Source organism: Homarus americanus, unplaced genomic scaffold (assembly GCF_018991925.1).
Source record: "Homarus americanus isolate GMGI-L3 unplaced genomic scaffold, GMGI_Hamer_2.0 scaffold25013, whole genome shotgun sequence".
Taxonomy (NCBI): domain Eukaryota; kingdom Metazoa; phylum Arthropoda; class Malacostraca; order Decapoda; family Nephropidae; genus Homarus; species Homarus americanus.
The window spans coordinates 7626988-7689487 of record NW_024722158.1 but is presented as its reverse complement, the minus strand read 5'-3'; the positions used below and the strand labels follow the sequence as shown (position 1 = coordinate 7689487).

Here is a 62500-nt window from a genome sequence, read left to right as displayed (position 1 = left end):
GATGAGGAAGGAAGGGGGTAAGTGATAGGAGGGAGAATAGAGAGGGAGAAAAGGAGGGAGGGCGAAGTGAAGGAATGGAGAAAAGGGGGTGGATGGAGGGAAGGGAGAAAAGGGGTGGATGGAGGGAGGAAATAAGAAAGGGGTAAATGAGGAAAGAGAGCAAACAGGGTGGAGGGAGGGAGGGAAAGAATAAGGAAGGGGGAAGTGAGGCAAGGGAGAAAAGGGGGTGGTTGGAGAGGGGAAACGAAGGGAAAAGAAAAAGAGCGGTGGATGGATATGTGAATTGATGGAAGAATGGAAGGGTAGATAATTTGAGGGTTAGAGAGAGGAGATTAATATGAAAAACAGAGAGACAGACAGGGAGACAAACAGACAGACAGACAGAAAGAGAATCATATACCCAAAACCTCCCCATAATGAACATCTCTCGTAAATCTGTGGTTCGTCAGTAAGGGCGGATTACGTAAAACCAGATTAAACATTGATCCAGATTTTAGAAATTAGACAATTAAACTGTACTGTGCAGTTAATCTACATATTTCAAGTGGCGGGGTAATTATTGTGTGTGTGTGTGTGTGTGTGTGTGTGTGTGTGTGTGTGTGTGTGTGCGCGCGCGCGCATTTATTTGTAAGCCTATTTAGGATAAATTTTATTTTATCTTTCTTTCCGTATCTATCTATCTATCTTCAACCCCGCCACTTCCTCTATCAGTAGAATTATCCAGTTAAAAAATATTCTCTCTCTCTCTCTCTCTCTCTCTCTCTCTCTCTCTCTCTTTCCACACATCCCAGGTTAGACAGTTAGAGAGAGAGATGGACAGACAAACAGACAGATTGATAGACAGTTCTAAGTTATAAATAAAAGCAGGCGGACAGACACATAGACGGACACACAGACAGACAGACAGACAGACAGACAGACAGACAGACAGACAGACACACTGCCATGCAGACAGACACACAGACCGACAGACATTTACAGAGTGAAGGTAATAACTCCTTTCATCATTAAGGCTGGTCACCGGATACTGCCAGTGATGGAGGCGTGATGGATCATGATAGAGGAACAGACAGACGAAGAGCCATTAAGATAAAGATGGTTATATAGACAGAGATAATACTAAAGAGCGAGACTAATTGTGGAGAGGTGAATGGGACAAGGTAATGCCAACCCACACCCCCCCCCCCCTTCCTCCCTACCATCCCCTTGACTCCCCAGCGCCCTTTTCCTCCCCATCACCCCTGCACTCCCCATCACACCCTTCCTCCCACCACCTCCTCATCATCCCATTCCTCCCCACCACCCACTTCCAACCCACAACCCCTGCACTCCCCATCACCCCCTGCCCCCATCACCCTCTTCCTCCCCATCATCCCCTTCCTGCCCATCACCCCCTGCCTCCCATCACCCCTGCCTCCCATCACCCTCTTCCTCCCCATCAGCCCCTTCCTCCCCATCACCCCTTCCTCCCCATCACCCCCTTCCTCCCCATCATCCCTTCCTGCCCATCACCTCATTCCTCGCCAACATCCATCACTCCTAACTATCCCCACCCTCCACCATCTCTTCCCTCCACCCCCCCACATCGACCCCAGCAGTATCGCCATTGACATATTATCAATCAGAAGAAAAATCCGTGGGCTGCCACAGGTATGTCACCAGTTAGGCGTTTGGATCCCGGTAAAATCACATGTACTACCAGTGAGGCGCGACACAAGCATGTTACCAGTCAGGAAGCAGAAAGGCATTGACGACACAAGAATAACACCAATCATAAGACGGAATCAGCGACGTCGCAGACATATTACCAACCATGAGATAGAACTGTAGTGACGTCATGAACATGGGACCAATCATGAGACAGATCCGCGGTGACGTCACATGCGGCAACAATAACAAAGGCACAGATAATGACGCTCGGGACAAGGACATGGAGAGAATAATACTGAACAAGGAACACGATCGACCACACATGCCAGCTCAGACGTGATCATACATCCCTGAGGCTCAATAACATAGTTTGGGGAATAGCGTTTTGGCTGCCGATAGTGGCAGTCTCAGGGTACATTCTGCGCCATGTTTAGTGGACGTTGTCTCTCACTGTGTGCCCAACATTGTGGTTTGTGATGAATAATCTGTTCTTGTTACTCTGAAGGCTTTTGTTTTATTCATCTATAAGTACTTTTATTATTATTATTATAATTATTATTATTATTATTATTATTATTATTATTATTATTATTATTATAATTATTATTATTATTATTATTATTATTATTATTATTATTATTATTATTATTATTATTATTATTATTATTATTATTATTATTATTTCAAAGATAAATAAACCACACATTTAAGTTTCCGTAACTCCCAAAATAAAAAATAAAAATAAATAAATAAAAAATTAAAAACGTGTGATTTCCTGGAGAAAAATTTCAAGCTAGGAGAGCCAAGGCCACTTTAGCGAGCGTGGCGTGTTAATACTGGTAACACTGTTAGGTAACGTTATTACCAGTGCTTTTGGTAGGAGAGCACCTTTCGCTTCCTCTCACTCGATTAAGATTGCTTTACTTCCTTTAATATTATTTAACAGGGTATATTATTAGTAGCAGTACCGGTAATAGTAGTAGTAGTTGTTGTTGGAGCTCCTTTTGTTCTTGTTATTAACATTTTCATTATTACTATTATTGTTATTATTTCAACCGTTAGTGTTACTGTTTTCTATGTATGTATGCTACGACGTCTGAGCAGGTCAGCTGATAGAATAAACATTGGGACTTAGAAATTATATTTGTTACTGTTCACATTTTTATCACATACGAAATGCCACTGACTCACATCGTTAAGAATGCACTTTTACAACCTACTATACCTGAGGTGCCCATCCGCTGTAACCTCTTCTAATGTGATAAATAACCAATTTAAAAAAAGATATGTACAGTACATAAAAGATATTTCGTAGAAATTCTTTTAATTCTATTATGTTTCACTACGACAAAAGACGTCAAGGAAAATCATTTAATATAACCGTGTAAAGTAATCAATTCCAGGACTCTCGCAGGCCCTTAACAACACAATACTGTATTTATAAACATGTTACTATCATCTCCATTTGGTTAAGATGCGTTTCATTCGGATGTTTATCTGCAGTATGATAATTATTGCTATTGTTATCAATGACATAATTGTATACGGTAACAATTAAGACTGCCTGATTCACGTAGACCATTACACCAGAAGGGAGAGATTAACGGTCCCATACCATCGCCCTGCCACTTGGTAATTAGGACCCTCTCGTCCACTCACTAAGCTAATCTAACCTAACCCATGGAGTTTACTTTTCCTTGCCATCTTTGGAAGAAGTACATCAATATATCACGAACGGTTAAAAGTCATTAGAACTTGGTCCTAACACACGTCACTAGGAACTAAGGAAAGTTTTACCATTTGACCCGCCATCACTCACACCTGCTTTGCGTCACATCTAAATAACATGGAAAATTACATTTAATTGCCACTTCCCTCCCTCATTTCTCCCTGACACTTTCCTCTCACATCTCCTGAGACTGAGTGGTGAGGGGTGAAAGACTGGGGGGTGAACGATGAAAGACTGAAGGGAGAGCGATGAAAGACTGAGTGAGGGATGAAAGACTGAAGGATGAGGGGGTGAAAGATGAGAGAAAAACCGACTCTCTCTCTCTCTCTCTCTCTCTCTCTCCTCCCGAGGTTTTACTATAAACAACAGATAAGACAAACTTGTTTTTCTCCTTGAAAAAACGATCAAACAAATGGAAACCGAGAATAATATATGTGGCCTTCACTTCTCCTTTCCTGTGTGTGTGTGTGTGTGTGTGTGTGTGTGTGTGTGTGTGTGTGTGTGTGTGTGTGTGTGTGTGTGTGTGTGTGTGGTGTGGCCTTCTCTCCTTTTCCTCTGTATGTGTGTGTGTGTGTGTGTGTGTGTGTGTGTGTGTGTGTGGTGTGGCCTTCACTTCTCCTTTTCCTCTGTGTGTGTGTGTGTGTGTGTGTGTGTGTGTGTGTGTGTGTGTGTGTGTGTGTGTGTGTGTGTGTGTGTATGTGTGTGTGTGTGTGTGTGTGTGTGTGTGTGTGTGTGTGTGTGTGGTGTGTTCACTTCTCCCTTTTCCTCTGTGTGTGTGTGTGTGTGTGTGTGTGTGTGTGTGTGTGTGTGTGTGTGTGTGTGTGTGTGTGTGTGTATGTGTGTGTGTGTGTGTGTGTGTGTGTGTGTGTGTGTCTGTGTGTGTGTGTGTGTGTGTGTGTGTGTGTATTTGCTTGTTTGCGTTTATGTCCATGAGGTCATTACATTATTTTGATCTAATTTAATGAGAACAACAAACCAATCAACCAACATACAACAGACCATGATAGTTACACACCCCCACAAACGCTCTGTCCCAATCTGTTTATCAATCTCTATATTATCTTTATTTACAGGTGAGGTGAATAACTGGTCAACAGAATGGGAGGAAATGGTTGGTGAGGGAGAGAGAAAGTCGTGGAAGACAAGGGGAGAAAATGACAGGAAACGATCATGACAACAAGTAGAAATACCCACAGAGTATTTACAGATAGAGAGATACTGAAGGTACAATATTATACAGTATAGTGTCATAAGATAAACAGGATGTCGAGTCCAACCATAAATAACTCATAAAATTCGATAATTGTTTATATAATTTAGATATTATGTGTATTATCAAGTATCAATTAACCTAACATAATCTAACCAAACCTAACCTAACCTAACCTAACCTATCGATCTCTTTAAAGGTGTTATTTATTTTATTCGTATTATTTATATCCTTGAGGTACAAAACGTTGGAGCTTAACTAAAATGCGTATATGTGTATTATAACCAAAGCGGCCTCTTAGGTGTAATGGTTATTTAATTTCGTTCAAAGGCTCTACATACTGTCTTCTGTAGCTCATATACAAAAGCAGTGTCTGGTTCATGGCTATTCCTAATTTAAGTCTTAGTGGTGAAATATTGCAGTGTACGCTGAAGACTTATCATAAAAAACGAGTAAAATTTTGCTATGAGAGAAAACGATCGTGGAAGGTGACTGTGTCGCTCTCTTCTGTACCACTCCTACTGTACCGCTCCCACTGCACCTTCCCCTGTAACACCTTCATTGTAGTAGCATCTTCTGTACCGCCAGCACTGTACCGATCCTCCTGTATCACCCCCTACAGTACTATCCTCTCTGTACCACCCCTACTGTACCGTCCCCCCCCTATACTATCCTCTCCTGTACCATTCCCACTGTACCATGCCCCCCCTAAAAATCCTACTGTATCACACCCATCTGTACCGCTCCCCTGTACCACCCTTTCTTGTACCGCTTCCCCACTGTACCGCTCTCACTGTACCATCTCCACTATACCACCAGTTCATATACGATCGAAATTAAAAAAAAAATAGTGGTCTCTGTTCTAGGATAAGAATAACTAAATGCCTTAAATCCGTGAATACAAAGTGATACAGCGTCTTGTTAACACCTTCCTATCTCATTCCTGTATTTTAACTATTCTGTAGCAGTTGCTGTTCCTGCTACTTTGATAAGGAACTTGTTGCTATCGATGCTGTATTTTTTTAGGGGGGGGGGGAGAAAGTGTTGTATGGTAATGAACTTTATAACTGGAAATTTCGACTTGTTAATTTTTTTATGAGTACAAGATTCTTATTAATCTCTCTCTCTCTCTATCTCTCTATCTCTCTCTCTCTCTCTCTCTCAACAATAAAGTCCTATTTGTTCCGCTAGCAGATATTATAGCCGTTGTTCATCCTAGTTGTTGTTCGTCACAGAGATAAAAAAAAATGACGATAGCCTGGGGGCGTGGCTCATCCCTCCCCTCTAATTACACACAAAAATAACGAACACAAATAGCTAAATGGCAACTGTAATCACCATACAATTTATTATCAATTTATAATTAATTGGTTTATGACATGCAACGTGTAGCTGTAGGGGATGTTATTTTTGTATGTGTTTAAGTATGTTGAAGTGCTCTCTCTCTCTCTCTCTCTCTCTCTCTCTCTCTCTCTCCCACCCCCTCCTACCCTCCCACACCTAATCGGATATTGTCAGGCAGACATCACCGGACATGCCTTGGTTCGGTTAAGCCTTAGAAAGCAATTTGATGTTTGAAATGAGAATGAAGGCAGATGAAAACAACATTGTGAAAGCTGTGAGGGTAAAGGTGTTGAATGAGGTGAAAGAAATGAAGGAAGTGCGATAGGGAGAGGAAATTAAGGAAGAGAAGTGAGGGAGAGATAGGGGATGGGGTGAAGGAATTGAAGGAAGTGCTATAGACAGAGGAAATATATGGAGGAAGGAAAGTGAGGGAAGTGATAGAAGTGTAGTGAACGAGGTGAAAGAAATGAAGGAAGTGCGATAGGCAGAGGAAATGAAAGAAGGAAAATGAGGGAATTGATGGAAGTGAGAAAGATATAGTGGACGAGGTGAAGGAAATGAAGGAAGTAACGTAGAAGCAGCAGAAATTAAAGCATGTTGTTAGAGATAAAGAAAAAAGAATGAGAGGAGGCAAAATGAAAGAAAAAAAAGAAGAAATGAAAGTATAGTAGAATTGAAGACGTGAAAATAACACACAAATGAAAGAAGTGAAGGAACCCGAGAAAACTTAATTGAAAAATAAGAAAATAAAATGTATAGAAAGATTGATTTGTGAAATACTGACAATTTTCATTACTTGAAGACCTTGGCTATGAGATATCTATAATTGCATATAAAAATAATAAAAAACGTGTCTGTCTGTCTGTCTGTCTGTCTGTGAGTGTTTGTCTGTCTGTCTGTCTGTCTGTCTGTCTGTCTGTGAGTGTGTTTGTCTGTCTGTCTGTCTGTCTATATAAGCTTTGGCTAGAGTTCCCTTAATTTGGCTAATTTATAAATGAGTTGGGGGGGTCAAGTTACAAACCCAAAATGGTCTTTTCTCCATTTATTGGTAAAACTATATTGGTCACACTCTATTAGTAGATGCACCGTAATTAACACTGGAGGCTGTGAGTGTTAGTTAAGGACAAGGGCTCAGCTTGACTGAGTTAGGTCACCCGTCCGATTTTCGTGAGACGCAAGTGAAGGTGCCTGTGAGGGGAGGCTCTGAAGGGGAGGCTGGGCTGACCCTACATTCTCAAGGTCGGTTTACTGATAGAGTAATTTCCCCTCACGTTAACAGCACAAGGCACCTCACAGCTTATGGAAGATTACAGTAGGGTGATTGTATTATATAAACTAAATGTATTAACCCAAATTTATATAATTGTTATTGCCATGAGACAGGGGCTAGTACATGTATGTGTGTGTGTGTGTGTGTGTGTGTGTGTGTGTGTGTGTGTGTGTGTGTGTGTGTGTGTGTGCTAGTACCAAATATAATTAAAATCCAACACAATTCGTTCAACACCGCGTTCATTACCCCCGTACTCCTGCACATATAACACACCTGAGTTAATTAGATGAGACTCATGCATTAATGTATCCGAACACAGACCCATAACCGAACCCGAACCAAGACTCAGAACCGAACCCGAATTAAGACTCAGAACCGAACCCGAACCAAGACTCAGAACCGAACCCGAATTAAGACTCAGAACCGGATCCGAACCAAGACTCAGAACCGGATTCGAACCCAGACTCAGAATCGTATTGGTGATTAAGTTAATTTGATTATGATAAGATATATTAAGTTAAATTATGTTATTTTAGGGGTAGGTTAAGTTAGGTTAGGTGAAATTGGATTAGGTTAACTGAGGATAATTGGGTTAGGTTAGGTTAGCTTAGGTTAGGTTAGGTTAATAACATTAGGTCAGCTTGGGTTATGTAAAGTGAAGTTAGTTAGATGAGGCCAGCTTGAGTTAGATTAAGATAGTCAGGTCAGGTTAGGTTAGGTTATGTAAAGTGAAGTTAGTTAGATCAGGCCAGCTTGAGTTAGATTAAGATAGTCAGGTCAGGTTAAGTTAGGTTAACATGAATTATTTCCTGTAAAAAACAAACGATAAAGAAAACAGTGAGTGAGAGAAGGAAGACTCAGATAACATTTTTCACTCTAGTTCCTTAAGGCGTCGTAAGTTCATAAAGTCCCAATCTCAAACTCATTTTCTCTGCCACCCTCACTCACTCAACCTCCCATTTTCCTTTTCACTTTTTAATGGTTCAGTTTCTTCTTCTTTTTCTGTTGATTTATGACCTGTGTAAATATGTCACAACTGACTGTATCATATAACAAATTTAATTCACTATATTTTGATTGGAAGTAAAACTGAACCACAATATCGTAATTAGACTTAGTTTAACTTAGCTTAACGACTCGGATTAGGTTTCTTTAGCACTGAGGCTCTTTTCAAACTGGTCCCTGTAAGACTGGCCTAGGGTAGATTAGGGCCTATGAAGACAGTTGACTACACGGTAATCTCCCTGATATTAAGTTTGGTGTCTCTTGTATACGTAATTATTATCGTCTTTGTTTACATAATGTATAGCCCCATGCGTCAATTCAGTTTGCGTCGACCAATCACCTCGCGCGAAACTATATTTTCCTCTGGGGTTCCCATGGTAACGGTGACGTAAGAATTCCCTTGCACGAGTATTGGCTGATTCGGTCGCCACAAATTCTACGTCACTCCCTGCCATCACCATGGTGACTTTCGATGACGTCAATCCCACTCAATTCATATTAACTGATGTTGCTTGTAAGATCATGACGCCATTCTCGATCTTCGCTGTGATTGGCCGAGTCAAATTCATACACGAAATATTCATACGTAACAGAAAATCTAATCCTAGAGAGTCAAATGGTTGTCATGAAGGGTTGAATTGTATTACATGGAGTCAAATTCCCTTCTCTTGCTCACTCTTAAGAGACAAGGGACCACCCCTAAAGATTAGTACCCAGTTTATTTCACCTCATTATTGAGCACACTAACAGTACCTGGGGGGTTAGGTTAGGTTATGGTGAGTTAGATTAGGTTAGCTCAAGGGGTAAGTGGACGTATTTATAAAGACAGACACTTACCCAAGCGACAGTAAGTGGTAGAGCTCAAGGAGTAAGTGGCTGTAATCCTAAAGTCAGACACTTTTAAGTATCTATAACAGTAAGTGGTATAGTTCGTTCAAGGGGTAAGTGGATGTATTCATAAAGACAGACACTATCAATTATCTGTAACAGTAAGTGGTAGCGCTCAAGGGGTAAGTGGCTGTATTTATCAAGTCAGACACTTACCCGAGCCTCAGTAAGTGGTAGCGTTCTTAGGGTTAGTGGCCGTATTCACAAAAGTCACCTCTTTAATATGAGGGTAAAAACACTCACTCTTATTAGGGTCCTAAAAAATTATTTATTTTACTACAAGAGATCAAAGCTTCTATGAGACCGAGACCTGTTGACGACCGAGACCTGTTGGCGACCGAGACCTGTTGGCGACCGAGACCTGTTGGCGACCGAGACCTGTTGACGACCGAGACCTGTTGACGACCGAGACCTGTTGGCGACCGAGACCTGTTGACGACCGAGACCTGTTGACGACCGAGACCTGTTGGCAACCGAAACCTGTAGGTGACCAAGACCTGCTGGCGACAGACACCTGTTGGTGACCGAGACCTGTTGACGACCGAGACCTGTTGACGATCGAGAACGGTTGGCAACCGAAACCTGTTGGTGACCGAGACCTGTTTAATACCAAAGGCCTATTAGAGATCACAGACCAGTTAAACACCACAGACAGACCTGCTGGAAGCCAGAAAATATTGAACATCAAACACCTGTCACAGACCATTTTCAGACCAAGTCCTAATGAAAATGAACACCAGATAAGAGACCAGATCAGAGACCATCCGAACCCAGAGACCTATTAGAGACCGGATATACAAACAATAACAAAACCAAAAGAAAACAAAGACCAAAAGCAAACCAAAGTGAAATCTAATCCAGACAGAGATCAGCTCGAGACCAGAGTTCAGACCAGCCGGAGACCACCCCCAGCTGTGACCCCAACCTGAACTTTGACTTCTCGACCATTTTTGGGAAGCTCTTCAGACATCAATGATCACAGTGTGTGGGGTGGGTGCTGCTGGTGATACAATATTCTCCACAGTTTTACCTGCCAGCTAAATTGAAGGTGTGTGTGTGTGTGTGTGTGTGTGTGTGTGTGTGTGTGTGTGTGTGTGTGTGTGTGTGATAGAGATATGGGGGATGGAGGAGGGGAGATGAAGAAGAGAAAAAGATAGAGGGAGACTAATACAATCTGGACACACACACACACACACACACACACACACACACACACACACACAAAGATGCACAAACGATCAAACAGACAGATCGGCAGCCAAACAGACTAGAGTGTTTGGTTTCAACAGTTAGTGACACAATGCGAGGTTTACCTGCTTGATAAGGATGTGTGTGTGTGTGTGTGTGTGTGTGTGTGTGTGTGTGTGTGTGTGTGTGTGTGTGTGTGTGTGTTGTGTGTTGTGTGTGTTGGGGCTTAGGGGGGTGGATAGGGAAACAAGATGGCTGAAGGCGTTGGAGGGTTCAGTTGAGGATTAGAGAGAGGACGAGGAGAGAGAACAGATCTAAGAGAGGTGAAATTAAGGGAACGAAGACAGGGGAGAGAATGAGAAGATTGGGAAAGAGGTGAAAGGGGGAGGAAGGAGGGTGGAGAAGGAGGACGTACAATGGATTGTACAGGTGTGGGAGGAGGGAGGGAGGAGGAGGTTAGAGAGAGGACACACACTTGTTTTAAAAATTAATGGGGAGGAAATTGAAAGGGAATAGGGCTTAAAAAAAGTACCCATACAACGAGATAGGAAATTAATAGGAAAACTGGATGGAAATTAATATGGTAAAAATAGGAAAAACACAATTACGTAGATGGAAATTGAACACAAGATTGATTTAGATGTTAATTAAACGAAATTTGAACACGTTTAATTTAGAAATTAGACAAATACAAACTGAACACTGGATTGGCTCACAATTTAATGGGATGAAACTGAACACAACTGATTTCGAAATCTGACCGATGGAAATTGGAAAACAAATATTTAAAATTACTTAAAGGAAACTTAACACGATTGACTAAATATTTAACAAATGGAAACTCAACAAACATGACTTAGAAATGAAATAGATAAAATAAGCAAAAAATTGGCGAAATAGGTAAAATAAGCAGAAATAGGCTAGTAAATATATACTAGTAGCAGATGTTGAACACCATCACCTCCAATTTGGCTATCTTACCCAAATAGCTCATTCAATTTAAGATAATCAGGGTCATTAACTCGGGGTTGTAAAATTGATCTAATCTCGCCCAGCAGAGTAGGGTGGGGGAGGCAGAGGAGGGGAGGGAGCTATCTGGTGACACCCCCTTCCCTCCCACCTCTCCCCCCCCTCCCTTCCTCAGAAAACGGGATGTAGGATATACTCAGTTTAATTTTAATATTATTTTTACATTTAGTTCCGATAACATTAATTCAATCCTATAATATTTTAATTAGAAGACCAAATTTAATTACTTCAGTTCATTTTTTTATTATTTTGTTTTTACATATCAGTTATTATTAATTCAAAACTGTTTTTTTATGTATATTTTCAATTTAATTACTTTGATTACGTTGGTTTTTAATTTAATTCAGGTTTTATTGGGGTTTTTAATTTTCATTTACATTGTGTTTATATTTGTCTTAATTTTATTAATATTTTGAGGGTTGGTTACTGCTTTTTTTCAATTTTATTCTGATTATATTAGTTTTTTTTATTCAGACTACATTAGTCCTTTTTTTTAGTGATTTAGATTACATTATCTAAGTTTACATGATTATCTGGGTGAAGTAATAAAAACAGACTGAAATAGTGACAAAGGTTAAGTTAGGTTAAGTTAGGTTAAGTTAGATTAATCCAGAGTTCATACCTGAATTATGGTTGCCAGAGTTTCTACACAATAATATTTACACATCGAGCAAACCAAATTACATAATCACCCCATCTAACACTAACAACTATCATTACGTCATCACCTACACACACACACACACACACACACACACACACACACACACACTCCATGTACCGAGTCACAGTTTCACAATAAATAAAAAAAAAAATTACTAAGCGTTTCATGGACCTTTTATACGTGAAAATATGTCATTAATATTACACTGGGAACCTTTGGACGTAATTTTTTAAAGCATCGAGCGGAGGAATTAAAGAGCTGTGAGTGTGTAGAGCAGCGTCCGTTATACCGCTTGTTACTGTAGTGATCATCTGGGTATAACGACCTAACTTCTCCGTCTGCAATATTAGATAGATGGATAGATGGATGGATGGATGGATGGACAGACGGACGGACGGACGGACGGATGGATGGATAGGTAGATAGATAGATAGATAGATAGATAGATAGATGATGATAGATGGGACAGACGGACGGACGGACGGACGGACGGACGGATGGATGGGTAGATAGATGGATAGATGGATGGATGGATGGATGGACAGACGGACGGACGGACGGACGGATGGATGGATAGGTAGATAGATAGATAGATAGATAGATAGATAGATAGATAGATAGATAGATATGAAGTGTGTCCCCCATGGCAAAAAAATACCCCTCCGTCTTTGACCTGCCAGAGAATATTGTGAAGGTATCAATATAAATGTCAGATGACCTTTAAAAACCCTTATCTCAATTAATCCAGACTTAACAAACACTGACACCTGTTCGGGTACATACAACACCTCGTACAGTACATGTCTAGTACTTGTCAACGACCTACCCGACCGATCCGACCGACCCGACCGATACAACCGATCCGACCGAACCGACTAATACCAAAGAGGTCAATAATTAAGAAAAACGTATTGGAACCTTGAACTATATATGTGATTAAACTTGAATATATATTTTTTTCCCCAATACAAAAAAAAATTCAACGTCAGAAGGAATAAATTAGATTCCGTTCATAATTTTCCACTCCTTTGAATCGCCAGAAATAAATTAATTAGTTTTACGAACATAGAATCAATAAAAAAAAATATGTGTTGGTGAATTTACGAAAGAAAAAGATATATTTATTTTCTTTGATTAAATATAAGTTTATAATATTTAACACAGGGATAACACCACAATATAATACTGAAATAATACACACACTTACCTTTGAAAATAACATTAATTATTATCATACAATTCCATAATACATAAATAACAAAATAAACAATAATAACACCACAATGTAATACTGAAATAATACAACACTTACCTTTGAAAATAACATCAATAATTATCATACACTTCCATAATCCACAAATAACCAATTAAAAAATAACACCACTTGTCTCATAATAAGAAAATAGACCATAGGACAAATCACAACATGAAGAATTACGTACCTTAATTCGTTGGGCATTGTGTCACATCTGTAAAGTAATAGAAGGTAATAGCTGTTAATAGTCATACAATAATAGTAAAAAAAATAGTAAAAATATTATATTACGTAATTACCGAACTGAAATCTTGAGGAAATAAATATATCCGTGGCTTAACAATACGGTCAGGATTCCTGGAAAATATACTCAACTAACAGGAAACAAGTAACTGATATATATATATCTCTCTCTCTCTCTCATCCTTTACCCTCCTTCTTGTTTCCTTGTATTCCTTCCTCTTCTTTTCAGCTCTTCTGATCTTCCTCCTGCCTCCCTCGATCAGTCTAACAGTCACCCCTCCTCCTTCCTTCCTCTCTGGAACTCTCCCTCCCTCCACCAGCTACCCTTTCTCCCTCCATCGGTCACCCTTCCTCCTTCCTTTCTTCATTCCTTCCTTCTCTCCAACTCACCCCTCCTCCTTCTTCCACCTCTCTTCAATTCACCCTTCCTCCTTCCATTGGTCACCCCTCCTCCACCCTTCCTTCTCTCCAACTCACCCCTCCTCCTTCTCCCACCTCTCTTCAATTCACCCTTCCCCCCTCCATTGGTTACCCCTCCTCCACCCTTCCTTCTCTCCAACTAACCCCTCCTCCTTCTCTCCAACTCACCCCTCCTCCTCCTCCTCCCACCCTCTCTCCAATTCACCCTTCCTCCCTCCAACAGTCACCCCTCACCCCTCCTCCTGTCATTAGATTAACTAACATAATCTCCAAACTTTTCAACAGTGTTATGAAGCTCCTCCGTTGAGCAATTCACTAGAGGGTAAATTTGCATTCCCTTGCTTGTGGATAGTTAACCTTCCACAAATAGCAGTATAATTTTTTCGCCTAGATTATAGATATATTATAACTTTGCTAATGTCTTTTCTGTTGTAGATAAAAGCTATTTAATGTCTGTTTTCCCGTATCCACACAACAGGAAGTTAATTAATAGGTCTTTCCTTGTATCTAAACTACAGCTATAATGTTTCACTCAACACAATGTTTAAATGTGTCAGCTATAATTTTACAGTCAACACATTGTTTACATGAGTCAGCTGTTTATAAGTTTTACAGACACCCCCTCCTCAAAATATATCAAATAGCGTGAACGTAATTAAAATGCGAAAGGAAAACAAAAATTTCATGTTATTCAGATAGATAAAAGTGGTGATATAATTTTACTGGACACATTACCAAAACCAAAACATATATTTAGTCATATTTCAACATACATGACATTGAAAATTAACACAGCATAACACATTTTAAACTAAAGATTAAACTAAACATATTATACCACTTAAAAAATCAGATTCATGTCACTATGCATAATGAACTAGCTGAGTTACCCGGGGCTTCATCTAACCCGGGTGAAGGGACGCGAGATAGAGCACAATTATCCCCAAGGTCACCCGCACTTCCCTACCAAATTTCAGCTCTATCTTCAACACACACACACACACACACACACACACACACACACACACAATACTTTATGGACTGCCAAATGTTTCACAAGGTTGGTAATACTATTGGGAATATAAAATTAACAATAGGAAGTTTTAATCCCAACATAATAGTTTTTAATAGTCCTATTGACATCCTTTACTTAGAACTAATATACAAATAATTCTTGTATACTTCTTAAGGAAACTGGTTCTCTGTGTCACAACGTACTGATGGCCATGTGTAGTGGAAATAATTGCACCCTACTGGAAATATTCCTTTGATGGCTTGGTTGTGATAGCCTTGGTCGAACTGTACCTGCATACTCCGGTTGCATTATTTTATACATGCACTGTCTATGTATACATTGTGTGGTTGTCGTGTTGTGTCGTTGTCGTGTTTTGTCGTTGTCGTGTTGTGTCGTTGTCGTGTTGTGTCGTTGTCGTATTGTGTCGTTGTCGTGTTTTGTCGTTTCTATTGTAAATTCCTAAGTCTATTTGATTTATATTACGTCATTTTCTGTCATCTTACGTTTTACAATAGTGAATAAAATCATATACATGTTTCCTTCTGAATCACGTCAACTTTAATGACATTTTAACGTATATGACAACCAGCCTAAATAGTTATCTCGTGTAATGTGTTCTTACTACTCTTATCACTCAGGATGTTGATGTTATGTTTTAGGTACTTTTGACACACACACACACACACACACACACACACACACACACACACACACACACTCTCTCTCTCTCTCTCTCCTATACCACAACCAGAGAAATGAGGAAGGGGGAAAGAAAGCTAAAGTAAGGAGGTGGGGATGGGAAACTAGGGGAGAATAGAGAAGAAACGAAAGATGGGAAGTGAGGGGTAAGGAAAAACAAGAAATATAGAGAAGGAGAGGAGGGGTGAGGGGAGAAGTGAGGAAGAAGGGAATATGGAGTGAAGATGAGAAGTGAGGGAGAAAAGGAGGTGAAGAAAGGAGGAAGAGGAGTGAGCGGAGAAGAGGAGTGAGAAGGGAAGAGAAGAAGAGGGGGTGGAGAAGAGGAATGAGAGGGGAAGAGAAGAGGGAGTGGTGAGGTGATCTCGTGAGGGGAAATCCGTCAGTGATGTAATTTGTCGTAGCGATGACAGGAATGGGGGGGCTTAACGGAGGTGAGGGAGGAGCCTGCCATCCTTTTCCCTTCTAGCCTCTCTCTTCACCCTTCCTCTCCCTTCCCCCTTCACCATCTCTCCCTTCTTCCCTCCTCTCCCTCCCTCTCCTTTCACCCTTCTCCCTTCCTTCACCATCTCTCCTCCTCTCCTATCATCTCCCTTCCTCTCCTTTCACCCTTCTCCCTTCCTCTCTCTTTCTCCCCCTTCTCTCCTCTTCTCCCTTTCCCTTCTTCTCCCTCCTTCCCTACTCTCCCTTCTTCTTTTCTCTCCCCCTTTCCCATCTACCCTTTCTCCATCCTTCCAATCTCTAAAGCTCCTTTCTCTCTCTCTCTCTCTCTCTCTCTCTCTCTCTCTCTCTCTCTCTCTCTATGCTCATCCATCTCTCCAAATCCTCCATTTTCCTCTCTTCTTCACTCCATCTCTACCCTTCTTATTCCTTCCTCTCGCCCCCTTTCTTTTCTACTTCCTCCCTCTTTCTCCAAGGTATAAGAGTTTGCCTCCACCTCCACCCAGGTGAACCACAAGACTCTCTCACCTCTCTCTCGACTCATAAGGCCCAACACAAATTTGACCCAATAATGAAGAGATCAGCGTGATGGCGGCCTGAGAGAGAGAGAAGATACGAGAGATGAAGAGACAGAGATAAAAAGAGAGGAACAGAGATAAGGAAGAGAGATAACAGAAATAAAACGTCTGAGAGAGAGAGAGAGAGAGAGAGAGAGAGAGAGAGAGAGAGAGAGAGAGAGAGTAACTGGGTAATCTACATTTAAACGACAAAACCAAAACATAAAGATACCAAATTATTCAGGATTTTCCTTACTGAATATTTCGTGAAAATATTTATTATTTTCTGCAAATATTCTTCAATAAATAATATTTTTAATGAAGTCTCTTAACTCTTATGCTACGAGACACCTCTATTATTATTATTATTATTATTATTATTATTATTATTATTATTATTATTATTATTATTATTATTATTACTATTAGTAGTAGTAGTAGTAGTAGTAGTAGTAGTAGTAGTAGTAGCAGTAATAGTAGCAGTAGTAGTAGTAGTGGTAGTAGTATCATTAAGAAGCAACTTTGTTTTCTGAATTATACAACACTTTTTTATCACCTGAACGATGATAAATGCAATACTCTTCGCTACACAAAGAAAAAATTCTTTGATTATGAAAAAAATCTCCTCTTTTGATGTCAACGTCGGATGTTAGGAATTTCCACAAAATTATAATCAACCTTAGAGAACTTGTGTAAGATTGATGGAAATGTGTGATCAAATGTGATGTGTGTGAGTGTGTGTGTGTGTGAGTGTGTGTCAGTATGTGAAAAACATACATACATACATACATACATACATACATACATACATACATCACTAACATAGAGTCAACGAGTGTGACACAGTTTCAGTTTTTTATTAACAGAGGACAAGTTACCAAAAATACCACTAAAAACTGTTGGCTTAAGTTCTCAGCCCGGATTTAGCGGCGGTGTACTGTGGGGTGTAACATTGTGGAGCCCTTGTATCCAGTTTGTGTGCTGGTGCTGTAACGGTAACGCATCCCTCCCCCCCCCTCTCTCTCTCTCTTATACTCTACCACTATAATCCCGACCAACAGGAGACAATACCTTTTCACCATTAAGTTGATACTCACTAATTTACTGCAGAAAACCTCGACCTTATCACCGGAGATAAGGATTTACCCCGATATTTATAATAAGTAATGTGATAACACCCTTCGTTAACCATAACTAATCTGGTAGTTAGTGGTAAAAATTCTTGATGTAATATTAATTCAGAAATAACAGTTCAAGTACATACATATGCAAGTGCTATTACAGGTAAAATTTCAGGTTCAGATACAGCTACAGCTACAAGTATTGCATAGATAGAGTTATCGGTACAGATGAAGTGGTTTGTTATTTGCTCTGATTTACTTAAATCCGTTATTTACTCTCAGTGGTGACTACTTACTCACTAGTAGCAAGAGCTTGTGGTCAGCTACTCTACTCAAGAGTTAATTACTTACTCTGAGTCATCTCTGCTCCTCTTCCTGGGGTTCATGGCAGCTTCCTTGCCTCCTCGGTTCGTCTCCATTAGCCTGAAAGTGTCAGACCTGGTTCGCCTGTGGTTCCTGTTGTGGTTAGCGCCTCGGCTCGAAGAGGGACGGTACAGGATTCCCGCACCGTCCATCATCTCCACCGTACCGCCCAGGAGCAACGGTGGTGGTGAGCCAGGCGAAGAGACGAGACTGCCACTGTTCTTGGAGGAAGACCCAGGAGAGGGAATATAAAATTGGGATCCATGCCTCATCATGGACCCTAACCGATTGGGACTACTTGGGGACTTGTTCTTTTGGGAGTCCCTGTTCAAGAAGGACTTGGGAGAGGTGTTTGACTTTGGAGATAAGGACTTTGGGGATCCCTCGAAGGAGAATCTTGAGGCGCCGTTGGTTTGGCTCGTGTTACGGAAAGTCGGAGAGGAAGGACTTCGATGTAGCGGCAAATGGAGTGACTTTCTTTTCCCGGGGTCAGATGTTGGCGACTTCCCAGGGGAACAAGGTGGCGATTTCTTTAACGGCGATCGAATTCCGTGGAAGCTGAAGACCCGACTGAGCATCGTCAGTGCCGGGCTCCTGGGGCCAGAGCGACCCGAGCCTCCCGAGGGTGATTGTACAGGGTCGCTTTTGGCTGACTCAGAGCCACTGTCGGAGTACTGGTCAAAGCTGAGACGAGAGGAGGAGAAAGACCTTTGGACAGGGAGCCTCAGGTCCTGGGTGGGTCCTGAGGGTCCCTTGAACTTACGTCGCTCCTGGATGCTGTTCTTCCGTAGCCTGACTTGTCCCTCGACGACTTCTTGTTTTTCTGACTCGCCAGGTAGTTCCTCTTCTTCTTTCCTATCCTTTCCTTCCTCAATGTCCCTCACGTTAATCTCTTTCCAGCCTTCTCTTCTGTTCATTTCTGTTTCTTGATACTCTTTGCCTTGCTCATCTGGTTCATTTTCACTTCCATTCTTTTCTCCTTCCTTTGCCTCATCCATGTTTTCTTCTTCTGAGCTATCCTCTTCGTTTTGTGTATCTTCGTTCTCCATCCTGGTCTTTACTTCTTCGTTCCTTCCATCTTCGGTGTCAACCTGACATCGACCTGTCACCCCACAACACAAAGTTCTCTTGGTGTTCTCTGGGTCTTCCGTCATAACTCTTGTATCTCTCACAACAACACAGATCTTTCAAGTCTCTCCAACGGGAAAAACACGACTACTATTGTCTCTCTCTCTCTCTCTCTTGTATTTCCAAACTAGACTAAGGATGTTTAACTCTCACTAACACCACTGCCTTCTATCTCCTCCGTCTCTTTATGGACAAACAGGGGATATTGACGTCACTCCGGGGTTAAAAATCTCATGCCTCAGATAGTCTCTCACATGATCTTTTAAAAAATGAAAATAATGTCATTTACATCAGTTTTAATGTGTTCAGTGTTTTAATCCGCGTGTGGGGTTTATAGTACGGAATTAAGGATTTTAAATCACAATCTACCAGTTTTTATCCATTGATTTCCTTATTTGTTTGTTTTTCTTACTACATCAGAAGTTAGTTATCCACTGCAAATTTTCACCATTACAATCCTTTAACTAAATTTCTTGAGTACATGTATATATCAATGTTCTCGAGTACAGCTGTCTACGAGTACTAGCTTCTTTCAATATATAAATAATCTCCATATTTGGACTCGTTGTAGTATGGAGTGTATACTGTATGTCAAGTTTAAAACCACATATTTCTTTCTCCACACAAGTATTGCTCCTTGTCTTGTCACGTAGATTATTATTTTAGTCGGTGAGTCCATCAGTAAGTACAAATTTCAGTATTCACGTACTTAAAACACGTATTTAAACAGTCACATACTTAAATAAGTACTTATTTAAGTATAGACATATTTAGGTAGCCACTCACTAAGTAAATACGTATTTCGGCACGTAATTAAAGTAATCTCGTGCTTCATTAGTAACTATAAACTTAAATGAGTGGAAATCAAGTAGATAATTAACGAACGAGTATCACTGGTAGATGCGCACGGTAGCAGCGACTTAGAAGAACTGACACGAGCACCAGTGATCCCTAGCTAAAGTAGTGTCACAATACAGCAGTACACGCGTCCCAACCCCCAATCTACCAACACCTACCTATCTACTCTCCTAATTAACTCGTCGAGTCACACAAACATATACAGTAGATAAACATATACATGACTCGGTCTGATGAGGTAAAAGCATTTAATAAGTTATAGTGTTCAATGGTAAGTAATTAGGGTATGAAAAGCCTAAGAGTTTCAGTTAGGGGTTTAAAGCGTAGGAATCTGGAGACTTTCGGACGCCGCGCCGTGATGGCGGAGGAGCATGTGTGAGAGATAACGTTCCCTGGCAGGATACTTATCAATGACGGTTTCCTCTCCGGCAACAGACCCACAGTTGGACTAACTTACGGCTTCTCCAGCGCCAACACCAGCATCCTCACCATTATTACCCTCTGTACACAGGCAGCGTATTAATAGAACATCTACCGATCATATAAGGGTGCGGAGTCCGAGAGGACAGCGATCGCCTCCTGTCCGAAGGGTTGCTGGTTCGATCCCTGAGCACTCTTCGTCCATCAAACTGTACCTAATTTTTCAGTTGGGAACTGAAGGCAGTCAAGTGTAGTGCCGATCACGCTGCCTCCTTGCGTACCGAGGGCTTAGTATAGTGTGTTGTTACACTGTCCCTTAAGGGCCTTAGGGACCCACTTTCAATATTTCACCTACAGCATTATGTGTCAAGTGTGTGTAGGTGATAAGGGTTAACAGGGCTGTTGGTAATATAACAGCATTAAATATTACCGGGTGTACACCAAACGTCTTGACAAATTTACCAAATACTGAACAACATCTTTCCTCTGAACAATATCACGGATGAACCATTTGTTTAACCCTTACTCTTGCATGTACAGTAACACACATTACTTAAAATTCTCGACAGGTAACACGTAACAAATAGAGTTCTTGAAAAAGCCGGCCAGTGTAAGGCTTGCGTCAGGTTGACCCTTTTGTGTGGACGACCTTAAGACCTTCAGTCACTAGTTCTAAAAGAGTGACCACTGTCAGATGCCATCCGTCGACGGTACTCTGACGCCGCCCCTCCCGAGGCTCATCTCAAGCTGGTTACTCTTCTGTGAGCCTCCCCATTGCTAACGCGGCCGCCTTCGGGTATGTCCTGGTAGGCTCTGCCCACTTTGTGCCTTCAATCTTGCCATGTGCCCGGCTTACTGACTCATCGCCTGCTACAGCGTCGGATCTGGCCGCCCAAGTAGTTCCTCCTAAAGAGTCCGAGTACGTCTCCCCCAGCTGGCATGTGCACCTCCATCACCCTGTCCCCCGGTACACTCCTGACACGCATTACAAATAAACTAAAGTTATGTCCCACAATACTGGCAGTTTATTTGCCTCCTTTCACCCCCACCGTGCCCTTCCTCCCACACTTGACCAAATATCCCTCCCTTTCGTGACAGTCCTGGCACTTATTATGAGGGACCTACCATGCGTTGCCAGGTGAACTATACAGGTAATCCTCTCTATATACACTTATTGTTACTTCACCACGTGTAACTTAACAAAAAGTAAAGGTCCCTCAGGCACTCTCATGTAAGTCTAAGAAGGCAAGCCTGGACGCCGCTCCCGTGATGGCAGCTGAAATGCTTCTGGGCTTCACCTTACTCTACACAGGATGTTAGGGGGTACCCAAAAACCAGCCCTCGCGCTACGTGAAGCAAATCGGAAAAATCTGGAAACTAACATAAAAGACATTCCTCCTTGATTTTGTGCAATTGTGAGGTGATATTTTGTAAATTAAGGTCAAAGGATGTCAATACTTTCTATTGGGGACTAATCTGCTTCCTTGAGGAACTGGAAGTGAAACTTATTGTTGTGGCGGCGTGACTCAAGGACGAAAGTAAACATGATGTACAGTGAATGGAAGTTATATCACGCAAGATCATTAACTTCTGTTATTTCTGTGGGAGACACATAGTTGACTACAGTATAGTAAACATATTAATACATCTACCGTATGTACAGTGACACTTAATACCGATTACATAACCACCAACACTGTATACCCGGTGTCATCTACGGATACCTCAGTGGTGTGTGTGTGTGTGTGTGTGCATCAAAACTTTGAAACTTGGGAATTTTGTCTTACGTCAAGATATGAGACCATCTTTATCATTTTCCTTCCCAGATAAAAACTGCTCTGCGGAAATTTTTCTTCTGTGGCCTTTATAATAATGTTGTGATAAGATCCCTGAACCCTTATTAATATCATTAGTATCAACATTACTATTACTATTAGCATCAGGATTAATATTCGTACAAGTATTATGCAAAGTAACTTTATCATGGCCTCACTGACATGTGGAGTCTTATCTGTGTCAACATCCTCACGAGCCGTACATGGTCAAGTAGAGAGGCGCGTCGCTTAAGTCTTATATTACTGCATCATGTGTACGATTAGATCAAAAGAAGTGATTCTCTTCTTCACTGTCTACTGTATAACCTTATTTAGGAACCACATAACCGTCTGAGAACGAGAGAGAGACACACACTGAGAAAGCAAATTAAATCAGGGAAAAGACGCATCATCTTATATACATCTTATAATAGACAGAGGGATTTCTATTGATGGCTTACAGTCCCCAGAGAGAGGGAGATCACCAACCAAACAGGAGACGTGGTGGAACTAGTCAACCAGTCAGAGGCATGACAAGATTATGACGTCACATATAAACACTAACAAAGCTATCATCAGCTGGCCCTTGACCACAACAGCTGCCGGTAGTACTATTGATAATGTATCACTTTCGTGCACGCGTGTGTGTGTGTGTGTCACTCTCCCGAGAACAACCAAACATAGACACACACACACAGATCCGCCTCAAACACTCTATATGGAAATATAAAGTCACTTCTTCTGTTTGGGCTTCATGAATTCACTATCACTATAAGGGTGTTGTGAGCTTACGGCAAAGCAAATTTATCAGAGCTGGGAGCTCACAGCAAAGCAAGTTTATCAGCGCTGTGAGCTCACAGCTTCCAAGTTTATTAATACTATGAGCTCACAACACAACAGAGCAATTTTATGAGCGCTGTGAGCTCACAACACAGCAAGTTTATGAGTGCCTTGAGCTCTCAACACAGCAAATTTGTGAGTGCTGTGAGCTCACAACAGAAAGTTTATCAGTGCTGTGAACTCACAACACAACAAGTTTATCAGTGTGGTAACTCACAACACAACAAGTTTATCAGTGTGGTAACTCACAACACAGCAAGTTTATCAGTGTGGTAACTCACAACACAGCAAGTTTATCAGTGTGGTAACTCACAACAAAGCAAGTTTATTAGTGTGGTAACTCACAACACAGCAAGTTTATTAGTGTGGTAACTCACAACACAGCAAGTTTATTAGTGTGGTAACTCACAACACAGCAAGTTTATTAGTGTGGTAACTCACAACACAGCAAGTTTATTAGTGTGGTAACTCACAACACAGCAAGTTTATTAGTGTGGTAACTCACAACACAGCAAGTTTATTAGTGTGGTAACTCACAACACAGCAAGTTTATTAGTGTTGTGAATCCACGAATATTATTCTACTGTACAATATATTATTATTATTATTATTATTATTATTATTATTATTATTATTATTATTATTATTAATATTATTACTGCATTACAGTATATTATATTATTATAATAGTACAAGCAACTGTAATACTCCACGGCTTTTCACCTCCCACCGACATATCATAGAAAACTCACCACCATCAGACGGGACACTGAAGTAAACTTTCATCGTCCCCTAATTTCATGTCGATCGAAGATAATTAGCGGCATAATTACTTTACTGGCTGGCTAGAGTCAGTTCGTAGAATCAGGGTAGTTTAATATCCTAAATGAGTCGCGCATCTGCCCTCGCCGTCCACCATGGCGAAGGATTTAAAGTGATGATCAGGGAAATATTTTTTAATACACATCAAAAAAATTTAGTTTCACGAGTGTAGTTCCACTTTTTTTTCTCTACAATTTGAAATAAGACAGGAGTTTTTGTGCTATTTTTGAGGTCCTATATAATACGTGTTAACTTGTAATTGTCTTTCTTGCTGTTGTTGTTGTTATTATTATTGTAATTGTTGTTGTTTTTTGTTGGTGGTGGTGGTGGTGCTGTTGTTGTTGTTGTTGTTGTTGTAATGTTAGTGGGCAGGTTTCAATATGTTAGAAAAAGCGACAGTAGGAATGAGAGACAATGAACGTAAAGTTGTAAACAGAACGAATAAACTTACAGAATAGACATAAATGAAGAAACGTGAGATAAAAAAAAGAAAAAACAAACGAAATGTGAAACAGACAAATACAGACAGAGAGAGACAATCAAACAAGAAGAAACACAAAGAGAGTGACAGACACACACCAAAATAGACAGACATTACAGAGAGAGAGAGAGAGAGAGAGAGAGAGAGAGAGAGAGAGAGAGAGAGAGAGAGAGAAACTTAACAAGATAAAGACAGTCTTGGACCTTCTCTCCCATGCACGACTTCTTAAGATAATTGACCCACCCGTGATCTTCCCTCAACTGCTGTGTGTGTATGTGTGTGTGTGTGTGTGTGTGTGTGTGTGTGTGTGTGTGTGTGTCACTTAATCATACCTCCACCATCATCCTGTAGACCGCCTGAACATCACATCCATCCTCAGCTTCCGCTCTCTCTCTCTCTCTCTCTCTCTCTCTCTCTCTCTCTCTCTCTCTCAACCGAGGTAGTACATACACCAACCATAAGCGCGTCATTCCTAAAAGGAGACGCCATGCAATGTTGATTGCTCGTGCTGGCGCCATCAAGACATTCAAACTATCATCCCAAGGTAATTTGTCCTCAAGCGCTTTATTCCTTTACTCAATGATCCATTATGTATACACCGTTAAAAACGAACCTAACCCAATCAAACCTAACCTAACTATAGCCAAACCTAACCTAACTATAGCCAAACCTAACCTAACTATAGCCAAACCTAACCTAACTATAGCCAAACCTAACCTAACTATAGCCAAACCTAACCTAACTATAGCCAAACCTAACCTATCTAAACCAAACCTAACCTAACCTAACTATAGCCTAACCTAACCTAGCTAAACCAAACCTAACCTAACCTAACTATAGCCAAACCTAACCTAACCTAGCTAAACCAAACCTAACCTAACTATAGCCAAACCTAACCTAACCTAACTATAGCCAAACCTAACCTAACCTAACTATAGCCAGTAACCTATCTAAACCAAACCTAACTAACCTAACTATAGCCAAACCTAACCTAACCTAGCTAAACCAAACCAAACCTAACCTAACTATAGCCAAACCTAACCTAACCTAGCTAAACCAACCTAACCTAACTATAGCCAAACCTAAATCTAACCTAACTATAGCCAAACCCAACCTAACCTAGCTAAACCAAACCAACCTAACTATAGCCAAACCTAACCTAACCTAACTATAGCCAAACCTAACCTAACCTAGCTAAACCAAACCTAACCTAACTATAGCCAAACCTAACCTAACCTAACTATAGCTAAACCAAACCTAACCTAGCGCCACACAACGACGATAGCCAAACCTAACCTAACCTAACTATAGCCAAACCTAACCTAACCTAGCTAAACCAAACCTAAATCCCAGCTAAACCAAACTTAACCCAACCTAACTATAGCTAAAACCAAACCTAACCTAGCTAAACCAAACCAAACCTAACTATAGCCAAACCTAACCTAACCTAACTATAGCCAAACCTAACCTAACTATAGCCAAACCTAACCTAACTATAGCCAAACCTAACCTATCTAAACCAAACCTAACCTAACCTAACTATAGCCTAACCTAACCTAGCTAAACCAAACCTAACCTAACCGAACTATAGCCAAACCTAACCTAACCTAGCTAAACCAAACCTAACCGAACTATAGCCAAACCAAACCTAACCTAACTATAGCCAAACCTAACCTAACCTAGCTAAACCAAACTTAACCTAACTATAGCCAAACCTAACCTAACCTAGCTAAACCAAACCTAACCTAACATACCCATCTCCCTTTAGTCGTAACGTCTCTAAATATACTCAAATTCATATTAAATATAAATAAAAGCAAAGAAGATAAATTTTCTTATCTAATCATAAATATTAAGTGGTTCCTAACTTCCTATGTGACGATAGAATACGTATAGGTCTCAAATATATTTCCATAGGCCTATACAGTACAGTATATTTCGTGTATACAAGCTATTCTTAATATACAGGCAACACCTAATATCCTCCTCTCTCACAAGGTTCGGGAAGAAAGAGAAAAAGGAATTCTCTCTCTCTCTCTCTCTCTCTCTCTCTCTCTCTCTCTCTCTCTCTCTCCATATAGAGTAGAAAATAACAAACATTATACCATGAAAGATATGGACAGAAAGAGAGAAAATAAATGAGAAGACTAGAAACATAGAGAAAGATAAAAAAGAGAAAGAAAACGACAGAGAAAAAGAGATAGACAGAAAGAAAAGGTGGTTCACCCGGAGCACCCTTGACACCCGGAGCGTCACGGCAACACCCAGGCAACAATAAGGAAGGGACCCGTCAACCAGAATCCTCCCCCTCCCCACCCCTCACCCCGGATGTCCCTACCCCGGCACGGAAACTGGGGTGTTGAGGTGGGGTGGGTGGTAGGGGGAAGTGGACACGAGGAGACGGGAGATTGATGGTGAATGTATAGGTGGGTGGAGGGGAGTTGATGTTGTGAAGGAATAGGTGGAAGGCATTGATGACTGAAAAGATAAGAGGTGATGAATGAATGAATAAAGGGATAGAAAGAATTGATGACGACTGATAAGATAGGTGATAATAAATGAATGAACAGAGGGATAGAAGGAATTGATGATGAATGAAAAGATGTAAGGAATTGATGATATGACATAATAATATACATTAATATATGTACTGTTTGTGTATCCTTCTGTACTCACTGTAACTGTACTTGTCTCTGTACCTGAATATCTACTTGAGCTTGTATTCGTATCTGTATCCGGACTCTATATAATCATACGGGTACCTTTATTTGCATATGTAACTGTACTCACATCTACGTACACCTGTACCTGTACTATACACCTCAATATTTACTTGTACTGTTATTTCTGTATTGTTTCTGTTTCTACACCTCCTAGTCACACGTCGTCGGCTTCCCAGAGTAAAACACAGACAGATTCAAGTCTCTGTAAACATTGGCTGGATAAAACTCCGAACAATTATCATTTGTCTGCTACATTGGTCGGATCTGTCGCAGGATCAGTGAACTAACACAATGAGATGCAAGGACCTACTGTATGTTTTGAACGACGGAAGTTTTGTACTATTTTGAACTGTCATTTAGATACACAACAATATAAATGGTTGGAATCGAGGTAAACAGTGGTCGGCCGTCAAGCGACTATTAATGTGTATTTACTCAATGTGTAGAAGCTGCTTGCCCTGACAAAAACAACACCCTTAGACCGGACAATTCTCCAGCCTCACTGTCTAACTACACGATCTGCTAATCACTTTATATCCAGATCCCCCAAATCACTATTGACCAGACAAAAACGAATGACATTAATGAACTTGGCCAAAACTAAAGCCTTCCGGGGAATCACTGACGACTTTTGGGCGACGAGGCGAGTAAACTGACCTTTAACCTCACTCCTGGCCTGGCCGAGGACGTGTATTTACCACTTCAAACTACTGGTGCAATTTTCCTACGGGTCCGTACAGTAGATGATGCTATAATTCAGTATAAAATCAACAGATAATTCAGTGTATATGTACCTTGTGTCCGTAGATAGAGGAGCATTAGTTTTCACTGTCCAGAACATTAGACAAGATTACAACAAACTCAGATCCTCTCTGTTCGATTTATCCCCATGATTTATACTTTGGGGGTCGTGAATATGAGCTAAGCTACATTAACCACGCCTTTGTCTAAACTAAAGGGAGACTCTTGATCACTTGAACAATAAGTAGCCTCTCCCGTCTTTCTGCTCCGGTGAATGAAATAATTCTTCTGAGAGAAAAGTGGAAACAATAAACCCGAAGTTGTAATATATACAGTTACAACACAAGGCACTCGTGAGATGAAAAATTCCAGCAAAAAACACGGAGTTACAATTTATTTGTTCCCAGTCACCCCGGGTCAACAACACAAGGCGTCACACCTGCCACAAATAGCTCATTCCGAGGAAAGTTCTGAATAAAAATACCTTGAAATAGAAAAATTCAGTTCTAAAGTTCAGTAAAATCCAAAAGTTTCTGAGAAACCTAAATGTGATATAAAACTGAGAAAGTCAAGCCTGGAGTTGAAATAGAATACTGTTTGAAGACTGGAGACAGAGTCAACACCTTTACCAAACACTCACAAGAGGTAAGAGTGAACCCGTACTGACTCACTGGCACAGCTCCAGTAAAGGTCAAAACCTTCTAAACCTTTACTGTATATGTTCATTGACAAGAAAAGATGAAACATGTATGCGGTGATCGCATGTTGCCACAGCGTGCAAACCATTTTTTTCCGCCAGTGAGTGAGTGAGTCAGCTTTTCAGTGACAGTCACGTATCAAGTTGATGGCGCAGCTAACAACAGGCCTGTAATGTTATCTTAGCCACCTTTAAATCATCCCTTAAAAAATATCTATTGTCTAAGTATTAATAGTTTTTGTAATACCTATTATATATTCCTGCTTTTACTGTACCACCAAAACCATTTTATCAGAAATTATCATGTAGATAGATAGAAATTATCATGTAGACAGATAGAAATTACCATTGCAATAACTATATTTGCCAACTAGTCATGACACTGGCAGCTCTGTCCTCTTGTTCCACCTTAATAAACCCATGTTGTACTCCTTCCCTCCCTTATCATATATCAGCTCCACTGTAAGTATGTACAGTATATACTTATAATATAAAGTAAAAAAATAAAATAAAATAAAATAAATATCGAAGTGATAACCGTGGTAACATTCTGATATGTTCTTATGTACTACCACCATGTTATGTGTACGGTTCCAGATGATACTAAATGTTACATAATACTTTCTTGAGATAAATGTACAGTATATATCAAGTGCCTACAAGAGAGCTCAAGCTTTCACTGACTCAGCCATGTTAAAATTATGATTTTTTTTCGACTCGGTATCAATGTTCTTCTGGCTAAATAAACTGTTTCAATATCAAAACCTCCAGGATTCCATAAATGTGTCAAAACCTTCCAACATAATCTCATTGAAAGTAGTATATTTCCTGCCCCTTAGAACCACTCTTGGTCACTGAACTTTCTTATTACATTTAAACTCCTTCAGAGAATTTAATATACCAAGGAAGTCCCTGTACTAATTACACCCTTTATACACTTTCACTACTTATGATGTGAGTCAGTGTGTGTGTGTGTGTGTGTGTGTGTGTGTGAGTGGCGGCCTTATGCAACTTGGCGGTGCACGAAATATACCACCAACAATATTAAGGAGGATCGACCAACATCCAAGTTTGATGACAATAAGATCAAAACTATGATAACCACACACACACACACACACACACACACACACACACACACACACACACACACACCTAAAACAACACTATGCCAACTCTGAACCCCTGCTGACATGACCCGTTACTACAAATTCCCACAATACCTTGATTTCCTCCTACCCATTACAGTACATATTTTTTTTTTTAGTACACAATGACAACTATACACAACATCCTCCCTTCCCTCTCTTATCCTATCGCGTAATGGTTTTGTTGGTGTTAGCAAATATCACTTACGACAATTACTTACATCACGAACAAAGGTAAACTCCCCCCCACCCCACAATGGCCGGAAGACACTGACAGGTCAACATGCTCAGACAATCACAAGTTTGAAAGCATCCACCCAGAGCGTTCAATAGGTGTTGTTTATCATTTTCTTGCGTGCGAATAACTTTTAATGGATAGTGGTAATTCGTATTTTTTTTTTCCTTTTCAGAGTAGGATGAATCTATTGAATGATGCTACTTTTAATGTTACTGTTTTCACTACTACTACTACTATTATCGTTCCTACTATCGTTCCTACTACCGCCATCACCCCCCACTACCACCATCACCATCACCACAAACACCACAAACACCACCAATACCGCTACTACCTTCAACACCACTACCACCCACCACTCACCACCACCACTATATCACCAACACCACTATATCACCACCACCACTATATCGCCACCACCATTATATCACCAACACCACTATATCACCACCACCACTATATCACCACCACCACTATATCACCACCACCACTATATCACCACCACCACTATATCACCAACACCACTATATCACCACCACCACTATATCACCACCACCACTATATCACCACCACCACTATATCACCACCACCACTATATCACCACCACCACTATATCACCACCACCACTATATCACCACCACCACTATATCACCACCAGAAACAACTATGCCTTAATACCACCCAGAAAAATAACTCCAACTATAGAACAATGTGGTATAAATCACCTGGTGGTGTTTTATATGTCATTGCAGACCCACAGGTAGTTTAAACAAGTACCAATTTCCTCAGTTACTAACCAGGTATCATGGAACAGCAATTCGGAAGTAAACAATCTTGTGGTATTGATAGGTACCAGATAGTATTGGTGTGTTATTCTTATGGTTGGTTTTGGTTGAAGAATTTCCAGTCCTGTTATTAGTTTTAATGTTGTTGTTTGTTTGCCTTTCTTGTCACTCTTGTGTGTGTGTGTGTCTGTGTGTGTTAATTTCAATAACTGCAATAATCATATTAATAATGACAATGAAAATAACACAAACACACACACACACACACACACAAGAGTGACAAGAAAGGTAAAAAAAAAACTCGCGCAGTCCGCCACAACAACAAAATTCAGCCCATAAGAGCCCGCACTGGTAGATATAAAAATAGCACCATCCCACCTATTGTTAAAATAATAAACAACTCCTGATTTATGTACTGTACTGTACAGCCCTGTAAATGTATTCAACGTATATTATTATGTCTAAATCACATGTAAGTTTGTATATTTTCAGCCACCGGCTGCAACTCTATTAATAAACCGTTTATTATTATTATTATTGTTATTATTATTATTATTATTATTATTATTATTATTACACACACACATCTACCTTTCAGACTCCAATTTATGGAAATTAAACAGTCAACTATATTTTTAATTACCTTATTGCTCCAAGCTTAGGAAATAACAACCCCCTCTCTCCCTCCCTCACACACAGGTAGCGTGAGTGTGTTAGATGGTCAAGCCAGGCGCCGTCTGCTATTTCAGTCAACCAATCAAATCCTTTTATTGTTGTTGCTGGTGACGGTTCCCCGCTTATACTACTGTACTTACACAGGGGTAGCCCACATACAGCATACGTCCTCATACGACATACATCTACACAAAACATAGATCATACATGTCATTCAACATACTTACATCACATACAACATACGCCCCACATTTAACATTAAACCCCTACATAACATCCACCCCACATAACATCCACCCCCACATAACATACACCCCACACAACATACACCCCACACAACATACACCCACATACAACATACACCCACATAGTCCAATATAAATCACATCCCCTTTTGGCTATAAGGAATATGTGAGAAATAATCAAATAAAAATCTTATACAGGCAAATTGAGCCTTGGCATTCTCCCCCATCACTCTCTCTCTCTCTCCTCCTCATCATCATCACCACCTCCTCCCTCCCTCTCTTCCCTCCCCCGCTTCCTCTCCTCCCTCCACAACTCCTTCCCCCTCCCTCCTTTCCTACCACTCAACCCTTCCCGAACACCTATCTCTCTCCTCTCCCTCCCCCTCTCCACTCTCCCTCCCTCCCCCTCTCCACCTCCTCCTTCCCTCCCTCTCCACCTCCCCGTTCCTCCCCTATCTTCAAACATCACTCAAAAATGAGGTTACCCCCAAAATTGCACTAAAGAACTATTAGTTTTTAGGGGACAAAGGCGTTGTTCACCTCGTAATGATGCCAAAGTTAGTGGTTAACTCATCATGTGTAGGGAGGAAGAAGAAGGAGGGAAAGGGGGTATAGAGGAGAGAGAGAGGTGATAGGGGGAGAGAGAAAGGGGGATGGGAGGAGGAGAAGTGAGAGGGAGAAGGGGGTGATGAGAGAGATGGAGGGTGATGAGAGGAGGAGAGGTGATAAAGAGGAGAGGGGGTGATGGGAAGGAGAAAGAGGAGAGGGAGGAGGAGAAGGATGATAAAGGAAAGGAGAAGGGGGGTGAGGAAGGAGGGAAGGGGAGTGATAAGGGAGGGAGGGAGAAAGGGGGTGATAGGGAGGTAGGAGAAGGGGTGATAGAGAGGAGAGAGATGGGGGTGATGGAGGGAGGGAGAAAGGGATGATAGGGAAGGAGAAGGGGTGATAAACAGGAAAGGAGGGAAGGGGTGATAGGGAGGAAGGGAGGGAAAAGAGGCTGATAGATAGGATGGGAAGAAAGGAAGGAGGATGGGAAGGACAGGAAGGATAGGAAGAAAGGGTAGAATGAGGAGGAGGGAGGAAGAAAGGATGGGTAGAAATAGAGAGGGGTGGATGAGGGGTGGGAGAAAGGGTGGAAGGAGGAAAGGGAGAAAAAAATATTAAACATACTCAGCCTACTTTATCTTACACACACACACACACACACACACACACACACACACACACACACACAAGAGAGGAGTCGTCCTGTTTGGTTGGTCACGTCCTTATGGGGGAAGGTTGAAGGGGGGCTTCCTGTATGTTAGAGGGAAGGAAGGGGGAGATGAGGGAAGAGGGAAGGGAGGGGAAGGAGATGGATGTAAGAGAATAGAAGAAGGAGAAGAGAATGAGAAGAGAAAGAAAAGGAGAAAAGAGGACAGAAGGGAGATGGATGGGGAGAAGAGAAGGAGAAGAAGATGAAGAGAAAAAAAGAAGGGAAGGGGAAGAAGAAAGAGAAAACGAGAAGGAATAAAAGAGAAGCAGAAGCGAGAAGAAGACAAGAAAAAGGGAGAAGAGAAAATTATCAAATATCTCAAATTACCACAAGGAAATATCTGGGAATAAACCAAAGTGAGTATAATTATTAAAGAAATGTGCAATATCTAAGTTGGCCATATTATAACACCTCAGACGTTAAGCTGGCCATATTATAACACCTCATACGTTAAGTTGGCCATATTATAACACCTCAGACGTTAAGCTGGCCATATTATAACACCTCAGACGTTAAGCTGGCCATATTATAACACTTTCGAGGTTAAGTTAGCCATATTATAACACCTCAGACGTTAAGTTGGCCATATTATAACACTTCCGAGGTTACGTTGGTCATATTATAACACCTCTAACGTTAAGTTGGCCATATTATAACACTTCCGAGGTTAAGTTGGCCATATTATAACACTTTCGAGGTCAAGTTGGTCATATTATAACACCTCTAACGTTAAGTTGGCCATATTATAACACTTCCGAGGTTAAGTTGGCCATATTATAACACTTTCGAGGTTAAGTTGGCCATATTATAACACCTCAGACGTTAAGCTGGCCATATTATAACACCTCTAACGTTAAGTTGGCCATATTATAACACTTCCGAGGTTAAGTTGGCCATATTACAACACTTTCGAGGTTAAGTTGGCCATATTATAACACCTCAGACGTTAAGTTGGCCATATTATAACACTTCCGAGGTTAAGTTGGCCATATTATAACACTTTCGAGGTTAAGTTGGCCATATTATAACACCTCAGACGTTAAGTTGGCCATATTATAACACTTCAGACGTTTAATTGGCCATATTATAACACCTCTGATGTTAAGTTGGCCATATTATAACACCTCAGACGTTAAGTTGGCCATATTATAACACTTCCGAGGTTAAGTTAGCCATATTATAACACCTCAGACGTTTAATTGGCCATATTATAACACCTCAGACATTAAGTTACATATTATAACACCTCAGACGTTAAGTTGGCCATATTATAACACCTCTAACGTTAAGTTGGCCATATTATAACACTTCCGAGGTTAAGTTGGCCATATTATAACACCTCAGACGTTAAGTTGGCCATACTATAACACTTCCGAGGTTAAGTTGGCCATACTATAACACTTCCGAGGTTAAGTTGGCCATATTATAACACTTTCGAGGTTAAGTTGGCCATATTATAACACCTCAGACGTTAAGTTGGCCATATTATAACACTTTCGAGGTTAAGTTGGCCATATTATAACACCTCAGACGTTTAATTGGCCATATTATAACACCTCAGACGTTAAGTTGGCCATATTATAACACCTCAAACGTTAAGTTGGCCTATTATAACACTTCCGAGGCGGTTAGCCATATTATAACACCCTCAGACGTTTAGATTAAGTTGGCCATATTATAACACCTCAGACGTTAAGTTGGCCATATTATAACACCCTCAGACGTTAAGTTGGACCATATTATAACACCTCAGACGTTGTTGACCATATTATAACACCTCAGACGTTAAGTTGGCCATATTATAACACCTCTAACGTTAAGATTGGCTATATTATAACACCTCTAACGTTAAGTTGGCCATATTATAACACCTCAGACGTTAAGTTGGCCATATTATAACACCTCATACGTTAAGTTGGCCATATTATAATACCTCAGACGTTAAGTTGGCCATATTATAACACCTCTAACGTTAAGTTGGCCATATTATAACACCTCATGCGTTAAGTTGGCCATATTATAACACCTCTAACGTTAAGTTGGCCATATTATAACACCTCTAACGTTAAGTTGGCCATATTATAACACCTCTAACGTTAAGTTGGCCATATTATAACACCTCTAACGTTAAGTTGGCCATATTATAACACCTCTAACGAACGACGTTAAGTTGGCCATATTATAACACCTCAGACGTTAAGTGGCCATATTATAACACCTCAGACGTTGTTGGCCATATTATAACACCTCTAACGTTAAGTTGGCCATATTATAACACCTCATGCGTTAAGTTGGCCATATTATAACACCTCTAACGTTAAGTTGGCCATATTATAACACCTCTAACGTTAAGTTGGCCATATTATAACACCTCTAACGTTAAGTTGGCCATATTATAACACCTCTAACGTTAAGTTGGCCATATTATAGCCTCAGACGGTAATATTGGAATACAACAACAACAACAAAACGGAAATCTCTTGGAATTTATCAAGACACCCAATAAAAAGATAATTAATTAAAAAAACATATCTTACAACATTCCAGGAACCTAACTTGGAATATTCCTTGTGGCGGGTAATTAAGGAATATTGAAGATATTCCTGGAGTACCTCGTGAGAGTATTGATCTAGGAAGACCACCAATCGGCGCCATGATTGGAGGTGATTGGTGGGAATCTCGATCTTACGTTAGATGGGGGGGAGGAGGGGGAGTTTCTGCATTAATTGATAGTGAGGGAGTGTTTATGTCTGTATGTCTGTCTATTTGTGTCTGTGTGGTCTGTCTGTTTGAAAGTATGTTGGTTTTTCAGTCTGTATGTCTGTCTGTCTCTGCATTATTTGTCTGTGTATGCGTATGTGTATTAATGTCTGAATACCAAGGTGCTGTGTAAGTATGGAAGTGTATATACTGTATGTGCTTAAAATTGTAGTATTTTGTATGTAAATATATAAATGAATGTGTATATTGAAGGGCAACACATACACACTTTATAAATAAACCGACCAGTCAAATAACGCGTTGCTCGGTGGACGATATAAAGAGATAAATATATGAAATAATAAGAAACGCGTGACCTGGCACCACACCTGAGAGGCTTACCTTAACCATGACGTCATCAAGCAGCTTACCTGAAATTAAAAGAAAAGATTTATATTGTAAGATCATTTATTGTGTGATTATTACGGCTATGGTTAATTAAATGATATTATGTATAATTATCTGAAGATAATTAAGAAACGTATGATAGTAATTTAGTATATATATATATATATATATATATATATATATATATATATATATATATATATATATATATATATATATATATATATATATATATATATATATATATATATATATCGATAAAACCACGCAGGAAAAGGGAAGATGTCTCGGATAAAGACAAAAGCCAAGGTACTCCATTGTTTCCCTTTCCTGTGTGATTTTATCGAGATTTATCCTGTCTACGTTTCCAGTGTGGCCCAGTATAGGCCAATAGGCCCGCTGCAGTTTCCTCCATTCTTATGTTCTTATATATATATATATATATATATATATATATATATATATATATATATATATATATATATATGTATATATGTATGTGTGTGTGTGTGTGCGATAAAACATGCAATGTGCATGATATACATCTCTGTGCGTGTCTATATGTATGATCACGTGTGTGTTTAAATATTCCTACTTGACTATTAATATACAGTATAGTGATCATGTTTTCCCACGTGGCTTTAAAGACCCAAATAAATTACCTGCATCCGGGTTAATTAGGTAAGATACACCTGATCTGTGGTAACCTGTGACGCAGTGTACTACACCTTGGACCCAACTCACCTTATCTAAGTTGGTTGTAACAAACTTATTGCTTGACCAGACAAACAAATTTGGTGTCCTCAGCTAATAAGTGGCAGCCTCACACAACTGCTGTACAGACAGGTGTTCTTTCCGACACATCTGTCCATAAGGTCACATATGTTACACACCGGCCACACTTTGGGTTGTTTCGCTACGTCAACAGATGTAACGAAAGTTACACTCCTTAGTTAATAGAGGTCTTATGTAACGCAGTTTATATAAGACCAGCTAGAGGTGAGTGTTACGACTAATTATACCAGAAATGAATGTCACTGCCGTTAGAAGGCGGGCGAACGTTCGTCTGTCGTAACCACGGGATAGGATTCTTCTGGTGCTACTGATCGCTTTTGTTGAAGAATTTATATATATATATATATATATATATATATATATATATATATATATATATATATATATTAGTTACAGTAGCTAGACTGGAGACTATTACTATGATTTAGGAGCTCATTATTAGAGTTTTTAGGCAGTTATCAGACCGCGCGTGTGTGTGTGTGTGTGTGTGTGTGTGTGTGTGTGTGTGTGTGTGTGTGTGTGTGTGTGTGTGTGTGTGTGTGTGTGTGTGTGTGTGTGTGTGTGTGTGTGTGTGTGTGTGTGTGTGTGTGTGTGTGTGTGTGTGTGTGTGGGTGTGTGTGTGTGTGTGTGTGGGTGTGTGTGTGTGTGTGTGTGGGGTGTGTGTGTGTGTGTGTGGGTGTGTGTGTGTGTGTGTGTGTGTGTGTGGAGACTATTATTCCTCCCCATCTTCTCCCATCCCTCCTTCTCTACACTGTCTCTTCACTTCTCCTTCCTCCGTAATCTTGCTACAAAAATTCCTCGCTGTGGCCCGCCCCCCATCCTCCCTCCTCCTCCTCTCTTCTTCACCCACACAGGCTCTCACCGGAGGGAGTTCTGTAGAATCAAATTATTTCACCTTGACAAGAATAGTTGTTGTAAAAAGATTTTGTTTTAAAATAGGGATAGTGGTGATGGTGAGGGTGGTGATAATGGTAGTGCTTGTGGTAGTAATGGTGGTAGTGATGGTGGTGATAATGGTAGTGCTTGTGGTAGTAATGGTGGTAGTGATGGTGGTGATAATGGTGGTGCTTGTGGTAGTAATGGTGGTAGTGATGGTGGTGATAATGGTAGTGCTTGTGGTAGTAATGGTGGTAGTGATGGTGGTGATATAATGGTAGTGCTTGTGGTAGCAATGGTGGTAGTGATGGTGGTGATAATGGTAGTGCTTGTGGTAGTAATGGTGGTAGTGATGGTGGTGATAATGGTAGTGCTTGTGGTAGTAATGGTGGTAGTGATGGTGGTGATAATGGTGGTGCTTGTGGTAGTAATGGTGGTAGTGATGGTGGTGATAATGGTAGTGCTTGTGGTAGTAATGGTGGTAGTGATGGTGATTGTGGTCATGGTAGTAGTAGTAGTAGTAGTAATAGTGACAGAGATGATAAGTCAACAGGCCACCAACTTTGCAGGAAGAAAATAATAATCTAATTTAAGAATCTTAATGAACTCTAACTTACCTGATATAGAATGAGGAGAGACGTAGAGGGAGTGACAAAAAGAGGATGAAAAGATGGTGAGAGAGAAAAGGAAAGGAGGCATAGAGTGAGAGAGAGAAACAGAAAAAGAGGGAAACAAGGAAGATGGACAGTGAGAAAACTAGACTAAACAGAGAAAGGGAGTGAAAGAGGAATAGAGACAATTACAAAGAGAGAGAGAGAGAGTGTGTGTGTGTGTGTGTGTGCGTGTGTGTATGTGAAAATAAATGAGAGAGAGAGTGAGTTCGTGAGTGAGTGAGAGAACCTTGATTTCCGATGACAGACAATGACTTTGAGAGAGAGAGAGAGAGAGAGAGAGAGAGAGAGAGAGTGTGTTCAGTGCCGTGAGACGTGACACAAGCAATTACTATGTTCGTTCACCATGTCTACCGCTCACCGCACTGTGTCCTTCCCTTGTACCAGTGTTGTGAGCTTATAACACAGTATTGTACCAGTGTTGTGAGCTTATAACACAGTATTGTACCAGTGTTGTGAGCTTATAACACACACACACACACACACACACACACACACACACTGGTGAGTAATACATTATTTAGGATTACGTACTATACATAAATATCTCTGATCTTTATTTGCTCATTTTATTTTTCCTCTCCTCTCTCAATTCCTGTCTACCGTACCCCACCCTAACGTAACCTATCTTGTACTTCTTGAGGTAAGACCATTATTGCCCCGGATCAATACTTCCCTACGGCTAACTGGATATTTGCTCCCCAAAACAGCATACTCAATATCTCAAGGAGGATACGGGGATCGCCGCCAGCCTTTATTTTGTTACATTAGAGAACACACCTTTCCCTCCACCCCCAGGTCCTCAGACGTAAGATCAAGACATTTTTCACCCTTATGCACATCGCTAGGTTGGAGTTGCTGGGTTAAGAAGGCTGGGCTGGGTTGGGTTGCTGCTGGCTGGGTTAGTTGCGTTGGGTTGCTGGGTTGGGTTGCTGCTTAGGGTTGCTGGGTTGCTGGGTTGGGTTGGGTTGGGTTAGGTTGCTGTCATATGGCGCGAGTTAGAAGAAGTTGGGTCGGGTGAAGTAAACATATCAGGCCAAGATCAACGAATCTTTGAGATACTGGTCCCGTTAATTGCCTAGGTTAATACTATTTACTAACTGGAATTTTAATGATAACGACAAAACTATTATAAAATTCAATTCTATTTATGGTAATGAATAATATAGATGACTAAGACTAGGAATAACTATCATTACATCACATAGTCATACACCTGGCAACAGCTACCTAACTACCCTGAGTCAGTGAGTGAATGTCTGTCAGTCAACAAAGATTAGCATTCACAGCCTCTATGACACAGCTAAATACTTTATATGCATTACGAATCAAAACTTAACATATCTAGACATCTTTCCCTACCACCAAATCCTTTCAATGCGGTTATGTGAATAGGAAGACCCACATTGTGCACCTTTTCTAAATGATATCACATCACCTGGGCAAAATAGGGATGGTATGAATTGGTCTTTCTTAGTAGTGAAATGATATGGGAGTTATCTGTTACGAGTGATGTAGTGGTGATGGGTGTTGGGGGAGTGGTGTTAGGGAATGGGAAGGGAATGGGGGAGGTAGGAGAGGGGAGGTAGAAGAAGGGAGGGAAGATTGAGAGAAATAGGAGGATGAGGTAGATGTGGGAAGGTAGGAGGAAGTTACGGTAGATAATATAAGGGAAGAAAATAAAGATGTCTATAGTGTGTGTGTGTGTGTGTGTGTGTGTGTGTGTGTGTGTGTTTCGTCTTTGACAATATGTACACATGCGAACTCAGACATAAAAGCACATATATTCACACAAACACACACGACTAAAATAAACATACTTACAATCAGTAAAACAAATGTATTACACATACACACACACACACTCACTCAAATATTAATTCTCATACACACACACATACACAAGTTGTTCCTTTAATACGTTAATGATATGCTTACGTGTGAGCCTAACCCCAGAGAGAGAGAGAGAGAGAGAGAGAGAGAGAGAGAGAGAGAGAGAGAGAGAGAGAGAGAGAGAGAGAGAGAGAGAGAGAGAGAGAGAGAGAGTCAAACAGCAAGACAGGAAGAGAAAAACACACTTATAGAAACAAGGAAAGAGACAGCCAAAGATTAGTGATAAAGATAAGAGAGAAAAATTGTGAAAGAGAAAAAATAATGAAAATGAGAGAAAAAAGAGAAAGAGAGCGAGGATCACGTTCACATTATAATACCTTAATGATATGCGAGCTAGTGTGCCTGACTCCAGCATGTAAACTGAAAGAGAGAGAGAGACAGGCAGACAGACAGAGACACATAGACAGTGAGAAATAGAAAGATACAGAGATAGACAGAGAGACAGCCAAAAAAAAAGAGAGACAGAGTGAAAGACAGATAGAGAAAGAGAGACAAGCAGAAAGAAAGAGAAAAAGAAACAGGCAGATAGACAGACAGACAAACAGACATACAGAGGACAGAGAGACAAAGAGAGAGAGCAAGTTCTTACCATAATACCTTAATGACATACTAGGCAGCGTGGGTGAGTCCGGGGTGTGCCAGTCACTCACTAACCACACACACCGTTACGAGTACTGTACCTGGTGTGTGTGTGTGTGTGTGTGTGTGTGTGTGTGTGTGTGTGTGTGTGTGTGTGTGTGTGTGTGTATGTGGAACAATAAAAGAGAGAGAGAGAGAGAGAGAGAGAGAGAGAGAGAGAGAGAGAGAGAGAGAGAGAGCACTGACTCTGTACTCAGGTATAGTACAGGTGAAGGCAACACTACCAAGACACACTGATATATAGAGGGAGATTGTTGATAATACTGATAACATCGTTCGCGATAAACAAAAATAAGATGAAACAAAACACACGATTTAACTCTTATCCGTTTATCCCTCACTGCTTATCCTCCACCACCTCCACCACTATGTTCTCCACCACCTCCATCACTATACCTCCACCACCATCCCACACCCACCCCTACACCACTCTATCTCCACCACCCTCCATCACTTATCCTCCACCACCTCCATCACTATAAGGCCTCCACCACCATCCCACACCCACCTCCATCACTTATCTCCACCACCTCCATCACTATGGGCCTCCACCACCCTCCCACACTCCACCTCCACTTCTATCTCCACCACCTCCATCACTATAGTTCTCCACCACCCTCCTCCATCACTATACCCTCCACCACCATCCTGACACCTTACCCTCCATCACTTATTCTCCACCACCTCCATCACTATACCTCCACCACCATCACTATACCCTCCACCACCATCCCACACCTTACCCTACACCACTTATCCTCCACCACCCTCCATCACTATACCCTCCACCACCCTCCCCTTCACCTACCTCCAACACCCTCCATCACTACATCAAACAGGAACAACAACAAAATTAAAGTAACAGGTCATATAGAACAAAGATGACTGAGAACTGGTCACTCGCTGCGTCAGGTGGCTGTGAGTGAGTGAGTGCATATTCTCCCTCCTCAACTTGTCATTGAATGAGTCACGGAGATACAGCATCAATTTAGAAGCCACCGCACCTTACCGTACTGCCAGTGTGTTCTACAAGCTGGTGAAATACTATAGGTGTAAGAGGTCAGATAATATTCCCAGAAATAGTGTTAAATACAGGTAATTTATTTATTGTTGTTGTTGATGATGAACTAGTGTAATTATTGAACTTATTATGACCTTAGAGACTATCAGTTGTTGAAATACAGTCGTAACATTATAACGTCAATGTATATACCTAATTATACCAACCCACTGTTGTAGATACTAGTATATACACCGGGTAGATATACTAGCATGTTACACCATAGATATTGTGTAGCAAGACGACCCGATCAACCTGATATTCAAAGTGTGTGTGTGTGTGTGTGTTTGTCAGGTAGAGGGGAAAGAGAGAGAGAGAGAGAGAGAGAGAGAGAGGAGAGAGAGAGAGAGAGAGAGAGAGAGAGAGGGAGAGAGAGAGAGAGAGAGAGAGAGAGAGAGAGAGAGAGAGAGAGAGAGAGAGAGAGAGTATGGTTGTAGAATTGAGAGATGGGAGAATATGGAGGTAGTGAGAGGGAAAGTGAAAAGAAAGAAGAAAGGAGAAAGAGTGGAGAGGAAGAAGCAATATTATGGCGTGAAAGTGTAGGAGAAAGAAGGAAGAGGAAACAGAGGTGATAGAGGGAGAAAGAAGGGAGAGATACTAGGAGAAAGAACGGAGAGATAATAGGAAAAAGGCGGGAGAGGTAATAGAGAGAGAGGGAAGGGAGATATAGTAAAGAGACAAAGGAGGAAGGGGTAATAGAGGGAGGAAAAGGAAAGAGGAACGCCAAGGAAAAATAAGGGAGAGAAACGACAGGGAGAAATGAGGGAAACGACAGGAAAAAAAGAAGGAAGATGAATGATAGGGAGAAAGAAGGTACATGTAATAGAGGGAGAAGATTAAGAAAGAAAAAGAAGGGAGAGGAAAGACAGGGAGAAAGAAGGGAGAGTTACAGGAGGGAGAGTGTGACTCAGGGCTCTCTTTACAGATCATGTCAGCCAGTAAACGTCACACCAACAGGATTTATACCAGCGCCATCAGCTTAGTCATTATAGTCATCCATGTAAAGTCAGTTTAGTCATTATAGTCATCCATGTAAAGTCAGTTTAGTCATTATAGTCGTCCACGTAAAGTCACATTAGTCATTACAGTCGTCCTGGTTGTCAGCTTAGTCATTATAGTCGTCCACGTAAAGTCAGCTTATTTATTATAGTCGTCAACGTAAAGTCAGCTTAGTCATTATAGTCGTCCACGAAAAGTCAGCTTCGTCATTATAGTCGTCTACGTAGTCAGCTTAGTCATTATAGTCGTTATCGTAAAGTCAGCTTAGTCATTATAGTCGTCAACGTAAAGTCAGCTTAGTCATTATAGTCGTCCACGTAAATTCAGCTTAGAAATAATAGTCGTCCTGGTTGTCAATTTAGTCATTATAGTCGTCCACGTAAATTCAGTTTAGTTATAATAGTCGTCCTGGTTGTCAGCTTAGTCATTATAGTCGTCCACGTAAACTTAGTTTAATTACATTAGTAGTCCTCATAAAGTCAACTTATAGTTCGCAATGTTGTCATGGTAAAACTTATCAGCATACTCAGCTTAATTATTGGAACTTTATCAAATTCCATGTTGTACACAGGTAGGTGTGTGTGTGTGTGTGTGTGTGTGTGTGTGTGTGACAGCTATATATAAACGCTGTCTAGTTTAGCTGAGTGCACGAACGTAAGGAGAGCGACGCGCAGACAGTGGGAGAGGGTGGTGTTGCACTTCACACCCCGTCCTTAAAAGATCAATTGATTTTGATACACTCTACATCCTCGACCCATGACTTACATTGTTTTAAGGCCAGGTGTATCTCTCTCTCTCTCTCTCTCTCTCTCTCTCTCTCTCTCTCTCACAATATTGCACCATCTCCCGACTTGTACATAGTCAAGTAATTATCCCCCAAATAGCAGTTAACTAGCAGAACAGGAGTCCATAAAGGGAATATTCCAATATAACGGGAATATTACAACCAAGTAAGAATATTCCAACTTAAATGGAATATCGCAACACAACGAGGATATTCCCAAAGCAGAAATATTTCAATCCAGCTAAAATATTCTTAGCCTGTGAATCCATCACAGCTTGAATATTCCAAAAGTGAGATGAAGAAGAAGAAGAAGAAGAAGAAGAAGAAGAAGAAGAAGAAGAAGAAGAAGAAGAAGAAGAAAGAAAGAAAGAAATATATAAATAAATACATTTTAATATCAACAACTTAACTATAATAATAATGAATGTAAACATAGTAACAACTCATTATAAGAGATAATAGCAGTAATAAATGTGAATGACGAGGGAGAAAGAAACTGATAGGGAAACAAGTGTTTACCCTTAGGTAGCACTCACGCTCTCTCACAGGAAGTTCACTTGAGAACACCACATAGCTTTAAACACATGATGTGTAAAAATATATATTATTTGTACAGTTTATGTATATCTATATTTGTATTTATATATGAATGTAGTATAGTTATTATTATTATTATTATTATTATTATTATTATTTATCTATGCCAAGTCTAAATTTACTGGAACAGGATTCTCTTAATTAATTTTAAAAGTATTGACAGAATAACAGAGTATGAGAAAAATTACTAAGCGGATAAAGGAAATTATTCACGGAACTATAAGGGACGAGTAATTATATTCTGAAATGAATTCCTAGAAAAGGATAATATAGATATGATATTAAAGGTTCAAAAGTTAAGAAGAGGGAGAGCGTGGGGGATGGTGAGAGAGAGGGAGGGAGGTAGGTAGGGAGGAAGGGAGAGTATAGAGGAAAGAAGGAAGGGCAGGAGTGGATAGTGGAAAGGAGGAAAGGAAGGAAGGAGGGGTTGGGAATGAGGAGGAGGGGATAGTGAAGAAGGAGGAAGGGAGAGATTGGGCGGTAGGAGAAGGAAATAGTGGGAAAAAGGAAGGGGGGTGGGAAGAGAGAAGGAAATGGGGGAGGGGATGTTGGAAGGGATGGAGGAGGGAAATGAAAGAAGAGGGGTGGAATAGAGTGATAGCAGGAGTGGAAAGAGAGGGAGAGAGAGCGAGAGATAGGGGAAAGGGGGGACTGTGGTGGAAGGAATGGGAAAAACAAACCTACAGAAAAAGAAACAGACATAGAAAAAGAAAAGGAGAAAAGGGAAAGAGAGAGAAGGGCAAGGAGAGATAAAGTGAAAGAAACAAGGTGAAAATGGGAATAATTAACCTCATCTTCTCATACTTGAATCTCTCACCTACCTTACCTTTCCCCATCATATTCCCTCAACACAACACCTCCCCTACCTACCTATTCCCATTCCCCATCTCCCACTCCCCATCCTCCTTTCCGTTTTTCTTCCCTCTCTCCCATCCTCCCAGCCAACTTGTTCCCCCTCCCACATCCTTCACTCCACATTTCCACCTCCTCTCCCCCCTGTTACATCCTCCCCTTCCCATTTCTTCCCACTCCCACATCCTCCCCTCCAATTTGCCCCCCTCCTCCATAGTCCCCTTCAATTTGTCCCCCCTCCCACATCCTCCCCTCCCACATCCTCCCTCCCCACACATCCCCCCCCTCCCACATCCTCCCACATCCTCCTCTCCCCACATCCTCCCCTCCCACATCCTCCTCCCACATCCTCCCTCCCACATCCCTCCCTTCCCACATCCTCCCCTCCCACATCCTCCCTCCCCCTCCCCCAGAAGGTGCCAAGAAACTAACAACGCCCACCCAGAAGAAATAATAAAAAAAGGGAAACTTGTGAGATTCGCGTTGGGGAAAAAAAATCCCCCAAAGCTTTAAAAGACGACAGCAAGAAAGGGAACAATTGTTGACGGTACGATCTTTAAGGGTAAAATCTTTGATCGCTGTCTCTCTACCACCAGTGATTTTGACACAATTCTCTTTGACACAAAACAATTGGTTGGGACATAAGGGTAAATATTTTGATCCTTGTGTCTCTAACGTTAAGGGTAAATATTTTGGCCTTGTTCTCTCCATCACAAGTGATTTTGACCCAATTCTCTCTGTGATAATTAGAGATTTTCATGTGTTTTTCTCTTTCATATTTCGCGATTTTCATGATATTGTTCCTTTTTTTGTATTATTTAGCGATTTTCACGGGAAAATGTTTGAGTCCACTGATTCTAATGATAATAGTTTTAAGTAAAAAAATTAGAGAGGAAATATGTTGTACCCTGGGAGAGCAGAAGGTGTGAGAGTGATGGAGAGTTCTGGGAGAGTACTGGGTGAAGAGTGAGTGTCCTGGGAGAGTACTGGGTGAAGAGTGAGTGTCCTGGGAGAGTACTGGGTGAAGAGTGAGTGTCCTGGGAGAGTACTGGGTGAAGAGTGAGTGTCCTGGGAGAGTACTGGGTGAAGAGTGAGTGTCCTGAGAGAGTACTGGGTGAAAAGTGAGTGTCCTGGGAGAGTACTGGGTGAAGAGTGAGGTCCTGGGAGAGTACTAAGAAGAGTGAGTGTCCTGGAGAGAGTATCATGAAGAGTGGGTGTCCTGGGAGAGTACTGTGAAGAGGAGTGTCCTGGGAGAGTACTGGGTGAAGAGGGTGTCCTGGGAGAGTACTGGGTGAAGAGTGAGTGTCCTGAGAGAGTAGAGAGGAAGCAACGGGGATGTGAGAGAGTCCTAGTAAAGAAGAAATGTGCATTTGGGAGAACACAGTGAGTGAGAGCCAGTGAGAGGATCGTGGGAAAGTAAATGATGTGAGTGAATGAGACCTAGAGTGAGAATCCTGGGAACGCGTATGGGAAGAGAGTGAGAGAGAGTGAGGGAGCAAGAACGTCCCAGGAGAGCGAGCAAGAGGCAGGAGGGGGACAATATTATGACAGGTTAACCAGGTGTTGTTATGTTCGAGATGTGCAATTATCTCACCTGTGTGACTCTCTCTCTCTCTCTCTTTCTCTCTCAGAAGTACACACACACACACACACACACACCATTAACCAACAGCCGTAATTAACAAAAACATTAACATGTCTTAATGAGGGATTCTTACCTCCTCTCTCTCTCCTTCATCTACAATTCCCTCCCTCCATCTGCTCTCCCTTCTTCCCTACCTCCCTCCTCCTCAACTGATGCTTCCCTACCTCCCTCCTCCTCAACGATCCCTCCCTACCCCTCCCCCCTTTCCTCAACGATTCTGCTCTGCCTCCCTCCTTTCCAGTTTCCACACTCACTTCTTCCATTCAATCCTTCCTCCATTTCTCTCTTCCTCTTTCCTTTCTTCCCTCCCACCTTCTCTTCCGTATAGTACCCATTTCAGTCCTTTCCTCTCTCTCTCTCTCTCTCTCTCTCCATCAAAAAACTTTCACATAGAAATTCAACTAAGGACCTCCATTAGCCAAATTGCTATAAAAGTCACCGACTTTTCAGGATTTCTCTCAGGAAGGAAAATTTTTGGGTTTGAAAAAATGGAATATCGATATAAACGTTTTTGTTTTAATTTGTTTGTCCTCTCATTTTTTAATTCATTTAGTTATCTTCTCTCCGTGTGTTAGTTTGTCTGTCTGACTATATACAGCATATACCCACCTATCAGAACGTACTGTATACTTCTAGCGAGGAAGGTGAAATAACGTCACATTATTTTACCTCGTCACATAGTGTAATCGATCCCGCAGCGTTGAGAGTGGTAGGCAAGGATGTTCCTATCTGTTACTTGTGTGGGTGAAGGTCATTTAAATCTGACCCTATCTAACGCCCGAGGAAGTTACTTGCATGGACACGTCACTCAGTGCATCACGAGGATTTACTGAACGACCTTCCCGAATAATGGAGAGTCGTGTGTGTGTGTGTGTGTGTGTGTGTGTGTGTGTGTGTGTGTGTGTGTGTGTGTGTGTGTGTGTGTGTGTGTGTTTTATCGCTCTCCGCGTCGTACCACAAGCACCCACCCAACAATACCCTCAGATGTTTAAGCAGGTCAGCGAATCATGATTTTGGTGATAAAACCACTTTAGGCACGAGCCTAAGTCACGATTCTCAAAGTCGTAAGTTAAAATTCAGCCTTAAGATGCAGCAGAAGATGCTGTGTTAGCGGCAACTCCACCGACTTTGAAAAAAGTTGTGACGCTGTTAAAAAATACTGTAAGTGATGGGCAGTGCGAACCGTCTGTTAGGGGCAGTGTGGACCGGTAGGGGCAGTGTGGACCGGTAGGGGCAGTGTGGACCGGTAGGGGCAGTGTGGACCGTTAGGGCAGTGTGGACCGTTAGGGCAGTGTGTGGACCGTTAGGGCAGTGTGGGACCATTAGGGGCGTGGACCGTTAGGGCAGTGTGGATCGTTAGGGCAGTGTGGACCGTTAGGGCAGGGACCGTTAGTGCAGTGTGACCATTAGGGCAGTGTGGACCGGTAGGGGCAGTGTGGACCGGTAGGGGCAGGGGCAGTGTGGACCGGTAGGGGCAGTGTGGACCGGTAGGGGCAGTGTGGACCGGTAGGGGCAGTGTGGACCGGTAGGGGCAGTGTGGACCGGTAGGGGCAGTGTGGACCGTTAGGGGCAGTGTGGACCGTTAGGGGCAGTGTGGATTCAATAAACAGAATACTAAGTACATGTGACCTGCTCCTTGAAGTTGCTATATAAAGATTGATACTCAAAAATGAGTCCGTTAATTTCTTCCCTTAAGCGCATAACAAGGTTAGTAATTATGAGAGACAGAACTCTCTACAGTAGGATTGGATGCTTTCTTACATCTCCAATTAAGTGTAAAATGCATCATTGTGTTGTAGTTAGATTCATTCTCACATCCCCAACTAGCGTGAAAAGTTGGATTATGTTGTGTTGTAGCAACTGAGACAAAGTTCTAAGACCAGACATTAGGTGAAAAAGGCAAAGCTTTTTGAACATTGTAGAGGAAATCCTGTCCAGATAAACTATGACTTATCACTGAGAGCAATGTAACCAGATAACACTCGTCTTCAGATATTACTGTAAAAGAAGCTACCTCTCACTCCCTCACTACTACTACTGCTACCTTGCTTTCACTTGGAATTGAGTATAACGACGCACACACACACTGCTACTACTACTACTACTACAATTTTTTTTAAACGTGGCCTCCAGCCTGCCCCAATAGCCACACCTTCGCCGCCATTTTATTACCTTAAAATTAAATATCCTAATACATAAGTAGCTATCCTAGCTGTGTTGAGTTAATTGAGCCACAGATCTATGCGGCATTCAGTGACTATTGCCTCGTAGTCAATATCTGCAACTGTTGTCGGCTTTGGGGCCGATGCTCTCGTTCCCCTGAGGCAGAGCAAAGCAGACCTAAGGAGAGAGGACAATCGACATCTCATCCAGGCTGTAACATAACTTCTGGGCTGCTGCTTCTGTTCGGATAGCACCTCCGCGAGTCTGGAGTAGAAGCATCTTGCACTTGGTCCCATCCCACCAGAGGAGTAAAGCTGCCTTGATCAACTACTACTACTAGCACTTTGCTTTCACTCGGAAACAAGTCTGACGCTTACCCAGCGATTACAGAACGATATGAATTTCGTATTGGTATTATCTTCCTTGGTGAGCATTAAGGTGGGTCGAAAGGCCGATACCGGACAGGAAGGGTCGTCCACAGATGTTTTCCTTGTAGAGGGTTACACCGAGTGCGGGAGGGGCGGTGACAGTGTCTTTCCGGCGCTGGTGCTTGTCCGCCTCGCCATGTAGTCGAGCTAACGCAAGGTATTAACACCTTTTCGCGTGATGTTTCTCCATGCGTTGTGGTGTGGAGTAATCGTCTCCCAGGTGAGGGAACCGACTTGGCACTTGTTCATGTTTGTCTTAAGACGACCCTTATACCTCTTCCGTGGGCCGCCAGCGTTACGTTTGTCATTCTTTAGATGACTGTAGAGTAGCAGATTTGGCAGTCTACTGTCGCCCATGCTGATAAAGTGGCTGTTCCAATGTAGATGGCCATGGATAATGTCTGCCTCGATGCTCCTACAATTGGTGAAGGTTCGCAAGTGCTTTGGGGTGTCTCCTGTATGTGACCCACGTCTCACTGTACCATACAGCAGGGTGGGAGTCATTGCTCTCCACTGCAGCTTAGTAGATAATTTCAGCTCCCAACAGTTGAAGACACGGGAACACAGTCAGCCAAAGGCAGTGAAGGACAGGTGGAAACCAAGGTATTGTTAATGATTAACGTTTCAGTGGGTGGTCCCGTTAATTAACCTGGTTGGACAGTAGAGGCGTGACATAACCAGGGGCGGACTGGAGCAGAATCTGTATCTTGTGTACGTTCACCTCAAGGCCAAACTCGTAGGTGCTCAGGATCTGTAGGTCGCGTTCAGTGTGAGCAACTAGGGTAACGGAAGTGGCAGACACTTTTGTCCTTGCTTGGAGTCGTCTTACGTTGAAAAGTTCCTTCATCCGGTATTGGGTGTTGACCCCATCGACTAGATTGGCACTGGCACGGGTAATGAAAGCAGCCAAGAAAATTAGTACCAGCACACATCCTTGTTTTACCCTGTTTGGATGGGGAAGAACTTCATTTAGGTGTCATTATGTAGGACACTGACGTTCACGCCATCATAGATTTGCTTCACAATAGCGATGTATTTTAGTGGACAACCAAATCGACCAAGAGAACGCCAGAGGACTTCCCTGTTGACCAAGTCAAAGGCCTTAGTAAGGGCAATGAAAGTCATATACAGGTCACAACGCTGATCTCTGCATTCCTGTATCTCGCGGGCAGCAAAGATCATGTCGGTGGTGCCGAAGATTGTCTAAAACCATATTGAGACGCCAGGAGGACAGCAGCGAGATCCCGCGGTATATGCCGTAATCTGTTCTGCCCCCTTATTATTATATCTATTGACGAGGTCTGAGGTCTTGGGGATTTCCTCCTGTTCCTTTGTAAGACCGACACATACACGAAAGCATCCCGAGCCCAAAAACCGCCATGGGTCGCACCCCACCAGGTCTAGGCGGCCATCCCAGGAGAGTGGAAACAGCTGGTCAACAAGAGTCCTCCTGCTTTATACCTCACCTGGGATTTTATCAGGTCCTGTGGCTTTGTTATTTTCATCTGATTAATGGCAGCATCCATAAAGGTCCTGATATTCCATGCAACGACCATAAGAGGTGCACAGTTCTTTTTTTTTTATCTTTTGCGATGTTTTTGACCGCAATAGGGATAACCTCACAGTGCGGTTTCCAGTCAGGTGAGTTTTAGGCAGGCTATGTTTAGGGCACCTTTTCTAGGCCTCTGCCCGTGTGGAGGTGACCAAAGTGGTTCCTGAAAGGGGTTGTTCAGTCGTACAGACAGGACAGGATTGCATTGCTGCCTAAATCCCAGTGCATAAACGACCTTCTTATCTGTGCGCCCATGTGCAGAGCTGTGACGAGAGACTCCCGGCAGTCATCTCTGCCTGTCCCGGCGCCACTCGTCTGTCGCCGTAGATTTAGGGGTCATGATGATAATGGTGATAACCTTAATGTAAAATAAGCTGGAGGCGACTCTTCAGGTGATCCAATAAAAATAATAATATAATTGAGATAGAGTACAGGTAACAATGTATCATTTGTGTAATGAATTAATAACAAATAAAATGCATGATATAAGCTAAGACAAACACAAGTTACACTCATGAATGAGAACGTCCAGATAAATGATGAATAATCACAGCCTTCACGTGACCTTGTGATTTATGTCATTCTAACTCAGACATCATGAGTCTCATGCAACAAACCTGTCAAAGTGATCACCGCCATCATTTAGTGGGTCACCTGAGGTTAACAGGTGTAAATACTAAGGTGGAACACATCACCGAAGGGGCTATAGGTGGGAGTCATGTGATGGTAGTCAGGTAAGGTCAGAGGTCAAGAGTGGGTCAACATCACAATCGCCACCTCACTAACAGACAACTCATGGCTTTTAAAGAGGTTCTCCTATAATTCTGTGTTATCCAATACAACATTAACCTGAGGGTGTCCCAGTTTCTCTAACATTTTCAGGTCCTTAAATAGGCAATAGATCAAGTGTATGACCTTCTAAAAATTGCTTTACAATTGAATAAACATAAAGTACTAAAACACAAGTAATGACGGAACATTTTAAAAGAACATGGATGAAAAAATATAAAACTTGTAATATAAACAACATTAAAACACCAAAAATATACAAATTAAGGTGAAAAAAAAATAATACAAGGAATATGTAGAAAAGTTACGAGTTTTATATTTCAACAACAGTAATTTATATTAGATATATTATATTGCAGTTTGTGTACTTAGTATGAATATAAATTTGATATATAAACAGGGTCTATCTAGAGGGAAAAGACATAAATGATATAAATGACAGGGAGAAAGATAGAGAGTAGTAAAGATAATAAAAGGGAAGAATACAAAGGAAAGAAACGAGAACTAGAGTGAGGAAGACAAAAAGGACAGGCGAAAGAAAAATAGGGATAAAAAGAAAGAGAGAAAGAACGAGAAGGATTATGAAGATTAGTGTGTGTGTGTGTGTGTGTGTGTGTGTGTGTGTGTGTGTGTGTGTGTGTGTGTGTGTGTGTGTGTGTGTGTGTGTAAGTGTGTGTGTGTGTGTGTGTGTGTGCATAAACACAAAACTAACAAATCTCTATAACACAATTTATTTAAACACACACACACACACACACACACACACACATATATTTGCAACACATCACAAAGAATTAATATAAATAAGTTTCAATGGTAAAGTGAATGTTTATTTAGTAACACAACACTGCCAGAAGATCTTAACAGCAAACAGACACCATAAGGCAGATATTTAAACCCCTCAGGCATGTGACCTTACCCAACACCCACACCTAATCTTACTGAATTACTGAGACCCCTCCTCTCTCTCTCTCTCTCTCTCTCTCTCTCTCTCTCTCTCTCTCTCTCACACACACACACTAAAACACTATCTTGCCAACACTGAACCCATGAACTGGCCCTTAAATACCACCACAGTGTCTTAAAAGTCACCCTGTGTGTGTTTGAGGACGTGTCAACATAGCCACCATCACACTGAATATTTAAAGCTATCAGTGTTATGTGTTGAGATAAGATGGTGTTATCTTGGCTCTTGATAATACTCCTCCCTCTCTGTTGACAGCTATAATAAACATGTCACTTACGTCTGTCTGTAAGTTAAGTTAGGTTAGGTTAGGTTAGGTTAGGTTAGGTTAGGTTAGGTTAGCTCTAATACACATAATCACTTAAGTCTGTCTGTAGGTTTGGTTAGGATTTCTTCGTGTAACCAGAGTCGCAAGACAACATCAAAATGAACCAAATGTAACTATGACAAAAAATATTAATCCTCAAACGTCATTACGCCATAAAACAAATTCTATCCTCAGGTGTGAGATCCAGTCATAAACAAAACCATCAGTTAATATGGCGTCGATTCTACACTGTGACACTACCGTATTTAAATTTCGTTTTCTTATTCATTGTGAATTTTATCCTCGTCCAATATTATTACACGTGTTAGTGCTTTCCTGTCACCATAGTGGCCACGTCACTTCCTGCGCTCAGCGTCTTGGGAGTTACGACCATTACCTCACACGAACACGTCAGGCATGACTTCGATACATTGTTATCTATCTATCAAACTACCTATCTATCTATCTATCTATCTATCTATCTATCTATCTATCTATCTATCCACCCATCTATCCATCCATCTATCTATCTATCTATCTATCTATCTATCTATCTATCTATCTACTCTTGTCTCTCTCTTACTGTAGGAAGTGGACGAAGGGAAACATAGACCTTACAACAAGGAAGGATAGGTAGTGAGGTGGAGGATGTAGAGGTATAAGAGAAGGTAAAGGAAAAGTGCTAAGACAACAAGTAGAAATATCCACGTCTATCCTTACCCTGAAGGTTCATTAGCATTATACACAGTTCATTACTTAATAACATACCGTACCGTGATATAGTATAGATCACGTTTGTTTTTACCCTTAATTTACATTGGAAGTGTACTGTAAAAAAGCAAATCCTTAATCGTTTTAGGGTACTTATGCAAATTTTTACAGGTTAGATTTGTAAATAACACGTCTAGATTTTGGACAACCTCAAACCATTGTTAAATTGAGTCGTAGTTTTAAGTGAGTCAGATAGTTGCATTCTCACGATTCTATTCAAGAGAAAAATTTTAACCTCCATCTTTATTACATAGATTATATGAGTCATTATTGTATGTTTTGATATTTCCAGTCACGGGGAAAACATAATGTATGAGTCTTTGAGAATCCGTGTCCATCACCAAGGGAATGCTTTGGTGTATGACCGCTTGCCTGTAACACTGATGTTTGTTGGCCATATATGTAAACATGAGCATAAAATTATTACCAGTATCTTATGGTTATACGAATCTCAGTAATGTGGATATACATAACTTAAGTTCAAGAAGATAAAGTTTATATTCTAGGCTTCATCATCCTCTCCTGACTAATACACTAAGTACAGGACTCATCAAACTATGAAACTAAACACTGCTCCATAAGTCGAATACGATCACACGAAAGTCTTCACTCTCCTGATTGAAATAACTGGATCATGCCACGTATAAAACTCGTTATAGCTCTCAAGACTCGAAGAAAATCAATTAGCTCCTTCAAGAATTATCCCTATCAGAAAATAGATGATTACTGACACGATCATGCGGGAGATTCCATAATGTCCTACAAATTCGCAGAGGAGAAATAATGATATATTCATGTATATCAACAACCGCATCCAGATTTATCAGGTTTGTGGATTTTTTTTAACAGAAACTGGAGATGTTTCTTTGTAATACACAGGATATAGATATTGAAAACGAATAGAAAAAAACGGAGAAATGTACAATGATTAATTTGACCTGTTTGGCTTAAGTTGTGACCCTGACCTTTGGCCCCGTAACCCCCATAAAATATCACATATGTGTGTCTTTGAGTTATGTGCTGATGATGACTACCAAGTTTTAGGTTTATCCATCCAATATTGTAAAGTAAATTGAGCTGACAGGTTTCGGGTGAACACACACACACACACACACACACACACACACACACACACACACACACACACACACACACACACACACACACCTGTACTAAATAAAGACACAATAGCGCTTTCTGTCGGACAGTTTCATTCGACATCACAACACCCACATATCTGCCTAAACAACTGACGACCCATAATCCTCCTCTCCAGCACACTACCAAAGCGAGAGCTCTTGAACACAGACATAAACCACAGACTGAAAATGACATCACACAGACCATCTACACCGACGGCTTTCTAAACAACTACCTGTGGGAGGGCTGGAAGTGCTGTCACTGTAACTCAGCCTGACGGTAATGCGATAAAGGAGTTAGAATCGATAACTGGGCATCCACGCCATAAACTGAACTATTTGCCATACTCACAGCCCTGAAACTTATTAAAGACACTACCATAAACACTTATCATCACTGACTCCTTATTCTCACTACTTACTCTTAATTCCCTCAACTCAGATTGTCTTGCACTTGTCTCTGAAGCCAGACACAAACATATATACCTAGTTGACGAGGGTTTCAGAATCAAGTTGTTGTGTATCCCCTTCACCTTGGCTTCAGTGAACATGATAGAGTTGACGCCTTAGCTGAACTCGCTTCCAATAAAGACACTTGAATGCAATATAGACCCTAAAAACTGTATTCAGGAAAGAACTTGTTGACGAATTTGAAGCAAGAAGACAAGTGTAAACAGACACTAGTCAACCTAGTTTCGACCATGAGGAGATGTATCAAGAATAAGATGTATATACAGTATATGGGGCGAGTACCAAGATCATTAGATTATAAGATGTTGTAACCGCTAGACTAAGGTAAGGAAGGAAGTACCTCTGGCAGTATGTAAACAAAACTAAATGTAAAGTGTGTGACCATGTTGGCTACTCACTTCAGCACTACGTCTTAGACCGTTAAAAATAATCAGAACTATTTATAGACAGGTCCAATCATACTGTGTCCATAATAACAAGATAGTTGATATATTAAGACTGTATTCACATTTCACGTTTCTTGACAATTGGGGTCTGATAAACACCCTTTGTAATCTCTATAATCCTTCCCGCGCTACCGTTTACAGAATTAGTGTGAGGTGCACAATGAACTAGGTGCTGTCCGCGGCAAAATACAAAAATTCAATTCAGCACGCACACACACACACACACACACACACACACACACACACACACACACACACACACACACACACACACACACACACTTGGCACGCGTGACGACAATAGCCCCTCGGTCAAAACTAATTTAGTAGTAGAGACATTGTATAAGTATATGGCATAAAATAAACTGAAATGCCTTCAACATTCCCGCCTCAAGCCTCAAGTAGCAACCTTGACAGATATACTCCTTCAGAACACACCAAGGTCAAGTATGAGAGGTAGTCTCTCGTCTAGCTGAATATGAGGGATACTCTCTCCCCTTGGTCGAGTATGAGGGGGACGGTCTCTCATCCTGGTCGAGTATGAGGGGGACGGTCTTTCATCCTGGTCGAGTATGAGGGGGACGGTCTCTCATCCTGGTCGAGTATGAGGGAGACGGTCTCTCATCCTGGTCGAGTATGAGAGGGACGGTCTTTCATCCTGGTCGAGTATGAGGGACGGTCTTTCATCCTGGTCGAGTATGAAGGGGTGGTCTTTCATCCTGGTCGAGTATGAGGAAATGGTGTCTCACCCTGGTCGAGTATGAGGGGACGGTCTTTCATCCTGGTCGAGTATGAGGGACAGTCTCTCATCTGTCGAGTATGAGGGATGCTCTCTCATCCTGGTCATCCTGAGTATGGGAGGGATCTTCATCCTGGCCGAGTATGAGGGGACGGTCTCTCATCCTGGTCGAGTGTGAGGACAGTCTCTCATCCTGGTCGAGTATGAGGAGACGATCTTCATCCTGGCCGAGTATGGGGGACGTCTCATCCTGGTCGAGTGTGGGGGACAGTCTCTCATCCTGGTCGAGTATGAGGAGGGTCCGATCTGATCAGTCTCTCATCCTGGTCGAGTATGAAGGGGACAGTCTCTCATCCTGGTCGAGTATGAAGGGGACAGTCTCTCATCCTGGTCGAGTATGAAGGGGACAGTCTCTCATCCTGGTCGAGTATGAAGGGGACAGTCTCTCATCCTGGTCGAGTGTGAGGGGGACAGTCTCTCATCCTGGTCGAGTATGAGGGGTCGACAGTCTCTCATCCTGGTCGAGTGTGAGGGGGACAGTCTCTCATCCTGGTCGAGTATGAGGGGGACAGTCTCTCATCCTGGTCGAGTGTGAGGGAGACAGTCTCTTAGGGTCATCGAGCACCTGACGTAGGCGGACCACTGGCTCACCCCTCAAGTATCACCTCTCACGCCTCACCTTGTACAAACAAACCTGGCAGCGTCTCCTCTCATCTCTCTGACTCATCCTTCACTCCTTCTCTATCTCTCTCTCTTTAGTCACTGTCTCTAAATCCTCGGCTGTCATTCTTGTTAGTCTCTCACAGTCTATCATGCTTTGACTGTCTCTCCCACCAGTCTCTTAGTCTATCATGCTTTGACTGTCTCTCCCACCAGCCTCTTAGTCTATCATGCTTTGGCTGTCTCTCCCATCAGTCTCTTAGTCTATCATGCTTTGACTGTCTCTCCCACCAGTCTCTTAGTCTATCATGCTTTGACTGTCTCTCCCACCAGTCTCTTAGTCTATCATGCTTTGACTGTCTCTCCCACCAGTCTCTCACAGTCTATCATGCTATGACTGTCTCTCCCATCAGTCTCTCACAGTCTATCATGCTATGACTGTCTCTCCCACCAGTCTCTCACAGTCTATCATGCTTTGACTGTCTCCCCCACCAGTCTCTTAGTCTATCATGCTTTGACTGTCTCTCCCACCAGTCTCTCACAGTCTATCATGCTATGACTGTCTCTCCCATCAGTCTCTCACAGTCTATCATGCTTTGACTGTCTCTCCCACCAGTCTCTCACAGTCTATCATGCTATGACTGTCTCTCCCATCAGTCTCTCACAGTCTACCATGCTTGACTGTCTCTCCCATCAGTCTCTCACAGTCTATCATGCTTTGATTGTCTCTCCCATCAGTCTCTCACAGTCTATCATGCTTTGACTGTCTCCCGTAATTCTCTTATTATTTCTTACGGATTTCCTTTCATCTTTTTCATTGTTATATAACCCCTCAATTCTTCCACCTCCTCCTCTTCCTCTTCTTCTTTCTCTTCACAGCGCCGTCCCCTCCTCCTCCTTCTATTCCTTCCCCTAATACCATCCTCTCCTCCTCTTCCCCCTCCTACTTCTCATCACGTCCTCCACCTTCTCCCTACCACCCCATCCTCCTCATCCTCCCCCTCCTCCTCTTCTTCACTTACCTCTGTAACTCAGGAGGAGTCGGCGTAGAGTCGTCCTCCAAGGTGGCATCTTCGTCCTCCTCTTCCTCCTCCTCCTCCGCGCCATCTATGAGGTCCACGTAAAACATGACTGGGTTCTAGTGACGTCAGCGGAGTTCTACTGACGTCACAGACGTTTTAACGAGTCAACACGGTTCTAATGACGTCACAGGGGTTTTACGGACGTCACTGAGGATCTACTTACGTCACCTTGGTTTTAATAGTCACTGGGTTCTAATGACGTCACCGTAGTGCCAGAAAGATTCTTATGACGTCACGAAACTTCTGATGACATCAATAGACTTTTTTAAACGTTTTTTTTTCAATAACCTCAAATTCGTTCACTGTCTTGTTCCTTCTTTAGTTCACATTTTATTTATTTTTTCTTATTTAATTAATTCCATCGATTTTTTTTTGTTTCTCCTTATTTTAATTCACTTCATATCCTTCTTATTTTATTTTTATTTTGTTCAGTTTATTTTTCATTTATCATCGCCTCTAAATTTTCCTCCGTTTCACCAGCACCTGAACTAACGTTACGTATTACTGAACCAAAGATACAGGAATTATTTATAATATGTAAGTCAGTAGGTAAGTTCCTAGCCAATAGTGTTGCTTCTATGTTATGTTCACTTAAATCACATTTTTCACTATGGATTATAACAAAAATCTGATGGACGAACTTATATAAAGAAACGAATATAACATTGAATCATCGGAATAATGCCCAGATTTCTAAACTACTGAAAATCTGGGCATTTATCGATGACCCTGACCAGAAACCCAATATATATGTACAAACAAAATTATGCCCAAATTTTTAAATAGTTATACTGCATACATTATCTCGGGCATTTTTTTCGATGGCCCTTACCAATAAATGGATTACAAACAAACAAAATTATGCCTAGATTTTAAAGTTATTATAATTTATACAAAAATCTGGGCATTTTTTTCGATTACTTACAAAAAAAAAAAGTCCATAAAGCTGACTAAGACAACAGCTAGATACAACAGGTAACTTATCACATTAATGTTCATTCTATTCATATCGTTTTAACAATCATATTTCCTCCTATCTCTGAGGAACGATGAGAGTGCAGGTATACCAGAGCCCAGATCACAGGTATGGTAATGTTAACGTGTTTATGTGGAAATGAAGTGAGATCTCAAATAGGGATTCTTTCTGTCTGTCTGTCTGTCTCTCTCCTTCCTTCCTTCCTTCCTCTCTCCCACTTTCCCTCCCTCCCTCCTTCCTTCCTCCTCTCTTTCCTCTCTTCCTCCATTCATCCCCCACTCCCTCTTCTGTCATTCCTTCCTCCCTCCTTTCCTCTCTTCCTCCTCTTCTCTCTTCCCTCATCACTTCCTCTTCCCTCCCTCCTTCTTTTCCCTCGCCAAGAAGGTCATTTGGTAGTAAAATCAATCGTGAATACCCTCTTACAGGTACATATTCAGCTACATGTTAGTGATCAACGACTCATCTGTCCATCTGTCTGTCTGTCTGTCTGTCTGTCTGTCTGTCTGTCTGTCTCTTTCATACCCCGCCTGAACTCGACCTTGGGACAATAGTGTTTAAAACCTTATCACTGTGCCTTAGAATGATATCTGATAGCTATTTGCACTTTAAATGCCTTGTCTATTAGTTTTGGGACACTTACCCATCTGCTGTAAGGAAGGAAGGAAGGAAGGAAGGAAGGAAGGAAGGAAGGAACGAAAAGTAGGTTGGGAGGAAAGAAAGGCAGGGATGAAAGAAAGGAAAGATAGGGAAGACGGAGAAAAGGTAGGGAGGCAAGAAAGAAAAGGTAAGGAGGAAAGAAAGGGAGGAAGGGAAGGGAGAAAGGGAAGGAAAGATAAGGGGGGGGAAGGAAGGATAGATAAGGCGGGAAGTAAGTAGGAAAGGTAGCGAAGGAAGTAAGGTGGAGAGGGAGAGTAAGAGAGAAAGAGAGTAAGGAAGAGAGAGTAAGGAAGAGAGAATAAGGAAGAGAGAATAAGGAAGAAAGAAAGAGTAGTGTAGAGAAGTCAACCACCCTTCCTCTCCCTCCTCTCACTCTCACTTCCTCCTCATTCTCCCGTCCCCTCTCCCAGCCACACTTCTGCTCTCACCCAATTCTCTCCTCCTCTCCCTTCTCCTCCCCTCTCTCAGTTACCCCTCTGTTCTCACCTAACCCTTCCCTCTCCTCGCCTCTCCTCTCCCAGGCACACCTCTACCTTCCCCTCTCCCATCGACCCCTCTGCTCTCACCCAACTCTTCCCTCCCCTCCCCTCCCTCACCTTCCATTTCCCCTCTCCCAGCCACCCCTCTGCTCTCACCTAATTCTCCCCTCTCCTCTCCTCTCCCAGCCCACCCCTCTGCTCTCACCCACCCCTCCCTCACTCTCCCAACAGTGAGTCGCAGCAACAGGTGGGCGGTGTGTGGCCCTGGCGACAAGGGCGGGACAGGGAAGGAGAGTAAAGGGATGGAGAAAAGATGGAAGGGGTGATAGGTAAGAGTAAGAATGGGAGAAAGATGGAAAAACGAGAGAATGGATAATGGGATGATGGTGACAGTAGAATAGGCTGTGAGAGAGAGAGAGAGAGAGAGAGAGAGAGAGAGAGAGAGAGAGAGAGAGCTAAGTAATCTTCCATAAAAATAATACAGTAATAATACAATACAATATACAATACAGAATACATAATGCCCATGTTTGCGTTTATCACATTTTCCTGATTTTTTTTATTTTACTCCTACTACCAATAATCACTAATAATAATAATAATAATAATAATAATAATAATAATAATAATAATAATAATAATAATGATGATGATGATAATAATAATAAAATAATAATAATAATAATAATAATAATAATAACCTCCCAAAAATCACGGTATCATTAATCTCTCACGAGTTAAGAAATATCAGATATAAAAGATAAAAATCATATTAAAAAACTATAGCTCCTACTAAAGTGTCATATAACATCATTATCTCCTCTTTTTTTTCTCAATCATAAACTAAATGAATCTGTTCCTAAAATGTGTTCACAAATTCATCACATCTCAGGTAATTCATTTTAATTTTTCAATGTTCACTCTCTTCATGGTTGCGCCACTGTAGTGTTCACAGTGAAATGAATGATAAAATATTAGTTGGAGACATTAGCGTTTCTATAGGCACTAAATAAAATGTTTAAGATAATAATAAGAATAATAGCAAATAGTAGTAATAGGAGGAAGAAGAAGAAGTAGAAGAAGAAGAAGAAGAAGAAGAAGAAGAAGTCTAATAATAATAATAATAATAATAATAATAATAATAATCATAATAATAATAATAATAATACAAATAATAATAACGTCAAATACTACTACTACTACTTCTAATAATAATAATAATAATAATAATAATAATAATAATAATATACCTTAGTTTCAACAAATCGAAAAATCATATAATACCAAAACCTAGAAAATACCTATAAAATACATAGTGATAATAAAAACAGCTTCATGGTCAAAAATACAGTAAATCACAAAAAAGTAAAAAAAAGAACACCCAAAATACCAAAAATCTCAAAAAAAAAATTCTACTAACAGATTCCTTGAGGACAACGTCAATAAAACCGAATCAACGCCTAAGTAATGTCTTCAGATACTTTTAACGTTGATTTTTTTGTTAATTAATTCTTTGTTATTTTAACGTTGTGGCATTGAAGTAAAGTCATTACGTTATGACGATGTTATATCAATGCTGAATTATTCATTACGTCATTCCAACGTCGAATCAACTCAGAATAAACACAGAATGAATAAGAAACGTTGATAAATGAACGGATGAATGGAATAGCTCTGATAATACTCTTAATAACATCAATAAATGAATATATAAGCAAATAAAAAAAACACGATATGAATAAATAACGCTAATAAAAGAGTGAATGAATGAATGGCAAAAAATAACACTTACTAATAGTTATGAATAAACGAATGAAGAGAATGGCACTTAAAATAAACAGTAAACCGGTAATACAACATATGAACGGAAATAACAAACACAGATGATAACTGTAAAAACCAACTCACAGGACGAGTAAGGTGTGCACAATAAACTAGCCGTTTAAGTGGTAAAAAAAAAGTTAAATTAATTGTAAAAACTAAAGTAAAGAGAAGAATGA

General features: G+C 41.2%; 2 protein-coding genes across 2 annotated transcripts in view; both read right to left on the bottom strand.

Annotated features, from left to right (window-relative positions):
- Window positions 1-8143: 8143 nt before the first annotated feature.
- On the bottom strand, window positions 8144-20130 carry LOC121862030. The gene is made up of 4 exons (XM_042359960.1): window positions 18077-20130; window positions 13420-13446; window positions 9374-9678; window positions 8144-8220 (listed from the first exon to the last, which is right to left on the bottom strand). The coding sequence occupies exons 1-4, from the start codon at window positions 19240-19242 to the stop codon at window positions 8144-8146; spliced, it is 1575 nt and encodes a 524-aa protein (XP_042215894.1). The 5' UTR covers window positions 19243-20130.
- Window positions 20131-56713: 36583 nt separating this feature from the next.
- LOC121862029 (myb-like protein A) overlaps window positions 56714-62500 on the bottom strand; it is a 52869-nt gene continuing 47082 nt past the window's right edge. The window contains exon 5 of the mRNA XM_042359959.1: window positions 56714-56926. Within this exon, the coding sequence (XP_042215893.1) occupies window positions 56714-56926 (213 nt within the window). The remainder of the gene's footprint in view (window positions 56927-62500) is intronic.

Excerpts from the sequence above, each read along its gene's own strand:
- LOC121862030 (XM_042359960.1), bottom strand. The coding sequence starts at position 19,242 with ATGACGGAAGACCCAGAGAACACCAAGAGAACTTTGTGTTGTGGGGTG. Across the intron at positions 9,679-13,419 it reads ACAATGCCCAACGAATTAAG|GTTTCGGTTGCCAACCGTTC; the intron begins GTACGTAATTCT and ends GGTCACCAACAG. Across the intron at positions 8,221-9,373 it reads AGAAGCTTTGATCTCTTGTA|GTCATAAATCAACAGAAAAA; the intron begins GTAAAATAAATA and ends ATATTTACACAG.